Consider the following 72089-nt stretch of genomic DNA (forward strand, 5'->3'; position numbering starts at 1 on the left):
CTCTTTGCTCTGTACCCTATGGAGGGAAAGAAAGAAAAAAAAGTCTGTTGGTCCAGCAGGTTCTGTTATACTGACAGTTAAGTATTGAATGCAGCCCATTGGACCATCAGATGAAGAGGTATAAACACCCACACATCTTTCCAAACCTGAATAGAAACCTATATCCAAAGCATTACCATCAGAGATGGTATTCAGTAGGTTCTGACCAGTTCTGGAGAACCGGTAGCAGAAATTTTGAGTAGTTCAGAAAACCAGCAAATACCACCTCTGACTGGCCCCGCCAATCCCATCTATTCTCTGCCTCCAGAGTCCCAGCCTCTGATCGGCTGGGTCTTCTTTTATTGCCCTACACAGGAGAATGGAGCTGAAAAGCAGGTTAGTGGGGTGGGGAGGGAATGGGATTTTGCAGTAACCTTCCCCCAGGAGTAGGAAGAGAATGGAGATTGTTGGGTATATGAATACTCCAACTGGTTTGGGTGAATGAATATATGAACCTAAGTTTAAGTGCTTTGTAGCTTTAAGCACAGAAACTGCAATGTCATTGTGGGTGCGGTTGCAGGCAGCAATATAGGTAGGAAGGGAAACGTAATAGACCCCGGCTTCTGGATGCACCTGGTTCTGTTCCTGGTCTGCTGCCTGCTGTGTTGGAACGTCTATCTGCTTACTCTGGATGGCTACTGTGCCAGATACCATTTCACCTGAACACAAGGACTGTTTGCTTGGTGAGCTGAGGATTCAGCGTTGTCCTTGAGAGAAAGGTATTGGAAGGAGAAGATATTCAAGCAGATAAGAACATTGTACTGACTGTTAATGAACTTGATAACTGGATAGATATACTGGATACTGACATATGGACTGAATGACACTACTTAATCTCTGTGTGTATTAAATAACTATTTTAAAACCACAAACAGTGTTTTTGTCTCCAGTGTGTGTATACTCTTGGGCCCACTCTCTCTCTCATTTGCCTGCCTGGCTGGACTGCTGCTGCATACTCTGCTTGGGGGTTTATCCCCAAACACTAACATTGGTAATGGGCCCAGCAGAGTGCACAGTCTAACTAACCAGGTTATACCAGTGAGAGTTAGATTTTGGGGTGAGTTGCACATTACTGTGAAAACAAACTGTTTGTTAAATAGTTATTTTTCACAAGAGCAATGGCACAAGTAAATTTGCCACATCTGTCCATGATATCCAGACTAGATGGAACAAACTATGTTTCATGGTCAATGAAATGTAGTTTACTTCTACGAAGAGAAGGTTTGTGGGACATAATAGCAAACCCACCAGATGTATCTAACTTAAATCCTAACGATGAAGAGGATTATAAACTGATACAGGATTATGAACGAAAGAATGAACAGGCTTTGTGCATCATAGGTCTCACCCTGTCTGACCAGCAACTCATTCATATCCGTGGAGTGGAAAATGCTGCAGACTGCTGGGATAATCTCAAAAGGATTTATGTTCGAGACAGTGTAGGAGCTCATATCAATCTTACACGGAAGCTGTTTAGAACACATCTTGAGATAAATGGAGACATGTTAACTCATTTAAACTGTATGAAAAGCATTTTTCAAGAATTGCAAGAAAAAGAGCTTATATTTAATGAGTTGCAACAAGTATACATCATACTGTCTTCTCTGGATCGAAGCTATGATGATTTTGTGACTGCATTAGAGGTATTGCCAAAAGACAGTTTATCAGTAACTGAGATTACCGGCAGGCTATTAGAAGAAGCCACAAGAAGGTTTGAACGTGACCAGCTGAGAGCAGATAAGAATAAGGAAGAGAAATTATCTTCAAAGCCTGAAAGAAACCAGCTGTGTAAAGTAAAGCACCCGGAAGAAGAGAATTTATCTTCGACGGCATACACAATTAAAAAGTGTTTTAATTGTGGAGGCAGAGGACATTTGGCAAGATTCTGCAGAAAAGGAAAAAGCCAGAATGTTAGGAAGCCAAAGAAATCCTTTGAACTGGCCATGTTTGGCAATTGTGATGTGAAGAATGATATATGGGTGGTGGACAGTGGTGCATCCCACTGCATCACGAGAGATAAGACAAAGTTTGTAAAAATGTCTACAAGCTCACAACGTATATCACTCGCGAATGGTTGGCACCTCAAGGCCAAGGGTGAAGGTATTGCTTACTGTCCATGTTTAAATCAGAATATAAAAATGTTATATGTACCACAGTTAAAGATGAACTTACTTTCTGTAAGAGTATTGGATAAACTAGGATATGTGGTTACATTTAAGAATAATAAGTGCATACTGGAGAGAGATGGCAAAAAGGTAACTGCAGCTTTAAATGGAGCATTATATGTCTTACATGACAGTAAGAAAGGGGAGGCACAAACTGTATTTAATAATATCAAGCCTCATGATGAATGTATCCATTTATTGCATAGACGTTTGGGGCATGTAAATTTTAAAATGCTAAAACGTACAGTAGAGTTATCTGAAGGAATAAGGTTAAAGCCCTGTGATAAGTATTTGCGTTGTAATGTCTGTTGTGAAGATAAGAGTAAAATAATGCCTGCAAATAGGCTAAATGGTTTCAAAACTAAAGAACCTTTAGAAGTAGTATTTGCAGACATTATAGGTCCAAAGAAACCCAGTATGGGGGGTGCTCGATATATACTGAGCATTATGGATCATTACTCTAGATATGGGTTTTGCTACCTAATGAAAAGCAAAACTGAAACATATCAACATTTCTTCAACTGGTTAAGGTTTGCTGAAAGGAAGACTAAACGGCAACTGATAACCTTGGTGACAGATAATGGTACGAAATTTGTTAATAGCAAATTCCAGAATAGATTAAAGGCAGCTGGAATAGCTCATAAGACATCTGCACCATACAGACCACAACACAATGCATTTGTTGAAAGGCGAGGCCAAACATTGCAGGCAATGACCCGTACTATGTTAACTGATTCTGGGTTACCTGATTCTTTGTGGGGGGAGGCCACAATGTGTGCTAATCATTTATTAAATAACGTTGTTAACTCAACCACTGGTGAAATACCATTCACCATGTGGCATGGCAGGAAGCCTGATTTGAGTTACCTGCACACATTTGGTGCACCAGCATGGGTGCATATCCCTACACAACTCAGGCATAAAGGGCAACATAGAGCTAAACAATTATTTTTCGTTGGTTATCAAGCTAACCATAGGGCATATAGATTTTGGGAGAAAGGCACATCTAAGGTGTTATGTAGTGCCAATGCCCAATTTCTAGAGCACGTAGGATGGGATAAGTTAGAGCAGGATAACAATAACGAGGTGGTTATTGAATCCTATAGAAATCCCATTAAGTATCCCTGTAACTTTAAAAATAATGTAAAGGAAGAAGTACAGGAAGAAGTAGAGCCCGTAGAGGAAGAAATAGCTGAAGATGAGGAACAGGTAGTAACTCAACCAAGCCCAGTAATACCCAGAAGGACTACACGTATTTCTAGACCGCCTGATAGATACCAGGCTAACACAGTGTGCCAGGAAAATAGAATCCCAAATACTGTGGATGAGATTAAAAGATATCCTTCTAAAGAGAAAGAAAAATGGTATGCAGCTATCAATAAGGAATTGAAGTCTCTGAAGGATATGAAAGTGTATGAAAATGTGAGATTACCTAGTAATGAAAAACCCATTGGCTGCAAATGGATTTTTAAAATAAAAACAGACAAGGATGGAAACACAATCCATAAGGCAAGGTTAGTAGCCCAAGGCTTTAGACAAAGTGCAAAAGACTATGATGAAGTATTTGCACCTAGTCTTAAAGCAGCTACATTAAGGGCAGCCTTAGTGTGGGCAGCAAGCAAGAAATATATAGTTAACCATTTAGATGTGGAAACTGCTTACTTGCATGCTCCACTAAGACATACTGTGTATATGAAAAGGCCTAATGGATTTAAAGGAGACAATAATAATGATAATGATTGTTGGTTATTAAAGAAGAGCCTTTATGGTCTTAAACAATCGGGCTATGAATGGAACCAGTATATTGTTAAGAAACTGACCAATATAGGGTTTAAAGCTGGTTTAGCCGACCCATGTCTATTTAAGAGAGAAAAGAATGGGAAAATATCATTATCATTGTTGTTTACTGATGATATTGCTCTGATTACTAAAACTAATGATGAAGCAAATGAAATAATAACATCATTAGCCAAGAAGATAAAAATCAAGCAATTAGGTGAGATAAAGAGATATCTAGGATTGAATATACTGAGAACACAGAAAGGTTTTAAGATATCTCAGGAAGATAAGATATCTAAATTGCTAATAGATTATAAGATGGAACTTTGTAAGCCTGCAAAGACTCCAATGAGTCAAGATATTTGCAAAATGGATACACAAAGTCCCAAATGTGATAAGGAACTGTATCAATCTTTGGTTGGTAGCTTATCATATATTAGCAATTGGTCAAGGCCAGATATTGCTTTTAGTATTAATCAGCTGGCTCGACACAATAATGATCCGCTTCAATGTCACTGGATAGCATTGAAAAGAATCCTAAGATATCTTAAAGGTACATTACACCATGCACTGTATCTAGAACCAAAAGGTGATCTCATATTGAGTGCTTATGCAGATGCTAGTTTTGCAGCAGAAAGAGATACTAGAAAGTCGACTTCAGGAACAGCTATAATGCTGGGTAAGACGTTAATAGGCTGGAAGTCAATAAGGCAACAGCATATAAGTTTGTCTACTATGGAGGCAGAATTCTCCTGTTTATCTTTATTGTGTACTGATTTAATTATGTACAAACAAATGTTGAAGGATATGGGTATAACGGTAACTTACCCCATAGTTGTACATGAAGATAATCAGGCAGCAATTCAAATGGCCACTAATATTGCAGTTAAAACGAGAAGTAAACATACAGATTTGAGGTATCTTAATGTAAGACAATCTGTACAGAGTAAATTGATACAGCTGGAGTACTGCATGTCGGAGGACAATATAGCTGATCATTTTACTAAAACCCAAGGTGCTATTAAGCATCTAGAGAGTTGTGAAAAATATGGGTTTAGAATGTAAAGGTTATATATTTATGTCACCCAAAGGGGGAGAATGTTGGGTATATGAATACTCCAACTGGTTTGGGTGAATGAATATATGAACCTAAGTTTAAGTGCTTTGTAGCTTTAAGCACAGAAACTGCAATGTCATTGTGGGTGCGGTTGCAGGCAGCAATATAGGTAGGAAGGGAAACGTAATAGACCCCGGCTTCTGGATGCACCTGGTTCTGTTCCTGGTCTGCTGCCTGCTGTGTTGGAACGTCTATCTGCTTACTTTGGATGGCTACTGTGCCAGATACCATTTCACCTGAACACAAGGACTGTTTGCTTGGTGAGCTGAGGATTCAGCGTTGTCCTTGAGAGAAAGGTATTGGAAGGAGAAGATATTCAAGCAGATAAGAACATTGTACTGACTATTAATGAACTTGATAACTGGATAGATATACTGGATACTGACATATGGACTGAATGACACTTCTTAATCTCTGTGTGTATTAAATAACTATTTTAAAACCACAAACAGTGTTTTTGTCTCCAGTGTGTGTATACTCTTGGGCCCACTCTCTCTCTCATTTGCCTGCCTGGCTGGACTGCTGCTGCATACTCTGCTTGGGGGTTTATCCCCAAACACTAACAGAGATTTTACAGTATCATTCCCCTGCCATGCCCACCAAGCCACACCATGCCCATCAAACCGTACCCACAGAACTGGTAGTAAAAAAAATGAATCCCACCACCATGCCATTACATTCAAAGCACTCTTCTTCCTGTCAACTGGTTTCTCATAAGTAGGCACATTAAAACATCACTTTTGCTGTTCTGCCAGGTGTCAGCATTTTCCAAGAAATGACTTGCTGCCATATAAGTGTATTCACTTGAGCAAGCGTGATAATGCCTGCTACCTCCCTTTGTCTGTACCTAACTACGGTGTAAAAATGTGGGAACTGGTGCCTGGATAATAAAAGAGGAATGAAAAACCATAGCAAAAGATGACTTAGGAGCAAACACAGCCTCAGATTTAGGCTCCCAAACAGGTACAAAGCTTTATGAAGTCCTTTGGAATAATATGCAAATATTTAATTACATACTTACAGAGGCCCATTCGTTGCCCATTCATTTATTCAAGACAGTTGCTCAGATGTCCCTTAATTAACTATTAATCATTATGTGGTTTGCTACCAAGGGAATTTCTACCCGCACAAGTGTTTCCTTCTGGTGATGTTTACAGGGCAAAGTAGACAAGATGGAGCCATATCTCAGGCCAAAATCCTGTGAAGTACAGGAGATAGGTAAGAAAGGGAACATTTCTTCCCATGGATTGTACTCGTTTCCCTGCCTTCTGTGCTTTTCTTCAGCTGTTTCTCTCCAATCAAGTTCCTTAGTCTTCATTGTGGAGGGGGGTGGGTAACTGTTTAAACTTTTTGAGAGATGTGTGGGATTGTTCTTTAAGGAAACACTAAAATAAAATTTGTCAGAGAAATAGAAAACACAAATCATTATTTTCAGGGCTGTCTTTTGTGAAAACCCTTAGTATAATAAGCATTCCTATTTAGTTTAAATTCTCTTTTATGAAAACAGTCTGCAGTGAAGAATTTTTTTTCAGTACAAACCATTGTCTAATTTACACCTGTGAATTACAATAAGTAGCAAAATGGAAATGGTGGATGGAAAAGGTGTGGATGCCATATGGTTACAAATTCATATAAAAAAATCTGTGACGTGTTCTATATGGAATTATTTTAGCAAACTATGTGTGAGAGCGAGCTGCCATATGCAAAACATCACATATACACACACATACACTTCTGATGAATGCTAACCAAATTCTGGTAATTTCAAAGCAATTCAAGCTTTAGATCAGTGGCTAACAATTGTCCAAATAGGGTCATAATATGCAAAACCTTCCTCCTCCTCCTCCTCAGATGGCCAGAACTAGTGCTTTGAAATTTTAGCAGAAAATTGTTTAAGTCTCTCTCAGTATATTGTGGAACCACTGTGGAACCTGTTAGGTTTATATTCACACTGCCATTATTTGTTTACAATTAGTGCTATTTTAGTAAATACATAATGCCAGTTTGGTTTAATGGTTAAGGCACCAAATTAGAAGCCAGGAGACTGTGAGTTATAGTCCTGCCTTAGGCATAAAAACCAGCTGGGTGACTGTAGGCCAGTCACTCTCTCTTCTCAGCCTAACTCACCTCAGAGGAGTTGTGGGGAAAATAGGAGGAAGGAGTATTATGTATGTTTCCCACCTTGAATTATTCATAAAAATAATAAAGGCAGGATATAAATAAACAAATGATCCTACTTCAACACAGGACAGTTATGACCTGTAATAAAGTAAATAAGACCCATTCTTGTTATATATACAAGAATATGCATGAGGATTATATATCTTTTCAGGTCTGGCAGCTTTTCTGTTAAGATTGGCCCTGTTGGAAAAAGAATATGGTTATCTACACAGCCTCGGAGAAATAGCAGTACACCCAAGTGTGTTTTTGAAGTTACTCAATACAAATACCAGCAATGCAAGATTGGAAATAGTCAATACAGTGATGTCAAGTCACAGAGGGGGGAAATAGTCCACATTCAGTACAGAAATATATGGACTGTACTGAATTTGCACTGTTTAATAAAGTGTAGTGGTTCCACTCTAAATTCTCAGTCTTATTCACTCTAGTGAAGAAAACTACAGCAAATGTCTAGGCATCCATGAGAAAAAAAAAATTAAGGGGTAGTATGTTAGTGGTGAAATTCATGCTATGATTCTGTAATGCAAATTTATATATAGCTGTGTTATGATGCCATAACGTATGTTTCATCATTTTGGATTCATTGTACTTGGGAACAGACATCAATGGCAAAATATTGAGAGGAACGTATCATGAATCTATAGAAACCCTCATTTTTAATTTTAACGTCTCTTGTAAAATCAGATAACAAACTGCACTTTCTTGGTAACAACCCTAACTTTTTCTTTGGTAGGCAATAAATAGCAGCCAATATGGCTGATTTTACAAAAACACACACTACAATCTGCAAAGATGAGTTTATGATTGTGACAAGAATTCCAAAAACTAAAAAAATAAAGACAGCAGCCAATCCAGGTGTGAAAATGCTAAAAGGCAGAGATGATAGGAGGAAATACTTTGAAGTACCATCATTTCAATTCATCTGGATAAAAGAATATTTACATGTATAGATATGAGTTAAGGTTTTCTCTATCATATTCAGATGTTAGTTTACTGCATGATGTTAGTTTACTGCATCTTTGATCAAACCTCAGTTTGAACAATCTAGTCATTTTCTCTTAATGTATAGAAAAGCACATCCACAGTTGTCTTCATTGTGCTCCAATTGTGAATGATGACTACTTATTAAAGCATGATGTGCCATGTAGCTATTTCAATTCATTTCCATTCTAATTTGCTCTATAAAAATTCCAGTACACTGTTGCAATAAACATATAAGACAATTTGATTTTAATGTAAAAAACATACATTTCACAGGCTGAAGATTTGCTGTCCCTGGACAGCGTTAGAATCCAACTTTCATTAACTCATCACTACAGCAAGTAATCAGGAAAAACAGGAATTAAACAGTTTCTGCATCACTGTCATCAAAACAACATAATTTTTAAATGAAGACAGCATAGAACAGTAACAGATTTTGCTACAGTGTAATTTGTCCTCTTATAAGGTCCAAAAAATCTTTCCAGAAGACTATCAGAATATATATTAATATATACATTTTTAAAAGTTTATAAATGATACTTGTTTAAAGCTATATATGGGCTGAAGAGGTCATATAAATATAAACTGCAATACAAACTGAGTCTCCCTTCATAAAGGAAAGAAACTTGAACTTCTAATTTTCAACAAAAACCTTTTGGCAATTTTAAGGGCAATATTTCTTACTCTCGTCGGTATTATTAAATGTGCTGTTTTAAAATTAGATGATATAGACAGAAACACGTGTAACATGTAAGAAAACTCATACTTACTGTCCATAATACAAATTGTAACTGTGAATCATTGTAATTAATAAAAGATGGAAGTTACTCTGACTCACAATGACAATTTGTATTATGGACAGCAAGTATGAGTTTCTCTTGATATTAGCTACTGGACTGTTTTAAAATTTTCCAAATCTTAGAAACCTAGCCTTTTTCATCCTACACTTAACCCAGCATTGTTTTAGTTTTTAAAAAGGCACTTTATCCAAATGAATACCTTGAAAAAGTGCAGGAGTCTCTTAGCTTTGTCAGTCAAACAAGTATTTCTCGTTCTTAACCTAATTTAAACAGGGAATTCTGATAACTCAAATGATTAGAAAGGGAATGTTGATTGGGGGACTGACAAAGAATATACCTACGTTTACAAAAAATATTTATATGAAATAGCTTTGCAGTTCATCTTACTTTACTTATTGAGTTTGCAATGTAATTCACTCATCTCCATATTCTTAAGTGCAGTCTAAGTGGCTCAAATAGATTTATGCACACTTTATTTGTTTATAATAGATCATATCTCTTGCAACATCATTTTGAGATAGTGGGGATTTATAGTCCAAGAGACACTTTCAAATGGAGTTAATGCATGGTGTCAGGCTTTAAGAAGTTAAAAGGTTGACTGGATGCTGCTGAACAAGCCTTGCAGTCATTCTGTCTTGTAAATTAGTATTTAGATTACTAATGATTCAAGCAGGAAACAAATTTGGCTACTGTCATCACAAAGAACAATAATCCTTTATTCCATAATTCAGAATAAAAGTCATTTTGTAAATGGGACCCTAGATAAACATGTGCAGCAGCCAAGCCATCTTCAAAGAACTGGTTTTCCACTTATTCCCTGAATGGGAAGCATTTTAAAGAGCAAGAATATTCCGTTTTCATAGCCTTTGTTTTCAACTGAAAAGGCTGATCAAATGAGTTGGAAAAAGTTAGAGTAGTCAATGTTGAATTCAATATGATGGTTCCATCTTTGCTATATTTGAAAAATAATTTAAATACAGGTTCTAATTAATAGCTTTTAAAATAAATTACCAATTTTCTGCCTTCACAGAATATAAAAAGATAAGGTGGGACAAATACTTTCAGATGACCAGAGCAAATACTCACAAGACATGTAATTAAAAAAGAGAAATAACCAACTCAAAAACAGGGGATTTATTCAGACTGACTTTCTTGATCTCCAGAATTACGAACGATTAAAAAACAAAATAATTTCATATTTTATATATTATATTTACATGTTTAATTAATGCATTTTAAAGGTTCTGCATTATGTTTTTCTTGCTATTTACTGTTAATATTTTAAATAACATTTAGCCAGATAAGAGAATTCTGTTTAATAGTAGGATAAAAATGCAAATTTTATTTATATAAACATTTTACATCGATACCTTAACCAATCCCAATTTAGTAGTTTAATGGGTGTAAGGCAAATAATTGTAAAAATGTAGCATGTATAGCCAGTTAAAAAAATATTAAGAAAAATACTTATAGAATCATCTAAACTTTATTGTTTTACATCTTGACACAATATTGTTTCAAGGTCACTTCAAAAGAATATTAAAATGGCACACAGACATGTACAATGAAAAACTCAATTTTGTTTTAAATACAATAGGTTTCTTGAATTCGTCACAGATAGGTTCTCTTGGGCTACAACAGTTTTGGCGCAGCTGACTCAGATTGTGAACTAAGCCCAATTTTCAAATCCGTGCCACTATCTTTTTAAAATAAAACAAGCATGGTCAAAATATTAATTTTATTATTACTATCATCACAAGCATTCTGTTTATCAAAGACAGTTTGGAGAAGGAATACTAGGCCATCTTAGCTTCAAAGTAGTGTTGTTCTATTCTTCTGCAAAATGCAGTGAGGTTACTGTAGCCTTTCACTTTTACCGACAATTCATCGCTGATCAACTGGGTAGTAAGGATTGTGAACAGATGTCCAAATACCAAAGCATCTAATTCAGTTGGCCTACGAACAAAAGAAAATTAGTATGTTGGATGAGAGAACACAAGCACTGGTAGTCACATTAGGCGTTAGTGCCATTTGTATATCCAGACCACGGAATACTATCTTGATCATTCCATTTTGAGGAGAAAATGCTATCAAACTGGCTTTATTCCACCTCTTCTCCTTAAAATGGTGATAGAAGGTTGCCAGTTCAAGGCTTGAAAACTACAACAGTGATGAAGAAGCATGTAAATGCTTCACCAAGTCAGAGCCATGCCTGCCTTAATCATGGAGAAATTGGCGGGTTGCGGTGATGTTAATGAAGGCAAAAACAAAAAAAACTGTATTTGGCACCCAAGTACCCTGTCACTGCACAGCAGCAATGACTTTTTGTTTTCTGAGTTCTGTCCTTTTAATCTGAGGATCAAGAGGTAGGCTGCATTCAAGCTTCATGTTAATATAAGTGAATATAAAAAGTCTCATTCTCTCCCTCTCTCCCTCTCTCTTTCTCTCTCTCTCTCTCTCTCTCACACACACACACACACATACCATCAAACGAGATATTCTGAGAGAATGGAATTGTAATCAATTCAAAGGATCAAAGCATTTAAAATATGAATTAAATACTATTTTTAAACATATTATTTAGGGATATAATCAAAGAATAACTTAGAATGGAAATAAACTAGCAGTGGTAGCATTTCTTTAATCTAACCTAGATTTTAGAGTGTGTTACAGAGGTAGACAAAAATCAAGTTTTTAAAAACGCCATTTCATTGAAATTCTTCACATAGTGCTTTCTAATTTGACCCTATTAACCTTCCTAGATGTTCCTCCTTGCCTCCTTCCGTAGCTCTCTCAAGTTGCCCAGAGGTCCTCTAGTCATTCCTTAATTCATAAATTAAGAAACACAGAAACACAGAAAGAAGTTGTTTCCTGCTTCTTAGCTCCTGGACGAATAGGCAGCTACCATGATGCCCTTTTTGACCAAAAGTTAGAAAAGAGAAGAGATTTTTATTTCATCTATTAAAAAAAGAAATACAGAAACATCTCCCCATCATTTGAAGAATGTCTTCTTGGCAGAACTCTTAAATTAAATAACTTACTTCTTATTGAAGAAATATAGCTGTGTCCCAAGCCTTTGAGAAAGCGCTTCACAACACTGATCTACCTCTTCAAGTACCTAAAAAGAACACAGATATCACAGAAAAGCAGAAAATAATTTTAATGAAGTACTAGAGCAACAAAATCTTTAGTTAAAAATACAATAAGATTTTTAATAATATTTGTCCTACAAAGTTCTACAAAGAGGTATCAAATTCGCAGCATCGTGTTATTGTCACGTGACATATCACAACTTTTCCCCCTTCCCTAAAATGGGGGTAGGCATGGCCAGCCCGTGGCGCATCCAACCATGGGCCGCAAGTTTAACACCTCTGCTTTAAATGTAACGATGATGTATTTGCACCTGTTAAAAATCTAACAGGATTTATCCTTAGCATGTTTCCAGACCAAGTATTTAGATTCAACCCAGAGACAAACCTATACAAATAACCTCATATATAATTTTTGTGAACACTTGGGCTTTTTCCTCCCAGCTTCTTTCAAGAAGCCTTCATCCAAAGATTAAAAGGGCATCTAGAATAACATCTGATAGCTGTTGCTGTTAAAAAAAATAACCATGATGTACATACCTGAGAGCATTTGGGAACTTCACCTAATACTAACTTATACTGACAGCTAACAATCTAATGCCCAATACTATGATCCTATTACTCAAATATTGAAAGGTTTACACTGGATGCCATTTTTTTCAACATATTGATCTTAAATTTTAAAGCTCTAAACAGCTTATATTCTGGTCATTTAAGTGTCCTGTTTCATTATAAACATATCGTATTATAAAAACAGAAATTAAAAAAATATATCTAGCAAATCAAAATATACCCCAAAGTAAAGCCATTATCTCAGATCACAGACAGCAGAGGCTAATTTTTATTTAACTTACTAAGAAGATACAAAGAAATCAGTGCCTCCCTGAAACCTTACATTTTACACTGGGGGGAGAATTAGACTTGGAAAATAATGACTGACCTGATCAAGTGACTTATTGCCCCAGCCAATAGCCTTCATTTTACGCTGGACCTCGTATTGCTTCTGATAGGCCAAAATACGATTCAGAGGCCAAGGATAAGGAGAACCATATCTTGGATGAGTGATCTTTAAAGGAGAGAAAAAAGGATTTTTGTGTTCTTATATAACTGAGAAAGCTGTGTTTTAGAAAAGACTAGGCTAACTATGATTTTATTGCCATGGCTCTGCCTCAGAACCTGATTCTGTACAATTATTTATAACTTGCAGCTAAGAAGCAAGCCTTTAAAATTATATATTAAAAAATTCACTTTAAAACCAGCACATCCAATAATGACATCGAGTAACCCGAAATGTATATGCAAGCAAAATTAAAGTAAAAAAAAAATGGTATCATTAGTGGTATAAACCTCTATGTTTCATTTATGAGTAGGGACTTGCAATTGTGAGCAAAAGTGTTTTCTCATTAAAATTTAATTAAGATGTATGCTGCAGAATCACTCACCTCCTGGACTGTAGCATCATCACACCACTGAAGATACAGCTAGAAACCAAAGAATACTAAGCTTCATAACGGAGAAGGTTACACAGTCATTTATTCCTTGCAGCTTTCTCTCCTAGCTCTACCAAACAAGCCATTAATAACATTTAAAACACATAAATAAAGCTAGTAGATCTATCACGAAGCAAATACAATATTTCAGTGCACCAAAAATAATCTGAAAAGGATTGCGAAGTGTACATAAAAGTGTATTGCTTTTTGAGAAGCACTGTTAATCATAAGTCTACCTTTTTTGTTTTATATACAAATGTGGCTTGCAATGTTACAAAGAAAATAGCATTTTACTCCCCCTCTTTGATATAATTCATTTCCCAAGACTGACAAATTACCAGAGTTTTGCCATACCTCCGCTGTCAAAAGCATATTATTGACTAATTCCATGTAGGCTTTCATCTCAGCTTTTTGGACTTCATCCAACCCATCACTAAGTGAATGGCCCTAAGGCAGGAGAGAAGGAAGGAAAGAGAAAGGAGAGCAAAAATTATCCGTTTGGGTCCTTTCCAAACTTTATTGAAGTCCAGGCCTTTCTCTCATTCAAAACAATCCTTTGCAACATTACACACAAGAGGCAGCTTTGTAGACCTCAAAGACTATTAAAGGCTCGGGGGAGTGGGGGGAATATTGAATTGAAATCTTTTAAATAGAAAAATACAGAGCGATCAGTAAACAGAACTTTCCAGCTACAGACCTTTCTTTTGCTTTTCTGCTGAGTGGTTTTTATAAATACAACATCTTTGTAAATAAACTGAAGTGAGTTATGGTGATGTAAATACCTTATTAAAATACGATGCATGGGTATCGATTTACAAGACTAAAGAAAGAAGCAAGAGTAAGCATAAATATTGATTATTTGGAATTTTTTAAGATTTAAACAAAGTGTTCTCTATGCAGTAGATTGCAGAAGCCAAGAACTAAGTGCAACATTATTTCTTGGCAACAGCCAAGATAGCAAACAGAGCATGCAGCAATCGGGAATAGCCAACTCAGTGGTGCATTTCTTCTTTAAAAAAAAAAAACTTAATTTCAAAAGCCACAGCAGGCATGGCCAAGGTTCTGAAAATGATCAAAGTTACAATCCAAACCCTCTGGAGGGCACCAGGGTGATGCCTACCCTATCTTAGATGTAGGACAGGATCCAAAGGGCTTTTGGACAGTTCAGGCCTCATCCTATAGAGCCAAGACATACAGAGAAACAATTTGAAAAATGGAAGCCCTTTCAAAGAGACATCTAAACCACTATAACTGGTTAAAAGAAAAAGTTCATCTAAAAAGTATTTGCCTCAGCTGAATCAACAGAGAATCCTTCAGGTATTTACTGTTGAAGCTTTGTTGTATTTGAATATATAATCAGAAATCTATTTACACTAGACAAGTGCTGAGGTTCAACCTATAATTTAGCTTTCTCCCATTTAATTACCATGTAATTAGTTTATAAATTTCTATCTACTGTGTATCAACTGAAAAAATCAACAAACAAGTTGATATTATAACATTGCATCAAGGTCCTGTATTACAGAATAAACTAAAAACTCTTGAGAAAAAGGTAAAAATAAAAGTCTATTTATTCATCAGTTCAGTTATGGAATTAGCTTTTTAGGCCACAAGAATTAGTAAATTTGGAAGATGGAAAGAAGGAAGGAAAAGTTGCTCGCCTAAAATCAAAATTATACGTACACATACATCCTAAATGTATGAGAAATTTAAGCAACAGAAAATATTTAGATATCCATATGACGCATATCACATGTATGAACCCCAGAATATTTGGGTTCACATCATTTGATTCAAAATGGAACTAATGCTGTATCCAAGAGAAATATGGATTTGACTAAAAGATCCTACTGGAAGAAGCATATCTTCACTCCCTCTTCCTCACAGATACCTTGCCATCTCTCTTACTCTCTTGAAACTTGATCACACTCCCAAGATAATTTCAGAGCATGCAAATAGCTAAAGAATGAGAATATTCCATTCTTTCTCCCACCAATGCGAAGACCTAAAATCAGCAATTAGTATGCAGCCAGAAACCTACATTACACAAATTTCCTCTTCGGAAGATGGCCCAGCAACACCAGTTTCCTCACTGAATAGTGAGGATAGGATCTGGTCAGTCCTTGGTGGGAAATAACCAAGAAATAACAATTCTATTGGTTACATTAGGAAGTATTAAAAAAAAATCCACAAGACAATTTTATGCTTCTTCTGTATTGTTGCAAGGAAAACTACACGGCCAAGCACATTACCTCACCAGTTGAATTCTATTCAAAGGAGACTTTACAATAAGTATCATTTAAATTTGTTTCATTTTAATGATCTCATATGTGCTAACTGGGGAGATTGTGGAGCTGCAACTAAATATAACTAGAAGAAATCAGGATGAGCAACGTGGCTGTAGGACCTCTTTCTGAAATTATTGAGTAATACAGATTTGTGTGCTAACTGGATAAATAACAGGGTTTTTTGTTCAATATGGACATGTATCGAGAGAAAGATAAATATTGTAGAGAATATAGTTTGTACAAAAAAAAAGTTCAGCCCAATAATAATAAATAGAAATCTACAAGTCTTTTTACACAGGAGCACTCAGCAGAAAAGTAACCCACTGAATTGGATAACATCTGAAGGTTGTTAATGCAGTATTTTCTGAAAGAACAAAGTATTTTATTTTCAAAGCTATGATTTTATCAAATCACTAAGATAATTTCATAAACAAATAATTAAAACAACTGCTGAATAGGTATTTATCATTATATATATATCTATATATCTATATATATCTATATCTATCTATATACATACACACACACACACATATATATATACAAGTGTGTGTGTGTGTGTGTATACATACATATACATGTGTGTGTGTGTGTGTGTGTGTGTGTGTGTGTGTGTGTGTGTGTGTGTGTTTTCTTAAGTTTTCGTGGGTATTTATATGCATGGTATTCAGCTTTGTTCGGGTATTTTCCCACGTCATTATAGTTGTGCTTGAACACTATACAGAAGCCTGATGATGGCAGATGAGATTCTGCCGAAACGTTGCTACAACTTTAAAAACACAACTACAATGACGTGGGAAAATACCGAACAAAGCTGAATACCATATATATATGTGTGTGTATATATACACACACACATACATACATACACACACACACAGTGTGTGTGTGTGTGTGTGTGTGTATGTGTGTGTATGTATGTGTGTGTGTGTGTGTGTGTGTGTGTATGTATATATATATATATATATATATGGCATTCAGCTTTGTTGGGTATTTTCCACGTCATTGTAGTTGTGCTTTTAAAGTTGTAGCAACGTTTGGCAGAATCTCATCTGCCATCATCAGGCTTCTGTAGCCTGATGATGGCAGATGAGATTCCGCCAACGTTGCTACAACTTTAAAAGCACAACTACAATGATGTGGGAAAATACCCGAACAAAGCTGAATGCCATACATGTAAGTACCCGCGAAAACTTTGGACCGGGCTGCCTACTTTGCTTGTTTTGAAGTATGCCCTCAGCAGCGCCAGTCGGCGGCCTGAGGGAGAAAAGAACGCGGGGTGGGGAGAAAGCTCGCCCCAGCGGCTCTGCCACGAAGCACATCTTTCCGCCTGGGGAAAGGGAGCGAAAGCGCAAGAGAGGCGTGTGAACCGAAAGCTGGAGTGGGGTGGAATGAAGGGGCTCAGGTCCCGACCCAGACCCCTCGCGGGAGCCCCTGGAAGCAACCCTGCGCTTGTCCGGGGTCCTGGAGGGGCGCCGGGGCCATGGCTCGGCGGCGGCGGAGCTGTCAGCCGTGGGAGGACGAGGGTATGCGATGAAAGGCACCGGGCAGAGGCGAAGGCAGTCGCCGCCCGAAACAACCGGGAGAGGAGAAGAGAAGAGAGCGAAAGAGACGAGAATCCTAAAACACACAGGGCAGAATGTTGCTTTAGCCAAGCTACACTGTGAATATCTACTAAAAGTTTGACTGGTTTAATATGGATTTATTCCAGATAATTGAAAGTCTTATTTCAGCTGGAAGAATTCTAGACAATGCTCTGCTTGCCAAGGGGTTGCAGCGAAATGGGGCGAGAGAGATCCGGAAAGAAGTGGGCTCTCCAGGTATTTGGAATGAATCCCCAGAATTCCTTATATGCCTGGATTTCTGAACCTCAACAACTTTAAAATATGTGGACTTGGACTCTCTGAATTCCCCACACACCTTACAATTGTTGAGATTGTGGAAAGCTGAAGACCATATGGGAGATCAAATCCATCCTAAATGTAAAATCTGAATTGCGGATTATTACCTTATAAAACGCTTTTGGAGAAAACATATATTTTTGCCAAACATATATTTTTGTTTGATCATGATCAACTGAATCATGATGACTTTATTGGAGTCTAGTCTTGCATTTATACACGTTTTTAGTAATCCTCCAACATTGGTTAATTTTGGTGAGTTGATAGTGTAATAGTAAATAAAAATAAATAAATGAATAATAATTAAAAATAAATATCTATCTATCTATCTATCTATCTATCTATCTATCTATATACACGCTATACACACACACACACACACACACACACACATTACCTTGGCTTTTACAAACTGGACAATGGGTCCAAGTTCTGAAACTACTTGATTTCCTACATGAATAAAGGGCACTTTTCCTGTGGGTGAAAAGAAGAGTGTATTTCAACATTCCTCACCAACATAGCATTCTGAACCAGAATTTATTAACAGATATCCAGTGAAACTCAGATTTCAGTTTTGTGTTTGAGTATCTGTTTTGAAAGATGCATGAAAATATAGGTTTATAGCATTTGTTCTAGGCAAAAGTAGTTGATCCTTTCCTGATTATGAATCTCTGTGAAATGCTGCAATCCTTATAAAAAAACAAAATCAAGTATCTTTGACCAATCACCATCATCATCAAAATTACAGCAAAAGAACAGTTTAATGCAACAATTGTTAGAGGTGCGGGGGGGGGGGAGTAATGGAACAATAAAACAACACGTGTGATTTTTAAAAAAAATTCAGGGTTGTGAGACTTGGTTGTCATTCAGCTCTTCCTAAAAATCTGGCCTTTTGCATTCAGGGAATTCTGGTAGCTTCTTATTCACAAGTGCTTCTTATTCACACAGAAGAGTTATTGGGGATGGACAGTTTATGTCAGGCCACATTTCTTTGTAAAAGCTTCTACACAGTTACTTCTGATTCTTTTGTAAACCAAAGTCCCCAAATGACAAAAATTTTCTCCTGTTTGAGGATTCATGATCGAGACTATAACTACCCTGAGCATCAGTTATTAGCAGAAAGGCTACTGCACATGCATACATATGCACAAGCATGCATATTTTGTTTTGGTATGAATCTGCACCATCAATTGACTGAAAAATAGATCATATTTCTTCCAGAGGTCCAGGAAGATGCAACTGTAAAATCAACTAGCCTCCACACAGTACATTAATAACAAATCAAAGACTGTTCAAACAAATGTCTCAAAATCCCGCCACTTCATATTTGTTCCAAATACTAAAGTTGCTGGACTTTAAAATATAGTACTGTGTCAGTTTCACAGAAGCTGTGTAAAATACACAACATACAGAGTTTAAAAAAATAATACCCATGAACAGCATTCAGGGTAACTTCTGGCAAGAGATGCATTGGTGATCTAGCCAGTCTTTGTGTTTTCAAAAAGGGGGGAAAGACATGTATCTATTACTTTTTATTCAAAACTACTAGATATAATCTGATATCCATTACTAATTTTCCTATGAAATGTAAAATGTTCATTTTGAGACACTGAAAACTTCAGTCACTAAAGCACCAACGGTAACCTAATTTTTACTTTCCTCTACTTCTTCCTATACCCCAATAAAAAGTCCTGAAAAATTCTTTTATGTACGTACTCTTTAATGACTTTTGACCTAGCTATAATAAAGCTATCACCCTATAATTCTAATAAAAATAGTTATCTGTGCTAACTCTGTGCTCATACCTTAGTGACAACCTCATCAGAAATTGAGCAAGCAGTGAACTTAGGTGGCTTGATGTTCCTTTGTTGACACTGAAAAGCTATAATCCTAAAATCTCTTGCTGTGAAATATAGGTAGTCCTCAACTTACGACCACAATTGACCTCAAAATTTATGTCGTTAAATGAGAACTTGTTAGGTGACTTGCCCCATTATATGACATTTCTCACCACAGCTGTTAAATGAATCACTGCAGTTGATAAGTTAGTAGCCTAGTTGTTAAGTGAATCTGCCTTTTCCACTGACTTTGTCAGAAAGTTGCAAAAACTAATCATATGACTGCGGGACACTGCAATGGTCATAAGTATGAACCAGCTGCCAAACATCTGGATTTTGATCACATGATCATGGGGATGTGAAAAACTGTCATAATTCACTTTTTTTCAGTGCTGTTGTAACTTTGAACAGTCACTAAATGAACTGTGGTAAATCAAGAACTACCTGCAAGGTCAGTCTCTTCTGTGAAGGACTACACAAATAACTGTGAAGGTTAGATATTGTCCAACGGATATTTGGAATATTCTTGCTTTTACTTTTATTAAGGGAAAAATAAAATCTTGGTCACTGACAGTTCCACTGGCTCAAAAAAAGAATTGCAAGCAAGCCTCTGCACTCTGCACACTGCAAAAGGAACGCAGGGCCTTTTGAACTTCTAGACCTCTTTAAGGTCCTATCAATCAAGCTTTTACTTCTATGGAACTCCTATATTGTATACAGAATGAGCCTGTGGTGTTCCTACAGCAAGAGTCAGCATATCAGCGCTCTCACAAGGTGCGAGTTAAGTGCCCTCTTATTAACAGATGGAGAGAAAGAGTGCAGCGCCAAGCAAGCTGTCCTCAAATGTGGAATCTCATAAAAAAAGAGGAAAATGCATTCATGGTTCTGATTTTGGACTTGTAGAATTAGGACCACAATTTCTGCCACAATGTTATGTACACAGAAGCTCTGTTTATCCAAGCACTAATTTATAGGAAAGCATGCATATGATAATGCATGATAAAAAGGCTTTTGCGGTAGGCAGCAGGAAATGCTTTCAACCTGCCAACTCAAAAACTGGGGGGAAAAATATTCCCATTAACATTGAATTTTGCTTTATTTCCTTTTACCACAGTTAATGGGGAATAAGAACACGCCACATTATTGGCTAATTAGCAGGCTATCTTCATAGAAAGCAATGTACATATTCCCAATAGTTCTAGGCCATAAGGGGACATGCCCAGATGATGAAATTTAGGAGAATACGTCTCAGTGAATTCAGTCCCACGATACTCAGTCGAAGCATCTTTTAGCCTGCATGGATTTCACTGTTAAGAAGCCCAGCTGTGCCCACTGCACACACATCTTGTTTCCTGCAATGAGGAAAGTTATGTCTGCATGCGAATATGCAGGTATGCTACAGTATTTACTCTGCAAAGATCTGGCTGACCTCTAGGTGGAAGCAAAGAGTTATATTTTTCATTATCTCTTTGTTGACGTTTAGTGGTTGCCTGGATTTTGCAAGCCAGATATGATAGTCCTACTCTTCATGTACAATGAAGTGTGGGAAACTCCTTTCTGAACATACCCCCTTCAATAGATAATAAGCCTCAAATGAATATAGAATTGCCCCAAATTAGAAGAGGATGTTAAAGAGGACCTGCTTATAAAACCTGAAATGGGTACATACGGATGTATACAATAATTTGTTACCTCCATCTGTGCTCTCTCTCTTCAATCATTCTGAGAGCTCAATTCTGTAAAGTAATCTTTGTTAGGGTATTAAAAGAAAAAGCTGCTCAAATGTAAGAAAGGAGACAGGTCATATCATCTAATGTTAAAACCAGACTCTTCCATCTACTTCCATCTTGACTAAGGCAGTTCACATTTAAAAACATATAACTGTTAGCAGTATGTTTACCTTGGCCTTACAATACTGCCGTTTAATACAGTTTAATTATGAAAAGGTATTATTTCTGTATCTTGCAAGAAAAAAAATCTGGAGCATAACAAGAAACAAGCTACTGCATACACGGTAACTCCAACCAATCTCCAAGATGAGATACTGTTGCCATAGTTTCCAAGCACAGGTGTAGTGTAAATGATTGGTACACTTACCAGATGGGGACATATATTCTGCATTTGCCCTACAAACCACCTGGACTGGCAGATTGCACATTTGTAAAAAAGCCTGAAAATAAAGAAGAGTAAATTAAAATTTTCCACATTATAAGAAAGCAAAACATTTTTTTTTAGCATTTGTAATTTTAAGCCACAAGAAATATTCCTTTACTTATCATTATTTTCCAAAATAGATAAGTAGGAGAACCATACTTCTAGGTACTGGCGTTTAACACTGCACTTATCACAAAGTCACCACTCTGGACGCAACTATAAATGAAGAGAGAATTACAGCAATCTGAAATATACAGCATCTCCATTTTCTTGTACTTTACTGTGATAACCTCTCTCTTAAAAAAAAACTACGCACACAAAAAACTTTACATTCCGTTTTGATAATAACGATTACTGTTGGTTTAAAATGAATTAAAGTGTAGCCCAATTCACATTTTTAAAAAGATGCCATTCTGTTGTCCTTCTGTTAACTGTAATTAAAGGTGCCCAATCTACATCATGTAAAGCTGCCAATATGTACCTTGCATTATACAAACTCGAGCTGACTGAAAAATAAATCCTGGCTCTCCTAATGGACTAGAAGCTTAGGAGCTTTAACTGTGGGTAAGGATCCCCTAGGAGACATCTCTATTTAGAAATTTCTCACTCCTAAAACAGCAAAAGTCTTAGACCAATCAAACAGACTTTGTGGCTATACCTGAAAATGAGAAACAGTGGGCAGCAATGGCAAAAGTATTGCTCCCTAATAAACCTTTTGCTTTGGTTCTCAGGTTCTTCCACAACAGAATACACATTCTAGACAAGCAAAATTTCCATAAACCTATTCCCACAAAACTACATGAAGAGGGGAGATTTCCATAAAGTATGAAGAAAGATTCCAAGCTCAGATATTTTGAGTAGCACCAAAGCTTTTCTGGAATTGCATATTATTATATTTATCTTATAAATAAATCAAAGGCAGTCCTAGTAGTACTGTAATGATTAATATTTAAAATACGGCTGTAGAGAATGTCAATATGCAGACACTGAAGGGGAATCTGCATTTTCTTTCATTAAAAAAATGACAAGTGGAAAAAAGTGGAAATTATACAACATGAACTAATGCACAAAATATTCCAGTTTTCCTATCAAGCAGTGGCAGATGCTGTAAATTGCAACGTCTGTCTAAAATTATAAATGAAAATGGTTCAATATCATTCTTGGAATGATAGAGTATATGCCTAATGCAGTTATGATAATGGTCGCATTTGTAGTTTAACATAAATTAAGAGTTTAATTATATTTGTGACTACTTGAAACAAAGTAACACGTTCTTTTGTACCTGCAAATGTAATTTATTGCAAAGCCAGGTTCATTTTCCAGAACAATCAGTTTTATACTACCCTGGAATGCTGCTGTAATGTAATTCCTGCTGCAGAATGTGTGAAGAGTACATTCACTGGTACCACAGAGGAGGCTTTGAAGATAAATGAAGATGCTATTCATTCAGGAGTAATTTCATCTTAGAACCATATGAAAGATGTTTCACTCAGCCACGGTAGATGCCTGGCTTGGGATTTCAGTCTATTTTCAGCTCCGGTGTAATGTTGTTAAATCGATTATGTTGATACTGTATTTCTAATCATGAAGAATTTCAGCTATTATTCTACTTAAAGAATGGATTGTCAGACTTGCATTATAATGTTCGGTCTCTTTCCAGTTTACAACACAATTACAGTTTCAAATCACAAACTGAAATTATAAATTCGCACTAAAAGAAACACAACTCAGTAAAATGAAAATCAGATAGTCTGGAGCAGCCTGTTTAAAAAAACACACACACACTAATCATTTAGAGAAAAATGATCTTTCTTCTCACTATAAAGAACTAATGAGCTTCCAATGCATCATGAAAGTTTCTTTCAGGTTTTACTTTAATTGTGTTTATGTTTCTATGTTATGCTTATGCTTGGTGACTAAACTCCATCATCTTTCTTCATATACATACACAATATAACTTGGAAAGCTATATGGGATATATTACCGTATCATTTAATTACTATATTTACATCATCAAGCCATGGAGGAAGACCATGTGATGCTCCCTATTCAATTTTAACAAGGGTACAGATTCAGACATCCCAGGACTGTATGATATCATACTACACTTAAATACATTTCAATATATTGATTTAAATCAAATTTAGTTTGGTCTTGTCCATGCTGATGCTTTTACCTGCAGTGCAGGCACATCATACAAAGGATGTTACATCCTTAACTCCCCAAAAAGTTTAGCATCCTTCCATTAAAACACTAAGTTTACAAAGCAACTGGCATTGTTACTTCCTATGTACATTGTATTACTTTTCCATTCTTTCCAAAGATGAAGCAGCGAAGCTTCTTTCTGAATATTCATTTCACTGAAAGCTGGAAAGCAACTGAGATAAAACAACTGACTATACTTACTAATATATAATTTAGAAGAACAAAACGGTTAAATGTGAGTTTGTCTTTTTACACATATGTATATATACAAATCAATTTTAAATATGTATACATATAGAGAGATCAGATATGAGAGAGAGAGAGAGAAATACAGGTGTATTGCACAAAAGAATTTATCTAAAGGGGAGAAAATAATTTCTGCCCGAATAGTGATCTGAGTCAGATTCATAGTAAAGCAATCAGCATGTCTGTATAATCTCTACAATCCTGAGAATATTTATCACAGAAAATTACCATTCCAGTCCCAAAATAGGAAATAGAATATATCAAACAACAGATCCTAAAATTCCAAATGTTTGAAACCTATAACTGCATATCCTGACTAGAAAAATATTAGGAATTACTTTACAGTATTTTTCCCCCTTTATTTCTCAGCAGGAAGTACACAAACAGAAGGCAGGGTAAAATATTAACAATCCTATAAAAAATGGAGTGAAGAAAGAATCTACAGAGCATATTCGAAAAACAGGAACCAGAGACTCCTCTTCATGTTGACCATCTCACTGACTCTTATTATCTTCTTTCTGGATAGGTTCAGAGAGAATTTAATGTAACAGATTTCTGTCTCACTAGTTCTGCCTTAAGTTTCTTCAATTATATTTCTGCAGCAATTTGTAAAATCTCTGTTAAAATCCTCATTTCAGAATGTACACATTGTTGCCCCCAAAAAATCTTTGGTTTTTTTTCATACCATATACATCACAGATAAATCTATCTGAGGATAAGCTGACCCTCAAAATTGCAACCAAAATATATCTACCATGAAAAATATGTCATCCAGAACAACCCATATTTAAAATGGAATCTGTTTTAGAAAACGAACTTAGTTGATAAAAAATATAAAAACAAATGAAGTCCTTTAAAATTTACTGAAAACATCATACAAAAATTATCAAAATGTTTAAAAATCTCCATCTTTATCATCTGATAATGCAAAAAGATATTCAGATATTGTAATACAGCATCACCTCTATTTTCCTCACCTTCATCTTTGTCACTGGCATCTGCTCTGGCATTGCATCATCTTCTATTCCATCCATGGCAGGGATGTCAAACTCGATTTCATTGAGGGCTGCTTCGGGGTTGTGTTTGACCTGGGGGGGGGCATGGCCAGGGGGCATGGCCAGCTTGACATCAGTTGTGTTGGGGGCGCCAGTGGTGGCTCAAGTGCTCTGCAAGTGAAAACGGGCTACCAAGCTCTATTTTTGGCTGCGATGGCCTCTTGCAACTCTCTGCCAGCAAAAACAGAGCTTGGGAGGGCTGCATGTGGCATTCCCAAGCTCCATTTTCACTGGCAGAGGCACCACAGGCCAATCCTTCACCATTTCCAGGGTGGCCCCATGGGCCAGATCTAAGGACCCCACGGGCCTTGAGTTTGACACCCCTGATCCATGGCATTGTTGATGCCACACTTCAAACCATATCCAAAGAAATATTTGCCCATGTATCATTCATCCATTTTTCTATCACTTCTATATTTGGTTCTTTAAAACATACCTTTTCCTTAACTTGTGCATGCCAAATATTGTCTGTAACATGTATTCTAAAACATGTTCCAGATGAGAAAGGAAGGTCTCTTTTTGAAAGCAGGACCAAGCCATTTGTCCCAAACCGCCTCAAGCCAGTATCTTGTACCATACTTGTCCAACGTTTTCCATGGGAACACGCATTCATTCTCACTCTCTCTCTCCCACACACACACGGCGGCGGGGGGCTTTGAGAGCTTTTTCACTTCATAATAGTATCTGGATAGATCTTAGTTCCACTTGTTAAACATGAATCACAGTAAAATGATTCTTTTGATTTCCCAATGATTTAATTAAAATTGTTCTTTTTTACCAATACTTGTCAATTGTAATTGAACTGCCTCAATTTTATCCATATTTCTAATATCACCAAGTTTGTACGCATAATGCTTAAAGTTATTTAAGAATTTTTTTTTTCAAAGGAAACAATTTTTTCTTCAAGAATTTTGGGTAGCCCTTGAGAAACTTTATTTCACTGTCTCAAACGAAGTATGCATCTAATCATGAATTTGGAACACCAGCCAACGGAAAAACAGAGAAGTACTAGGCCCTCAGCCTCATATTTTTCAGACTTCGCCATCTGAAGTGTTCCAAGACAAACATTGTCTGGTAGTAAATGTGCAAGTAACTTTCTAGTGCCGAGACCAAAGACACTCCATATCGGTATGCCTTCTTCCAAGTTGATGTCTTTTCTAAACTAGCTTTCATCTAGGACATCTTCAAGACAACTTTAGAAACCTACATTATTTATTTATTAGAAGATTAGATGTCATTATTCATGTAATGTGCCTACACACTTGTAAAGAAAGACTACACTGAACAAAAATCAAATGACATAAAAATGTAATGTATAAAGTGAAAAACTGCACAACAAAATATACACAGATAATTTATGTTGTAATAACTTTTATATTATTTGTAAAAAAATTCAAAATGCTTACTCTTTCAGAGAAAAACTATTATTCAAGAGTTCATTACATTATACATTATTCATTACAATATAATTTACCACTGTGTCTCACAGAAACTAAGGAGAAAGAAGGCACACTGTTAATTTGCAGAAGAACATACCAAGAATAAGAATAAGGCCTAAAATTGTTAATTTTCAGAACTCTCTCCTTCAACCTATTTAAAAAGATACAATTATATCCAATACTGTCTTTCTGCCAACTAGTAACATATGGCAAAAAATATTTTCTTTCCACCTGCACCTCTATATAACAATAAATGTCCTCTAGAGAGATGAATATTATCTGAATTGGGGGGAGGGGGGAGACAGGCACATAAGGGACTAAAGGAGAAATAATTTGCAAGTTCAACTTCACTTATCTTCAAAACCATTAACATTGCAATCTCATACAGTTCTAACTGAAAGAAAAATTTCAGGTAAGAACATAAAAGATTGTAACTAATCAGTGTGAGAAATGCTGTTTTAATTTACTTACATTAGACAATTAAAGAAATAATACATATTCTTTGGTAATGTGATTCTTACTATACTGAGCCTGTCTATATTTATTATTGACAGAAAGTCAATCATTGCAGAAAAACACACGATGGATTGAAGTATTTGTTTTTGTGATATAAATAGACAGAAGTAAATGGAGTATACAGTTACTATAAGTTTGTTAACAGAAGGCATCTATATCATGGACAGTACAGATTTCCCAGGCTAATGTTGCAAATGTTCTAAAACACAATATGCAGGAACAATATCTTATTCAGCTTCAACCTTAATGAAGGCAAGATTACTATCAGTGTTCTGAATTTACAATACGAAAAGAAAGAATCATTGCTGGAAAGAACTGTAAATCATGTTTTGATCCTATGCTATCAGGCCAGCATCAAATCTTAGCAACCACATAGATAGGCCTTCTTCATCAGTTCCAATCTGGCCCTTCAGGTTTCCCTAATGGCACTTCAGTACAACTATACCTCTGCAATAAAATCCACCCATTTTGCTGCTGACAATCCTCTTTTTTTCCATTCCCTTGCGTTATCCAGCAATGTAGAATTCTCCAGAGAACTAGGTCTTCACATAATGTCAATATGATAATTTGAACCTGATCATTTGTGCATTGGTTGAGAGCTCTGAACTGATTTAAGATCCATTTGGGTATCCATGTTATTTGCAAGAGCTTTCTCCAATAATCAAAGTTCAAAAGCACTGTTGCTGCTTCTCCCTGGTTTCTACAAAGTCCAGTTTTTACTTCCACATGGTATCACAAGCAAAGTCACTTCCTATACAATTCTAAACTTTGTGGGTTTCGATATATTTAAACATTTTTCCAAGGATTTCACTGATAAGTCTACCAAATACTAGTCTGCAACTTATTTCTTGACTGTCAGTTCCTTTACTGTTGGTAGTCAATTACAAAATACAGAAGCTATCCACCCTTTCAATGTCTTGTCAGTTCTAAGGTTTGTACTGCAGCTGACATTAGTTTGGTCTTCTCTGTGTTGAATTATAGAGTAGTTTTTTTTTCATTGTGCCCTTTGACTTTCATTCCTGGAGCTTGCACATCGTTTGCATTTTCAGCTATCAGAACAATGTCAACAGTTCGGTTTCTTTCTCCAGTTTTAAAATCACACTATTTTTTTTTCCAATCCAGCTTCCTTCAATATATATTCAGCATATAAACTTGAACAAATGAATAAGAGCATACAGTCTTGTCTTATTGGTTCGCTGATCTAGAGTCAGTTTTTTAACCAAGTTCCACCTAGACTTATAGCTTCCTTTCCTATGTGTATGTTTCACATGTGGACAATGAGACATTTGGGGGTTTCCATTTTCCTAAGGACATTCCACAGACTAATATAGTCGATACAATGAAGATCTTTCTATAATAAATGAAGTACTGTACATGATAATTTACATTTGGTATTATTTCATTTTCTCAATTATCCAGTATGCATCAACAATAATCTCTCGTTTCTCAGCCTTTCCCAAAGCCAGCTTGAACAGTGACATTTCCCTTTTCATATCTGCAATATTTTGCCAAAAAATGTATGAAATTAAAGCTATCATACAACAGCTTGCATGCCTGTTACGTCTCCTGTCTTTGGCATTGGTATGTAGACTTAACTCTTCCAATCTGGCTATTGCATCATTCTCTAGATTTGTTGGATTAAAGATTAGAATCTTTATTGATTCTATATTTCTACAGATAATTAATTCATACAGCCTTCCAACTTGATAATGATTGCTGCTGATTTAACCATCTTAAACCACAATGGCTTACAATATCATTGTAAAACAATATAATACAGAAATTGAAACAGAAAAGATTCCTAACAATCCAGGGCATATAAGACAGTAACTTTAAATGCCTAAGAGAACAATTAACATAAAAAATTTGTAAGTAGTTACCAAGCAAAATTTGAAGTGGAAGATATTTCAGATTTAGGGAGCAAAAAAATATATGTTTTTCTCAATTCTAGCTCCCCATGTTATAATGGATCCCTAATGGCTGAGGCACTCAGTGGATGCTGACATTACAATAGATGCAGGTGTTTGATGTTCTTAAGAATTACAAGCCATGAAAGTCTGTGAATGTCTAAACCACTGTTTAGACATAAACAGGGGTTGGGAATAAACTGGTAACTGGTGAAAGTCTCCCCAATTTGCAGAAAGAAATTTCCCATTATCTATCTCAATCAGAAACCTGTTAAGATAGATAGAACCTCAATCAGAAACCTGTTGGATATTTTTATCCAATTACTGTTGCTAAACTATCTTTAAATAATGGTTTCAACCATATAAACAAAATAGTGTACTATACAAACAAAATCTATGTAAAGCAGAGAACCACTACCAAAATTACAAAAAACCAAGGAATTCATAATCATAAGATAACGTAAGTATTATTAAGTACTGTTTAATAGCTAGTAGGTACAAGTAAGCATAACTTCTATATTCCTTATTACAGATTATTCTAAAGTGATAACATCAGCCTACATCAAAGAAAATTGTTCCATAAAGTTTAAAATCAGATATCTTTTGAAGTCATATTTATAGTCAAGGCCACTATCTGCTGTCACACAAAGAATATTGAAAAAAGAAGATTTTAATATATTATGGTTAATTTATCATTTAAGTGTCATGTGTAAAACAGAATTGAAATACCTACAAAATTCTTCTCTGAAAGGAACTTTGATTTTAACTATTTGTGATTTTGATGATTAAAGGTTCTTGGTTGAAATGCAGGAATATCATTTGAAATATATTAGTACTATCAGTTCTTTATCAAGGATTTTTTTAAAAACTATTCTATAACAAAATACACATGGACTCACTTCTACTACAGGGGCTACTTCTTCTCATCTGCTCTGGTAAATCCCCATTTATCCCTTTCCTACTATCCACTGAGAAATTGTCCCCCCAAATTAGGAATTTCCAGGGATTGTTGCTCAGAAATATGGGACTATCAAGATAAGAAACTGAATTATTATTGTTCATTACATAATACTTTCTTCAGTTACAGAAAGAACATTATTTCTAATGATGGGGCAACATCATGGATTACAGGCATTATTTAAATTAGTGCCATGTATATTGTTTATAGTGCAATCTATTACAATCTTGTAGGCAAAATGAGCCCCACTGTATCCAAAGTAGCTTCTGAATAGGATTAGAGTGCTACAGTTGTAAATTTATCTTTTATAACACTCTTTTGGACTTTTCAGTTTTGATTTGGTTTCTTAAATATATTTCATCCTTTATTAATATAGCAAATGCAAACTTTCAAAAACAAGAATAAAATGATAACTTGAAAGTATTTTTTCTATCCTGAAATATTATTCCATGAAAGCTTTAATTATTGTTTTAATGTAAGCCTACCCATATTTATTCAATGGTAAATCCCACTGGAATTAAATTAAACTTTTTCCCAGTGTATGGTATAGGACTGCATCCTAAGCTCCTTTATAATGGTTGTGCACAACTTTGAAGACTTAAAGTTGGTTTTCTTAGACATTCCAATAAATCAGTTTTGAATTCCAAGTTGCTCCTGTCAAATTTGTACGCATCCTGAAAATACTTATGGATATTGGTTTTCAGTATCATTTAATCCTACAATATCTTCCGTTCTTAATAAATAGGAAAAGGGATTTAACACGCTAAAGATTATTCAAAAAAAATTCCTAACTTCTCACTGATACTATTGGATACTGTCCATATCTCTTTTTTCTTGTACCAGCAAAATAAAGTTCTGTCACTCTAATGTACAGAAAATTTGTTTCAGTAGCCCTTAAGTACACAGTTGAAGTTCTCTCAGAAACATCCAAGAAGCTGGAGGATTCAAGTTCTATAGGCCAGGGGTCTCCAACATTTGCAACTTTAAGACTTATGGAGTTCAACTCTCAGAATTCCTCAGCCACTTGCTGACCATTTATTCAATGACTATACAATGGTGCTGAATAAAAAAACTTACAACCAGCATACCTAATATACGTTCCTCACAAAATTCTTCCCCACAACAACCCTGAGATGAATTGGGCTGAAAGAGAATGACTGGCCCAAAAGTACAGTTAGCTTTCAAGCAGGACTAGAACTCATAGTCTCCTGATTTTTAGACTTGTGCTTTAACCACTAGACCAAACTTGACACAGTATCCCACAGTGATCACTATCATATTCCCACAGTGTGACCTTCAAGTCAGCTTCTAACAAGCAAAGTCAATAGGAAAGCCAGCAGGAAGTCACAAGTTGCAGTCATGTGACATTGTACCCACTGTGACTCACTTAACAAATGCAGCCAGAACTGACTGACTTTGTAAGTCAGGCAGTCACATGATTTTTTATTTTTATTTTCAACTATGTCACTTAAGGATGGAGTTGCTGGTCCTAAATACTATCTGTGAAGACTACCTGTACTTCAAGCAAGCATACTTCATTTATTCACAAGAAAATGACATCCACCATTCTTTAGTCCTTGGAACAGGCAATTTGCTTTTGATGCATGACATCACATATTCTTATAAATAATGCAATATTGGAATTATTATAGGTATCCCTTAAAAAGTAAAACACGATATTGGATTTTAATGACCTTTCAAGCAAACTATTTACTTCAATTAGTATGATTTTAAATTTCTTAATTAATGTAATGCCCGCTATCTTAATATAAACGCAAAGCATTGCACATTGAGAAAAGAAGATCCCAACTTCCCATATATGAGGTTTCAAGTTCTAGGCTTCTAATTCTCAATTTTTCTAAATATGACCTCTCTTTAGCTGCTATGGTCTTCACTTGTTGACCATTTATTCAATGACGATACAATGGTGCTGAATAAAAAAATCTATGTTGCAGTGATAAAGAACCAACTCAGAATGCACCTGCAGTGACAAAGGTAAACATGATAAAGAGGTTTAAAAAAGGAATGCAAAACTCAATTGCAAAAATGCTCTTCTGCAAATATTGTTATATTTGCGTACTACGTTCAATTTTGGTCATAACATCACAAATAGGGTATAGCAAAAGACAGAGAAAGAACAATGAAAATGATAAAAGAGAAATAGTACTTTGTATGAAAGAATAATATGTGTAGCTTTTTGTGTGTTATGTTTTATATGTAAACAGAAATAGAAAAAGATAATAGAAATTTAGAAAAGTATGCATAATAACAGCATATAAAACATTTATTGGAAGTTTTTCTTTCTTCTTAAAATACTAAACCACAGGTGTAATACAGGGGGACAAAAAGAAGCCCAAATTCATAAATATAAGAAGACACTCAAGTCCCCTGGTTTTTTTTAAACGATTCTCACTTTAAGATCAATTTTAAAATAAATGATGGTAGCCAAATTTGCTACCATTTTGAGTACTGTGATTAGAAACTACCTCAAAAGAAGTTAACCCTTCTTTTGAAGTAACTTCTAATCACAGTACTCATGGTAGAAAATGGAAATGAAAAATGAAACATTTCTTCTGTTAAAAGTTCTGCAGACATATTTCTGCATACAGCATGTAAGCAATTCTCCGAAAGACATTACAAAACAATATAGTAATGCCCACCAACTCCAACAGCTTTAAAATTCATAGAAAATAAAGCTAATGACAGCTATTAGACTAGATGATTCTACATGAGTGTCAAGATAAGACAGATCTTCTAAAACATTAACAAAGCCAGTAGGAAGGCTTATGGTTTGGCATCTGATTTGACATGGACAGTTATGGAAGGAAATTTGGATCAGACTCCAATTCCAGAGAACTCTGCTTTAGAGGTGAAATCATTTTAAAATTATTCAAAAAAAGTATGAGACGTATTTTTGATGTATGCATGACTTTTTTCAAGGTACAGTATATGTCTAAAGAAGGATACCATGATTTGATAAATCATCTGAATCAAATAATTAAAGCAAGACATCCTTTAATGCACCTTTTAAACTAACAATATATCCTTTCTCAGGCTTAGACAGAAAGTTTTTTATGCTTTAATGAACAGGAGAGAGGAGCTGTTCTCATATGAAGTCCAAAACACTCCTGAATCTTTATGACAGGTGACAGGCCTACTCTACTCACATTCTAACGGATGGAAGATATAACCTTCAATACATCAGGTATAATATTGCCCTGGACTGTCTTGCATCTGCCATTAGAATAAAACTAATATATAATATTGTGCATTATTAAAATTTGAAAGAAATTGACAAGACTAGGGGGTAGAAACGATCTTGAAAAAAAAATTATATTTCTATTACCTTACTAGAAAATAATATACCAGAGCCAATTTGGAACAGAAATACTGGTGTCTATCAAACAGGAATGACAGAAACTCAAGAGCAACAAAAAAGTGCAAAATTTAATTCGATCAACAAAGCATGGCTTAATAAAGCTGTTGGAGGATGGAGGCCCAGTTCTTCCAGGAAATACTAGCTACCACAAAATAAGAAAATAATTATAGTTACCTGAACAGCAAGACAGGCGGCATTATCAGAAAGCAAAATCTGTTCCTCTATAAAATAAAATGCAGTATAATTATTTAAAATAATGGTTCTTTCCTCTACTGATAATTGCACATCATTATGAGTGCAAAAATAAATGGTATACAAACACAGAGAGACAAACTATTTTAGCACAAATCACATGCCCCATTACATTAATGCCATTTTACAAAACCTGAAGCCAGAAATCCCATAAACATTTCTCCTGATGTGTCCTATAATTTGTCCTATTGCCCCAACAGTTAAAGAATCCCTAACAAAAGATATATCCTAAGGTTTTTTTTGTTTTATTATAGGCAAAAAAAATTAATAATCACTCATTTCCTAATAGAAATAAAATCCACAACTTCATAATTCTTCTTGCTAAAAAGTAAAAGCATTCATAAACCTATAAAAAAAAAACCCAGCTTGCAGTTAATATTGCAGACTGTGTCTAGGTCTGTCACACAAAAGAAAGATGACAAGTACACAGCAATAAAAATTCCATGCTTAGAAGACTAGGGCTGCTACCTATTAGTCTTCATTACTTTGCAGTCTTCTGACAACTGTAGCAGGCTGCTGAGCCCCAAATGGGGGCCATAATGTGATCTGATGATATATGAAGAGCTGCTAAAGGGAGCCTGAACCATCCTAGCCTATACATTTTAACAGTTCCTTTTTATCGAGAGCCCACTTTACCACAAGACTTCAAAAATCTGCTGCCTCAGCTATTGGTGCAGTAAATCTGCCAACTGGGCCTGCAAACCACATCATTTTACACTGCCTACAGCAGCCAATATAATGAGTCAATAATAAACCAAGGACCTTATAGGCCATGAATAGCGGGTTTATATTGGCAAATACAAGTTTAGCACAATCCTCTGACCAGATAAGCATCGTAAAGGATTCCCTTTTCAACAAGGCCTCTCCTGCCTTTCAACCCCATAAGGGGTCACTTAATTATAAGGATGCATATTTAATGAAGAAAATTTAGCTAATTGAGGAAAATAAAATACACACCTTTCAAAGGCTGATAGAGCACAGCATTCTGAGGCCAAGGTTCAGCAGCTATAGGAAGGGTGAAAAAAAAACACAATTTATAAGGTAAGCATTTGTTACTGCTTTTACACCAGATTTTCGCTCAATTTAGATTGATGAGGCAGTTTCCTCTACTTCATAGCTTTACCCTAATTTATTAGTTTTTAAAGAAAGACCAAAACAGAAAGTAACATTTAAGGTTAAAAAAAGAAGAAAAAAACAAAAAGTACAGGGGGGGGAAATGAAGAAAATAATAAAACGATTTTTCTCTTACAATTACAAGCATAAATTTAAATTGACCTCTTACTCCAGGGGTGTCAAACTGGATTTCTTGCGGGATAGATCAGCATTGTACTTCTCCCTCACACGCCGGCTACCAGAGGCACTGTGGGCCGGTCCTTTGCTATTTCCAGGCCGGTCCCGTGGGCCAGATTTAAGCACCCCATGGGCAGATTCGGCCCCTGGGCTTTGAGTTTGACATCTCTCTTACTCTGTTGCAACATAAGTTGCATTTTTCTACCATCTATTATTTTCTAATCATCAAACTGATATATTACAATTTAATTTCTTTCAAAAGTCAAAAAAGGTTTTCCACGTGGTATTAATATTAACCAGTGTGTTTTCTCTAATTAAAGCTGTTAATTTTGCTATCTCAGCAATATCCATCATATTCAATATCCACTCTTCCAAATTTTTCCATCATTGTACATATAAAAGCCTCACTGCTGTTATCATAAATAAAAACAAAATTCTATGAATTTTTCCCAACTTTTTGTCAATCAGTTCCAAAAAAACTTGGCTTCATTTGCATACTAATCTTTAAAATCCTCTGAATTAATGTATGCATTTGAACCTTTTTTTTTTAGTTTTTATATGTCCACTAAGCATGATAAAAAGTCCCCTCTTGTTCATATTTCCAGTAAAAATTTGAAGCATGTTTATATTTAAACATTTTTTTCCAATGACAAATACCAACAAAACTTAAAGTTGATATCAATGAATGATTCCCTTCCCAAAGTACAGAACAGCTTCAGAAAAGAGACTTTGCTCAGGAAACTACTACAAAGGGAAGGGTTAAATTCTCTCTTCAAATGGCTGCAATGCTTATAATTATTACAGGCACATGCAATTTCTTTTTGCAAAAACACAGCAGCTTAAATGCAAAGTTTGGCCCTAAGTTTAAATCTGAAATGGTAAATAAAGATGTTATGATGTTTTTTAGGATAGGATGGACTGAACTATACATATAACTGGAGGAGAAAAGCTTCAAAGATAAGGTGCTGCCAAAGAAAATGAAGGTATGAGACAATAGATGCAATCTTTACACTAACCAAGAGATTTGAATCAAAAACCTGCAGAGCTCTAGAATGAGCATAAAGATACAAGCAAGTTAAATCAGGTGTAATAAAGCACAAATATTTAGAAGAAACACTTTTTAAATTAACAAGCAGAAAAAGAGGCTAGTCAAATAATGGAAAAAGAAGAAAGAGAGGCTGCTAAGTAGAGGCAAGAATGTTAGAAACTGCAAGAATAAATTATATATATATTAGCTTTTAGATTGCATAATCTTTCCCACGTCCAACCTAGTGCCTTCAATTCACACTATTATAAACTAAGAATGATCGAGTTGTAATTGAATACATATGGAGAGTCACTGAGACAAGCACTGGCACAGCTAAGCTTATTTAAAAAAAAAAAAAAACCAAGCTACTACATGTTTCAGTAAATAAAAAATATAATGTGTATATTAATGTGAATATCATTTTGAAAGAATGACTCAAAAATAAGCAAGGAAAAACTGTGAAAGAATAACATTCAAAATTTTTATACCTATGCTAAGGGTAACAAATTCCCCACAAATGTTAAAGCAACAGTATCTTTTTTCCAAAAGGGATATTTTTCTTTGTCAAAAAACCCCCAAAACCCACTAAGGAGATAGATGGAAAGAAAAACCCAATATAGCAATTGAGAGCCAGTCAACAAGCCTGCTTGTTAAAAAAAAATCCTAGAAACTGCCATATATCTTAGCTGCCATACTCCTGCTCTAAATTTTCCCTAACATTTTACCACAATAAAGCTTTTCTATGCTCCACACTTGTGACATCGGTAATGTGTAATTTGCTTCTTTGTGGAATAGTCTATAGTGTGTGAAAGAAAAAGGGGAATGGAAAAGTAATACTTTAAGATTATCTAAAGAATCGTGGAGGTAAAAGGAAAGTTTTTGTAGGATCCATTCTGCATTTTATACAGACAAGGAGAAATTCAGCAACCTAGGATGCTTATGTAAGCAAACAGGTACCAAAGGTTTTGTTTATTTATATTCCACTGCAAAAGAAAGCTATTGGGGTTATACAGTCTATAACCAAAAGTTGCTGGAAAGGGAGAATGGTGAAGATACTTTTGATGAAAAAAAAAAAAAAAAAAAAAAAACCGGAGTCCTCCTTATAAATCATTGCAAACAACTTTGTTTTTACTATCTATCGGCCTTCTTATGCTGTGCCTTTCCAAACTTGCAGAATTTTGACAGTTCCCATCATCTCCAGTAATCCCATCCCAAACATCTGGAAAATATCAAGAGAGAATGTTGCTATCTGCAAATTTAAAGAGGAAACGTGGGGAACAGGATTTTCCTGATGAGAATGTGTCTATTTTATTATTCAAAGTATGAATATACAGGGTATCAGTAGTACTCGCATGCCAATCCTACCAGGCATAGCGTTCTTGCAGTTTGGCATGACAATGTTAATTGACTTGCCCACAGAAAGAATCTGTGCCTAAAGATAAATCAAAATGCCATTCAGCTTACACTAGTTACAGACAGGAGAGATATAAAATTATTGTAATTGATAAAATGTAAATGATTTGCTAAACCTATTTACCACAGCTGGTGCTTTTTGCAACAATTCCATCAGTAAAAATTAAGAATGCTGTTTCTCTGCGTGACCTTGGAACCACAGTAACAAAAATACTTGACAGCTTTGTAATTGTATGCCACTTTTCCAGTGAACTAAAATTATGTTTGCACAGGAGCTAGATGGGGCTGTAAGATATGTAAATGATACGTTGTTGTTCTGTCATTTCCAATTCTTTGTGACCTATTCAGTGTCACATCATTTGGATGCCAGGCATCAGGATATCACTGGAGCCCAGTTGGAATTTTCCATCTTGTGTTGATTATGTTTACTTTTTAAAATGTTTTTATTTGGCAACTTCTATTGTTATTTCTACTTTTATATGTATGTTTATGTTTTTATGCTTTTTCATTGATTGGTGTTATTTAATTAAGATGGACAGTCATATAAATGTGTGTAGTACATGCCTGTTTATGTTTTGAGTTTTCATAAGCTCAAACTTGGATCATCAGTGGTAGCACCTAACCATCTGTCTGTTTGTTGATTGCCTTTGATCCTTGCAAACATCACAGTCCTCTCCAGTGACTCTTGCCTTTGAATTGTGCATCCAAAATATTTAAGCTTCAGCTTTGTCATTAGTGTTTCTTGTGAACAGACTATATCTACTTTACACAGTACTGAATTATTTTTCTTGCAATTCAAGAATCTTCTTCAGGACCACAATTAAATTCTACTGGACCCACTTTCATTACCATATATTGTAAATGGAAAACCACAGCCTTCAAAATATGTACTTCTACTGCATGTGTGATCTCCGCATTAACGTTTTGTCTAGAAAGTCTAAAGTACACAGAGAAGCTAACTACTGTATATCCAAGTGTCATAATGGAATACTTTTTTTCATTATAACATTAATAATTAAACTGTTCATACAGTGTGGATAAGAGTCCCCAACCTTCAGAACTGAGCCGCTGCACAGCTGGAGATGAGAAGCGGGTGAGCAAGTGAAATTTAAACCATCTCCCTGATCTGTGGAAAAACTGTCTTCCACAAAACTGGTCCCTGGTGCCAAAAAAGTTGGGAACCGCTGACAGACCTTTCCATTGAATGATATACAAGGTGATCAATAAAAAAATACAAAAGAAGAATCAAAGCAAGGCAAGTATGACATGTTGGGGAAAGATTGGTTACAGACAATACAGCACTAAATGGGCAATAATCTGAGGCAATATAATACAGTTGCCTATGTTCCTATGATAAAAGTTATGATTTTAGAATACTCTTATGAACAGTTTTGGATGTCTGAAAATGAAGATTCAGCTAGATAAATATCAATGAACTGCATTAATTTTTGAAAGAAATACTTTGTTGTTCCTACTGAGTTTTGAGAACGCTGTTGCTATAAATGTAAACAAGTCATATGCATATAAAATTCACCAGCATAGAAAAAGAATTAATCGTATATTTCTGAACTAAACCGTAACTTCAAATCAGTAAAACCAAAAGAATGAGGGAACTATGAAGGATCAGGTTTCTCAACAAGAGAGCAGAAAAATAAACACACATTTAATGTACAGCATGTCTCTTGCCTTGAGAACAATAGGTGAAGGCATAATTTGTAGAATAATAGGCACTAATATTACACGCTGCTTTAGCTCTGTCATGTTTCCAATCCATCAAGTTGATTAATGTTTAAGTCTCCTTCAAGTCAACCTTGATTCCTAGTGACTTCATGGACACATCCAAATAGTTCTTACATTCCCCAATAATGTTTTTGTTGACTTTCCAGATTAGTATGTACTATATAGCCATGGAATTTTCTGGCAATTTTTCCACAGGCCTTTATCAAGCCCAATTTGGCTTAGCTTCCAAGCCCAAATAAAATCACACAACAGGGTATAACTGAAAAAGGTATAATTTGTTCAATAATGAAATCAAGCCAAATTTATTATTTGGTTGCTAGATGCTTTGATCTGTAAGTGATGCTTGTCCATAATGCTTAAGCTACATTAAAAGAGGGTAGGGATAAAATCAAGCATAAGGTCCATAAACGAAATCTCCCTTGAGTTTGAATCCCACAGGACAAATCACTGCAAAGAATCACACTATTTTATAGTTCTAAGCTTATTTAACAAGCAGAAGTGCCCCATCTAAGAATATACAAAAGTATCTTAATATATTTTCCATTTAGCTCTCTTCGTGTCTTGTTTCTCTGCAAAAAATTCTCTTTCCACCTATGACTATCACTAAGTGTAGTATCTTATGATTCTTTTTTTTTTAATATAAATTTTATTTGGGTTTTCACAAAAACATAATACAAATAAAACATCTTTTTTTGAGAATAGCATGATCCCGGGTTATCACTTCTTCATACAGACACAAACTCAATTTCATATTCATCTTTGTGTTCTATTCCATATCTTATTACTATTTTAATATTTTCTCCATAATTTTCCCCTCCCTTGGTTTTCTCAACTTTGTTTTTAATTATCTCATATCTAAATTCAATTATATATCTTTTTCTAAGTTTCAGTGTCTTTCCAATCATTGTAATTATACTTTTGTCTGTCCTGTTTCAATTTCATATTATCTTTTATAATTAAACAAATTTTCCCCTGTAGTTACTAATTGGAGTATGACACCTTTATATCTTTTAATTTCATCCATTCAACTCTTAAACTTCAATTTATGCCTTTAAAATTATAACATTCAATATAGTACATAACTTCCAATCGAATTCTGCTTGGTACATTCTTAAAATACACACTATGTTCGTTCTATCTATCTATCTATCTATCTATCTATCTATCTATCTATCTATCTATCCATCTATCATTTATTTATTTATTTTGTCAAACAATTATAACAGCTATAAGTATAAACATGGTTATAAATACATGAAATGGATACGAATAAGAAAAAAAAGAAGCAATAGGACAGGGACGGTAGGCACATTTTGGTGTGCTTATGCCCGCCCCCTATAGACCTCTTAGGAAAGGGTAGACAGTCAATAGTAGACAGTCTAATGTTGAAGATTTTGGGGTTTGGGGAAGAAACCACAGAGTCAGGTAGAGTATTCCAGACATTGACTACTCTGTTGCTGAAGTCATATTTCCTGCGGAAATATGGTTGGTGTGGTTTATCTTTAGTTGTATCTATTTTGTGCTCTTGTATTGTTTTGGTTGAAGCTGAAGTATTCATTGATAGGTAGGACACTGCAATATATAATTTTATATACTAAGATCGAACAGAAGGCGGCGTAGTTCCAGGTTGTCTAGGTCTAAAATTTCAAGTCTGGTGGCATAAGGTATTCTGCTACGAGTAGAGGAGTGGAGGATTCTTCTCCTAAAATATTTCTGGACCTTCTCAACTGTATTAATATCAGATATGTAATGCGGGTTCTAGACTGATGAGCTATATTCAAGTATTGGTCTAGCAAATGTTTTATATGATCTAGTTAGTAGAATGATATTACCAGAGAAAAAGCTACGCAGGATTACAGGTGAAACTCAAAAAATTAGAATATTGTGCAAAAGTTCATTTATTTCAGTAATGTAACTTAAAAGGTGAAACTAATATATGAGATAGACTCATTACATGCAAAGCAAGATAGTTCAAGCCATGATGTGGCATAATTGAGATGATTATGGCTTACAGCTCATGAAAACCCCAAATCCACAATCTCAGAAACTTAGAATATTGTGAAAACGTTTAATATTCTAGGCTCAAAGTGTCCCCCCTTAATCAGCTAATTAAGCCATAACACCTGCAAAGGGTTCCCGAGCCTTTAAATGGTCTCTCAGTCTGGTTCAGTGGGAATCACAATCATGGGAAAGACTGCTGGCCTGACAGTTGTGCAGAACTGAGGCTGGAGTCAGTGCATCAAGAGCCACCACACACAGACAGATCCTGGACATGGGCTTCAAATGTCATATTCCTCTTGTCAAGCCGCTCCTGAACAACAAACAACGTCAGAAGTGTCTTACCTGGGCTAAAGAAAAGCAGAACTGGTCTGTTGCTCAGTGGTCCCCTTTTCTGATGAGAGCAACTTTTGCATCTCATTTGGAAACCAAGGACCCAGAGTCTGGAGGAAAAATGGAGAGGCACACTGCAAGATGCTTGATGTCCAGTGTAAAGTTTCCACAGTCTGTGTTGATTTGGGGAGCCATGTAATCTGCTGGTGTTGGTCCACTGTGCTTCATTAAGTCCAGGGTCAACGCAACTGTCTACCAGAAAAATTTGGAGCACTTCATGCTTCCTTCCGCAGACAAGCTTTATGGGGATGCTGACTTCATTTTCCAGCAGGACTTGGCACCTGCCCACACTGCCAAAAGCACCAAAACCTGGTTCAATGAGCGTGGGATTACTGTGCTTGATTGGCCAGCAAACTCATCTGATCTGAACCCCATAAACAATCTATGGGGCATTGCCAAGAGAAAGATGAGAGACATGAGACCAACAATTCAGAAGAGCTGAAGGCCGCTATTGAAGCATCCTTGTCTTCCATAACACCTCAGCAGTGCCACAGGCTGATAGCTTCCATGCCACACCGCATTGAGGCAGTAATTGCTGCAAAAGGGGCCCAAACCAAGTACTGAGTACATATGCATACTTATACTTTTCAGAGGTCCGATACTGTTCTATGTACAATCCTTTTTTTTATTGATTGCATGTAATATTCTAATTTTCTGAGATTGTGGATTTGGGGTTTTCGTGAGCTGTAAGTCATAATCATCAAAATTATGACACGTCACGGCTTGAACTATCTTGCTTTGCATGTAATGAGTCTATCTCATATAATTTCACCTTTTACGTTGCATTCCTGAAATAAATGAACTTTTGCACAATATTCTAATTTTTTGAGTTTCACCTATAGGTTAACAACTTTTAATGCCTTTCTGGCTATGTAGTTACAGTGGGCTCTAGCACTTAGATCATTTGAGATGAGTACTCCAAGGTCCTTGACAAGGTTTTTGTCATCAACAAGCTCTTGACTATTCAGCTTGTATTTTATTTTTTGACTTTTTTTTGCCAATATGTAAGATAGAGCATTTATTTGTGGAGATTTGAAGTTGCCACTTGTTTGACCATTCTGACACAGTCGAGGTCTTTTTGAAGGGTAGCACCATTGTCAGTGGTGTTGAATAGCTTTACACCGTCAGTGAAAAGAATGCAGTTGCTCTTAATATAATCACAGAGGTCATTAATATAGAGTATGAAGTGGGTTGGTCCTAGAACACTGCCTTGGGGGACACCACTGTTGACAGGTACAGAATTTGAAAGAACACTCCCAATTTTGACCATTTGTTGCCTGTTTGACAGGAATGCTTCAATCCAATTATGCAGGTATCCAGAGATACCATAAGATCTTAGTTTTAGTAGTTTGTTGTGTACCACTGAATCAAAGGCTTTACAGAAGTCTATGTAAATTGCATCAGTTGCTTTGCCCTGATCAAGTTGTGTAGTCCATATATGTTTTTACAGTGTAAGAGTTGCATGTTACAAGACAGTTTCCTTCTGAAACCAAACTGTTTGTTAGAGAGTAGGCTGTTTGTCTCTTAAGTGGAGGATAATGGATTGGTTAATAATTGATTCCATGACTTTACAGGTGACACAGCATAAAGAGATTGGTCCTTCAACTAGGCTGGGGTCTCCCTTTTTGAAGATGGGGATAACTGTGGCTAGTGACCATAGATTTGGCAAGGAGCTGGTCCTGAAAGATTTTTCGAAGATTATGCTTAGAGGTTCGGCTATGACAGTGGATAGCTTTTTTAAGAAGTAGGCACAAACTCCATCCGGTCCAATAGATAAAGATGGTTTTAGATTGCGTAGTGCTTTTTCAACATTGTCTTCTGTAAAGTTGATATGTATCAGATCATTGTAGTTGTCTGTGGTTCGACTAGGAAATATTGGGCATGATCCATTACTGTTTACAAATACTGAGCCAAAGAATGTGTGTGTGTGTGTGTGTGTGTGTGTGTGTATGTATGTGTGTGTGTGTGTGTGTGTGTGTGTGTGTGTGTATATATATATATATATATATATATATATATATATATAAACAATAGTAAATAAAACACTCATTCCATTCCAATTCTATCAATATTAGTTAGAATTTTAACATCTTTAGCATTTCTTTTCAATTGAATATCATACTTCCTTGTGAACACTTATAAACTTTCCATAATTAATTCTTTTTTTTCCATATTTGTCTTCACTTATATTTTTATAAATCATTAATAATTAAAATGTTCTCATCCTTTCCTAATTTCATTCTCTCATTCACTTTATTTCATTTATTAACAAACATTCCACTGCATTACAATAAGTCTTTTATCATTTAGTCATACATTGTTTCATATTTTCTAAAATTATTTCTATTTCTAATATAATACTCTTATGCACCTTTGCAGAAACCCTTTTTCAATTAAATTTTCACTCGTTATCTCTAAATAGGCTTATACTTTCAATCCTTATACATTTTCCCTGTTTCTCTATATCTTGTTTCTGTCTTTTATAACTTCTTTTCCTTTCCTTCTTCCCCCTCTTCTTCTCCCTCCCCTTTTTGCCCCCTTGTCTCTCTACTTCTAATTCTCTTCTGTGATCCTCTCTTCTGTTGCTTCCTAATATTGTAATTATTTTTCAAACTATTCCCTTTTTTGGTTGTTTTTTCAAATCTTAAACTTTTCACTCTCTTTCCCCCGTTTCCTTTTTTTCCCCACATAAAATTACTTGATCATTAAAGATGGCTTCTTCTTCATCCCAACCTTCTTGTTCTACAAGCATTTCTTGTTGTTTCTCATAGTTCCAGACCTCCATTTCTAAAAATTGAAATATGAAGCCAAGAGAACCTCTTCCTTCTTGTGCATCTTCGTGTTTTTTAAGTTCCATTTTCAGTTCTTCTAAAAGTGATGCCATTTTAAACACTTTTAAACAACCACCCGATTGATTTTAGTCATTTAAATCCAATAGCCAAAAATCCAAGAATCACCAAGTAATCCAAATAATCCAAAGCTGTTTCTTCTTGCTTCTTTTTTTCCACTTTCTCTTCCTGGGGTTCTATTATTTTGTTACCAAGTTTCAGTTAGAATATATCTTTTAGGAATCTCGTTAAGGTTTCACTGTAAGTTCCTTTTAGTTCCAGGCAGTCTCCTCCATTTTTCCAGATCCCGCCCTTTTATTCTTTCTCTCCTTTCCTGCTTGAAAGGTTTTTGAGTATCCAAAAGTCTTTATTATCCCTTTGACATTTTATTTTCAGCTTAAATGCCTATTGATATCAAAGTGGATTTTTGTCAATTTCTTACTTAAATCTCTTAGCTGTCAGTATAAGGAAGGGAAGAAAAAAAAAACCAAATCCTTTCCCTTCCCTCTCTCCTTCGCTGCTTCAAAGTCTTCTTTGGGAACAATGTTATTTTTTATAGTTCAAATTCCAGGGTACCTTACGTTGTTGCTTTTTCAATTTAACCTGGTCAACCAAAACTTTCTCTTCTTATCTTCTTCCTGCACATTCTTTTCTGGTTGAGTTCTTCTTTGGGGTGGCCATTTCTGACCACCACTGTAACCGCCTTTGGGAAAGGGAGTAATGGCCAGCTGAGGAGGAGAGATGCAGCTCTCCTCGACCCTGCTGGCAGTCTCCCCCCTCTTCACCACCTCTACGGGATGGCTTAGTCCCAAATCCAGCCGGCTCAGGGCGCTCCGGCAGCGAGCACGGATCAAAACCACACACGATCACGGATTTTGTTACATCACCAAAGAAACTCAAACTGGAAGTCCGTATCTTATGATTCTTGATGAATGTATTTTATTTTTTCTTTATGTATACTGAAAGCATATGCACCAAAGACAAATTCCTTGTGTGTCCAATCATACTTGGCCAATAAAGAATTCTTTTCTATTCAGCTAAAATATGGTGAAAGACAAGTATTAGTCATCTTCTCAAAACATTAAGAGTAGTTTCCTAGTATGTTTTCACAGTCCAGATCATTTACCTGTAGCTAACCTAATAAAAGATGTGGTTGTCTCACTTGGCTACTGCCCATTAAAGAACATTAGCCTGTCATCCTAACCCAATGAAATATCTTATGTCAAACCACAGAACAGACAGATAGGAATACAGCTCTCAGGAGGAATAATAAATAGTGCCAACTTGAATTGTTAAAAAAAATATACAACCTGATGTGATGAAAGATGGAAGTTATACAAATCTATCCTAAACTATCTTTAGCTATCCTAAAATCTGATCAATCATATTTATTCTAACTGTTAATAATTCTTTGAAAGAGATTGCTTTAAAAAGGATAATGTTATTGCAGGAGCAATCAAAATACTTCTCTGTATCAATTCCCACAACCAATCATTCTTAACCAGTGCCATTATTAAGGATGATAAATACCCCGCAGAACAATTCAAGAGTCTGTCCTCTTTTTATCTCTATAATTTTCTCAATTAAGAAAATGTCCTCTGATTTTAAAAGCAAATCAACCTATAGGCTGAGCATTGCATAAATCAAGTAAATATGTTCTTGGGTTAATTTCCTCTCCCTCTGTTGACATAGATAATAAAGTGCTATCTAAAGTTCAAAATACAGTATAGCAAGCTCATTTTCAGATGAGGTAGCAAGCATTAATAGAGTAACGGTACTTAGTATGCTTAAAGCATACGGTTAGAAGAAGTGTGAATAAGAATTTTCAAATGGGCCCTACCTTTCTTACATTTCCCTGCCCTCCAACTCAACTCAAAGGATGTGCAGCCAAACCCCAGCTCCTTGTGCCTAGGAGAACCTTTATGGATAACTAGTTATATGAAATATGGTTTGACTCTGTGATGAATCTTATCACTGTACAATTCGTGGTTTGTGCCAAAAAGACTATAAATGTGCTCACTGAAAACTGTTTAGCACATCAATGGGTTCGTTCTCTGTAATAAAACAAATAAAAATTAGAGATGATTGCACTTACAACTTATCCTGTATAACAGTAATGAAAATTGTACAAAACGTTCTATATTTCTAGACAATTATGAAAAATATTTGAAAAATAAAAATCTGATTTACTCATCAATCTTGTATAATAGCAACGAAAATTATAGGGGGGAAATTCTAGAAAATTCTCAAACCCATTTGGAAAATAAAAATTTAATTCTCTAAACAAAACTAATCAGTAATACATCATAAATAATTTTTAAAATGTACTTCCAATGGCATAAAGATACAGGACTCTGCTGATAGTTTGAATTTTTCTTGTTTTAAAATAACTATATATAAAGCCTTTATTACTTCAACAAACCTGCAACCAGTCTGATGCTTCAGTTTAAAATAATCTCTTATCCATTAGGATTGATCAATAAAGAATGCACAAATACTTCCCTTTATAAATTAGCTGCTCACTTTCATCCAATATAAATACCTATATGAAGATATAATCAATTTCAAAATGTACTTAGGCCCTTTCATAAAACTGACCTTATAAAAACCTCATAAAAAGGGTCAGGAAAACAAATTCATTGCATAACAAACCAGAAAAGTGACTTGGATAATTTTCCTATATTGGACTTACGAAAGAAATCTGTTAACGTTTTGAAGAATTTTGAGAGAAGCAACAATAAAAAAGAAAAAGAATCGCAAGTACTTATTTTAAATCATCAGAGTACAAAATTATATATACATTCATACTCTTTCTTTATATTAATTAAAATTGCAATCCAATGCATACTTGCTAAGAAAGAAACAGCAATAGCACTTAAACTTATATACTGCTTCACAGGGCTTTACAGCCCTCTTTAAGCAGTTTACAGAGTCAGCATAGTGCTATTGCCCAAACAATCTGTGTCCTCATTTTACCGACCTCAGAAGGATGGAAGGCTGAGTCAACCTTGAGCCTGGTGAGATTTGAATTGCCAAACTGCAGGCAGCCGGCAGTCAGCAGAAGTACCCTGCAGTACTGCATTCTAACCACTGTGCTACTATGGCTCTGAAGCAATAAACTGAAGCAAATAAATTTTAAAGTTGCTTGCTTTGGACTACATAGGTACAAATCTAATTACAAAGTCTAGTTAAAACCCCAAATGACTGTTCCAGGGATAGAATGAAGCTTACATTCGTGGAATGGTTGTTAGGTTATAAGTGCATTCATGTTTACGAAATGATTCCAAGAGGAAATCAAACTGAATATTGTCTTCCTGAAAAATATGCTTCAAAGAATATGCCAAAATCTGTTCTTCACTGAAACAGATATGTGTATCTGTATGAGAAGTGGGCAGGATGGTACCCTCCCGGTGCTTTATACTTAAGGCTGACAGGGATTATCATCTATAACTTCTGGAACACTTAGCCTCCCAAATCATTGACAAGTTCCACAAACTCTTACAAGACTTTGTATTTTGATACTCCAAAAAATGTGTGGTTAGGCCCTGTGGTTTTGTGTGGTTATGTACTCTGATATACGTTCTATCATACAGATGAGAGGGGTACTGGGAACTCTTTTGGAATTCCACATCATGATGCTACAAAATAGATATATGTGAAAATGAAGAAATAGGAAAAAAATAAATTAATTACAAATAGGACATTTCTTGTTTCTTTAAAATGTGTTATGAACAAGTATTCTCATGAAATTGCTAACCATAAGAAATAACTCCATCTAGCTAAACAATATTGTTATGAACGTAGTGAAGGAAAAATCTAGAAACAGGTTGGAACTATAGTCCTTCAAGTATAGATTTTGACATAATAGTTGACAGTAGTAGAAGTACCAGTCCCAAATCTGCTAGGGGATACTAAGCCAGGTGTCTGTTATCTATTTGACAAAAATGCAGTGGCAAATCATTCTTAAGATTATTTCACCAGAACTATTTTTTGTTCCACTCACCAAAATAACTAGTATATTGGTCAGACACACACAAACTGAAGTACACAGTAACAAGGTACTCTTACATTCTGGACATGAATCCTAGCATACAGTGTTCCCATTCCTAAATTTTGTTAACTTCTATTTAAAGTTGGGCTATTGAACTAGATTGGAAGAAATATATTACTGAACACACATATTACAATCTGGGATATGTTGCTGTCTACTCTCTCTTTCTTACACATTCAATGTTTTTAAGGGGAAAAAAAGCCTATCTATGTATTCTACATCTAAATTCTTTCATTGTGCTTTTGCAATATACCAGTATACTACTTTAACATATTCAGGTATTTGTTATCCTGTTTTCCTTGTTCATTAGAAGAGCACTCTTAGGAAGTTTAGGTTTGTGCTGCGTTCTGTATATTTATTATATGGAACAGTTGTGGCTCAACCTACTAGATCAAAATGCACATTTTTGGACTTACTGAAGATGAACTTTAGGATACTTTTTTTATGTCATAAAAATTTTCTAAATATTAATGAGCAAATGGTAAAAGTCTGCTTCTCAGAGTAGCCTTTTCTTTCAGTATCAACTCTCAATTTTGGTAAATAAATATTTTCCACTCAATATCCATAGAAATAATCTTTCATTCAGCTTAAGAAAATACTTTCTTAAGATTCACTAATGTATCATTCTTGCAACCACTTTTCTTTTCCAACATTATCAGATGATATTTAAGTTGCTGTAATAAGAAAGATTAAACCTTGATACCATCTGAAAACCAAGATGTTAACTCTCAAGCAGTATAGCAAATTTATTTCCATAGCTTGAGATTTCATTTGTGATATGTGATATGTATATGATAAATCTCAATAAATCCTCATATTTGTCTATGGAAGAACAGGTTGTACTGGATATCTACCTAAAATAGATTTTGAGTATTGCAGTGTATGAAAACCAGTTTGAAATATGGTTACCATTTATAGCATTAAAGGAAAAAAATGTATTTTCTTAGCATGAGAAGCCATGTCAAGCAGATCCACCACAGCTTAAATCAGTGAGATTTTGCAGAGTAAAATGCAAGCAAAATGACTTCTTCATTATCTAGCCAACATCATCATGAAAAACCTCTTAACGCTTCATAAATGATTTGGTCATCATTTTATATTTAATCATTAGTGCATTAGAGCAACAGACTATGCTCAGCATGTTCAAACAAATGCAACTTACCAAGTGAAAGGGGCAACATTTTAGAAAATCAACATTTACTGTACAACAGATAAACAAGGATAGAAAGCAAAAAAAAGCAATTATGCCTGGCACAGACTATATCCTTTCTCTAGAAAGAAAAGTCATTTTTAAAGAGTTGACATCACAACTAAAGTCACAACCACTTTGGCGCCAAGAAAAATCTTTTCTTTTTTTAAAAAAATATAATAACCCTAAGCAATTTAATTGCATATGCAATGAAGATCTATATTTTATTGCTGCCACCTCACCACAGCAGTTACAGTTAACTGGAACTGGGATAATGGAGTGATTGTTTTCATGAACAGGTTCTTTTACTAGTAGTCAGTCAAATTTCATTTTTATTTTTTGATATTAAATGTTTCACATTTATGACCACACTATGCTTCTATACATCTAAGGTAGAGAGAATGATAATAAAGAAAACAGAGATAGAAAATACATTATTTTAAAAGGTGAATGTGTGGAGAAGATACCTCATTGGGTTAGCATGATGAATGCATGAACTTCATATACAGGTAGTCCTTACTTATGAACTGAGTTCAATAATTGTTTGAAATTGTAACAGTGTAAAAAAAACAGTGTACTGCAACAGGCATATATGCAATCAGTCCTTGCCTTTATAGCCATCACAGTATCCTATAGTCATATCAGAATCGGAAAAACAAATCTGGTCATGTTGCCAACTACAAAAGCTGATACAAAAATTTATGCTACCAGATAAAGACTGAATGCACCAATTATCACATTAAACAAGAGGAAAACCTTCTACGCACCAATTCCACCCGTGCTTTCTACAATTTTGTAAACAACAAACTAAAAGACTCAAGGTCCATCCCACCCCTGAAAGGACCTAATGGTAAAGACTGCAACGACGACACTATTAAAGCCAACCTCTTAAAAACGTTTTTTGGCTCAGTATTTGTAAACAGCAATGGATCATGCCCAGTATTTCCTAGTTGAACCACAGACAACTACAATGATCTAATACATATTGATTTTACAGAAGACAATGTTGAAAAAGCACTATGCAATCTAAAACCATCTCTATCTATTGGACCGGATGGAATATGTGCCTACTTCTTAAAAAAGCTGTCCACTGCCATAGCCGAACCTCTAAGCATAATCTTCGAAAAATCTTTCAGGACCAGCTCCTTGCCAAAACTATGATCACAAGCCACAGTCATCCCCATCTTCAAAAAGGGAGACCCCAGCCTAGTTGAAAATTACAGACCAATCTCTTTATACTGCATCACCTGTAAAGTTGTGGAATCAATTATTAACCAATCCATTATCCTCCACTTAGAGACAAACAACCTACTCTCTAATAAACAATTTGGTTTTAGGAAAATACTATCATGTAATCTGCAACTCTTACACTGCAAAAACATATGGACTACACAACTCCATCAGGGCAAAGCAATAGACGCAATCTACATAGACTTCTGTAAATCCTTTGATTCAGTGGTACATGACAAACTACTCCTAAAACTAAAATCTTATGGTATCTCTGGATACCTGCATAACTGGATTGAAGCATTCCTGTCAAACAGGCAACAAATGGTCAAAATTGGGAGCGTCCTATCAAATCCCATACCTGTTAACAGTGGTGTCCCTCAAGGCAGTGTTCTAGGATCAACTCTCTTCATACTCTACATAAATGACCTCTGTGATCATATTAAGAGCAACTGTGTTCTCTTCGCTGACAATGTAAAGCTATTCAATACCACAGACAATACTGCTACCCTTCAAAAAGACCTTAACTATATATCAGAATGGTCAAACAAATGGCAACTTCAAATCTCAACAAATAAATGCTCTGTCTTACATATTGGCAAAAAAAATCAGAAAATAATATATAGGCTGAATAGTCAAGACCTTGTTGATGATCCAAACTCTGTCAAGGATCTTGGAGTACTCATCTCTAATGAACTAAGTGCTAGATCCCACTGTAACTACATAGCCAAAAAGGCATTAAGAGTTGTTAACCTAATCTTACATAGTTTTTTCTTTGGTAATATTACACTACTAACTAGAGCATACAAAACATTTGCTAGACCAATACTCAAATACAGCTCATCAGTCTGGAACCCACATTATGTATCTGATATTAACACAGTTGAGAAAGTCCAGAAATATTTCACAAGAAGAGAATAGTGAAAATATTTCACTATTCAGCCTATATATTATTTTCTCCACTCCTCTACTCGTTGCAGAATACCTTATGCCACCAGACTTGAAATTCTAGACCTAGAAAACCTAGAACTACGCCGCCTTCGGTCCGATCTAAGTATAGCATATAAAAGCATACATTGCAATGTCCTACCCGTCAGTGAATACTTCAGCTTCAACCATAACAATACAAGATCAAACAATAGATACAAACTCAAGGTTAATCGCACCAAACTTGATTGCAAGAAATACGACTTCAGCAACAGAGTGGTCAATGTCTGGAATACTCTACGTGACTCTGTGGTTTCTTCCCCAAACCCCAAAAACTTTAACCTTAGACTTTCTACTATTGACTTCACCCCTTTCCTAAGAGGTCTGTAGGGGGCATGCATAAGCGCACCAACGTGCCTACCATCCCTGTCCTATTGTTTCTTTTATTTTTCTTATATGTATCCATGTATTCATAACTATGTTTTTACTTATACCTATTATCTTGTAAGCAATTGACAAACCAAATTTTTTTTAAAAAGATCAACAATTAAGATTGTCGCATTTGACAGATACATGATCACCATTTACATATTCCCAACCAGCCTGCAACAAGCAGAGTTAATGGAAAACATGAAAGTAAAATAAGAAGTCACAGCCATGTGACGTTTTGCTTAATGACTGTGGTGACTCCTTTAACAATTGAATGGGAAGTAATGTCATAAGTCCATAATGATCACATGATTTTTCACTTAGCAACTGTTGCATTATGGCCACTAAGCAAGGACTCCTTATATACTAATTAAGGAGAGAAGCAACTTAGAACTAAGGAGAAATTTCCTGACAGTTAGAACATTGCCTCCAGAAGTTATAAATGCTCCAACACTGGAAGTTTTTAAGAAGAGATTGGATAACCATTTGTCTGAAGTGGTGTAGGGTTTCCTGCCTAGACAGGGGGTTGGACTAGAAGACCTCCAAGGTCCCTTCCAATTCTGTTGTGTTCTATTCTGTTCTATTCTACTATAACCTATGCAGTATAAGTGCAGGATTACTAGATATCCAAATATTTCATATATGCATCTTATCTTTCTATAGGATAACATATACAGAATAAACTAATCTTTGCCACCACTTCCTACATCAAATTATGAGGTAGATTATAATAAGAGGCAGTTAATTAACCCAATGCTACCCCATAAGATTTACAGCTGAGGGCTTCAGCTACAATGACTTTATCCCAGGCATAATATTGCAAACTTCTTTACTTTAAAGGTATTAACTTTCAAAATAATAGATCAGGGGTAACTAAACCGGTGCCTACTAAGTACTGTTGATTTCAGTTCCCATGACTTCCTACCAACATAGTCATAGTTAAAATTGTTTTTATTTAATTTTGACACTGCCTATCTCAGGTAAGTAGTTAAAATATTTGTGAATTGCAATAAAAATCTGAAGAACACTTGGTTGCTAGCACATTCCTAAATTACAGAGTAATCTTGGCAGTTAAAGGGTACATCCTACTTTTGTATTATAATCCAGGAAGATAAATTTCATAATATATAAGACATTTTAATTTTCTTATGTATTCAGCATGTAGAGTGTATCTATGAATCTAGGGTTACTATTTGGTTGTTACACTTAAAACATCTTAGATCATTCTCTAGATCATAAGTACTATGGGAAATTTGAGAAGCTATAATGTTAACAGTGTATATTACTGATCATAAAAATATGAAATGGTCAATTCTCTCTTTAAAAAGAAAATAAAACCTCAGCACTCTCTCTTATTTACTAGAGGAACACAAGATTTTCAAGCCAGCACAAAGTCGAAAGTCCTTGCTTAACAACTTATTTGGTCCTCACTTAATAATAGCAACCAGGACTGCTGTTGCTAGGTGCTCTATGTTACGAACTACTTGTTCAACAACTGTTAGAAACTGTGATAGCACTGAATGACTCCTACTTATGACTGGTCCTCTACGTTCCAACCATTGTAGCATCCTGCAGTCACATGATTGCCATTTGTGACCTTCCCTGCCAGCTTCTCACAAGTCAATGGGGAAGTTGGCAGGAAATGTCACAAGTTGCTATGGTGAATATCCCTCCCGCCTTCCTGTGTACTATGCTGCACTTTCCTTACCTTGTACTCACACTGACCCACAGTCTCCTTCCCTTGGCCTCCTTGTGCTCATATCAATCCACACCCTCCTTCCCATGACTTTCCTGTGCTCCCCTCTCCCAATTCATATGTCGCCTGCACTGGGCATCTCCCTTCACCTGTGGCATCTTTGTGCTCCTTACCTGGGACTCTCACCACTTCCCACTTGATTGCACACTTTCGGATTACAACAGCAACCTAAACTGCTTGGATTGCTATCACTAAGCAAGGTGATCATGTGACATCATTTACCAATGTCACTTACCAACGGCAATAGCTGTTATAATATCTCTATGTTCTGTCATGTTTCATTTTAAGTAATGCTCCATTCCCTATTTAAGCTCATCTGTTTAACAAATGCACAGAAGAGAGATCTTGATCTATTGGCATCCCCTTGAAACAGATAAGCAAGAGTTTACAAGTCTCAATATGTAGATAATCTCAAAAATATAACTCAGAGAATTTACAAAATCACTGGCTCCACCCTGGAAAATATCATTTTGCATTTGCCTCCCTACCTTTTTTGCACATGGCTAGGATTGGTGGATCTAACAAAGAATAGAGGGAATCTCACAAGTCTGAAATACACACAAAACTGAAGTGGGTCATTGAAACATAACAATGAAGATAACTCTTCACGTTGCATGTTCATGATACCGACATGATTATTACTAAGTCATGAGAACCTCCACAAAATGCATGGCAGCAAAAACACTCAGGATAAGCCATTATGCCTGCCTTTATTTGTGTGGCTAGGTTAGATTAGGTTAGGTTAGGTTAGGTTAGGTTAGGTTAGGTTAGAGCAATTAGTAAGAAAGGGAGTAGAACCAACTCAAGCAGTGACAACAGGGCAACTTCATGACAAAGTTGGGGCTTTCCAAACTGCAGGCCATTGTGTGTGTGTGTGCTTGTGTTCCCATATTTTTTAAATAAGATGGTGAACTTACATAATGCTCCTCACTCCTTCCATTTTCCCAACAACAACCTTGTAAGATGGGTTGGGGGAGGGAGGGAGACAATGAATGAATGAATGAATGAATGAATGGCCTAAATCACCCATCCAGCTTTCCTGACCGAAAGGGATGCCTACAATTCAGTCTGCCGCTTTGTAGGCCAGCAGCACCTTCACCTCTACACCAGGCTGACCAAGACATCTAGGTACTGAGGGCTAGCAGGGTGAGGAAGCAGAAAAGGCTCTTCCGCTAATAATACTGACAGGCCTCCATCCGGAAGGTGGTGGTTGCGGGGTGTCCAAAAGGCAAAAGTGAACGGGACAGCAAGCCTGGCCGGGCTGAAGAAGGCGACCTTTTCCTGCCCAGAAGGGAATTCCAGTTTCCCTGGACAACTCCAGCCTCACCGCCGCCCACTGTAGTCTAGGCAACTCTCCAAAGGTCGGGCGCCTCTCCTTCGGAAACGCAGCCCGGGCCAAACTCCGCGGCTCGCAAGGAGGAGGGACGTTTACCTCTGCTTCCCTTCCGCTCCCATTCCCGCCGCTGCTTTCCCCCTCACCTGCTATCTGAGTCACGAAGGCTTCCGCCACCAGGGACATGCTTCCGACGACAGGGGAGTCCCTTCCACGGCCGTCCCCAGGCCGCGTCGTAAGCGGCCGAAGGTTAAGGACACCAAAGGAGGAGAGCACGGCGGCTGCGCCGACCAGCCTGCCGGGAAAAGTGCATCCGGGGCCTGCTCCGCCCCTCGGAGGAGAAAGCGCCTGCTTGCAAGAGCGAAGGGAGAGTCGTGCGGCAATTGCCGCCTGCTCTCGCAAGGGCCGCTGCGGGTCTGGGCCAGAAAAAGGTTGCGGTCCCGGTTCTCTCATTACCCGCACCCGGGTGTGTTAGATTCGTGGTTGGGAGAAGTAGGTTCTGATGGGCTCGCCGTCGCAAAAATGCGCGGATTTGGTTTTGCCATTCCCCCCCCCCTGGGCATTTTTGACAAAGGGCTAAAGATGGGGGGAGTGACTACCGCCCCACTGAAATATCCCGAAATAAAAATTCCCGCAAACCTGATTGCCCCCAAGATCCATTCGGGCACCAGCATTTATGGTAGTGATGTGCACATAGAGTCTGAGGGGGGGCCCACAATGTTTAGGGGCCACGTATGAACGCAGTCCCTGACAAATTATGGCTCAGTACATATGTTTATTTTATTTATTTTTGTCAATTGCTTACAAGATAATAGGTATAAATAAAAACATAGTTATGAATACATGGGTACATATAAGAAAAATTAAAAAAAGAAAAGAAAAAATATGAAATAAAAGCTTTATGGGTTTTTTTTTCCAAGGAAATAAAAACAATTTGTGGTTAGCCAGAGAATTACATAGCAGTACTTAGTTCAATTTGGTTTGTGAGAACAGTTCTTCTTCTAGGGTTTCAATAGGACATTTTATTTCTTTTATTAAATTTCTACACTGCCTATCTCACCTGACACCCAGTGGTTTACAAATAAAAAAGCATATAACAATGTAAAAAAAAACAGTTAAAAATAGAATTAAAACCGATATGAAATCAGAGGCTAGAAATAGGTTAAGAATGTAAAGGGGCTGGGGAGAGAGTGCCCTCAAGCCCCCAACTACCCACATGGTTGCATATCATGCCAGTTGGCAGAGGCAGGTCTAAGACCGGCCTTAGAAAATGGAAGGAGCAGTGACACAGCCCTGTAAAAGAATTTGGGCCAAGAAGCAGAAGATTGATACCATCCCCACTCCCTGGGAGGTAAAGCAGAAAGTGGGGCAACCACGATTACCACTGAAGGAAGCTGTGACCTTTTGCTGTTTCCTGCTTGATTTTCCCCTTATAATTTAGAATTTACTGCTTGATTTTCCCCTTATACTTTATGTTCTAATTTAACTTGACCATTATTTTCAATGGAGAAAAAATGGAATTTACAATATTTGGATCTTTGGTAACAAGGTTTTGTTGTTCATTGGTGTTTTCTTGCAAACCACCATAGATGTACTGCTCAAGGAAGTTGTAAGTGGTACCCATGACACTGAGCAGTGACTGCCTCCCTTGGGATCTCATCAGGCTGCCCTCATCTGACTTCATATTTTTAAAGATGGTTCTAATTCAAAACTGATTAGAAATGCTGCATGCTGCAAAGCAAAGTAATTGGCTCCACTGTCATTGATTTACAAGAATGTCTTTTGGCCCTTCATATGTTTTTCGGGCATTCCTGCAAAAGATAAACAGTTATAGTCAAAGTGTTTTTTTTGGAGGGGGGGAATGTGTCTACCGACTCAGGAAAAAACCCAAACCACAAAACTCAAATGACAGGAACATATTTGGAACTGCTGGTACAATGGAACTGCCTTAAATACCACCTGGTAAAGGAATGTTTTGTGAATGGTCACACCTGTTCTTGCAGCCATTTTGTGAATAATAAAGCTACTTCATGGTAGCCATTTGTGGAAGTCTCTATGTTATACTCTCAAAATTACAAATGTGCTCACCAGCCCAAAATATTGACCAACATTGATATATTTGAATTTCAAAGTTCAGAATATTTATGAAAATATGTACTTTGGAATTATATGTTTGTTTTTTACCTTATTATTAGGCAGCTGCAATACTGGAGATCTATGATTTTGGTTTCAGTGCATATTACGCACATTTCACCCAGATACAAGTTCTCTCATAGATATGACTTTAAACAGCACTAACAGCAAAGCTGACAGTATATATTTGAACAATTTCAATGTCTCCAGGCTTTTTGTTTTCTTACTTCATATTTCATTTTAGTAGCAGAAGCAGAATTAAACTGTCAGCAATATTTGAGAAGCAAACACTGTTCATGTTACTAACAGTTTTACATCCGTCATGACTTACATAGTAAATGTCATCACCTTCAAACATATGCCTTGCCTCCATTTGCTGGATAGTTATGTGGCTAATCCTCAAACCAACAATCCATCATAATGAACAAAATTATGATAAATATCCCCATCAGTTATAATACTGCAATATTGGTCAATGCTTTTCATTACTGCATTGTCTAGATCTAATTTCAGTGTGGCTCTTTCTTACTGTATTTCCACAGTGAGCTACTCATTATCTCTGGCCTAATCTTGCAATTCTCAATGAAGCAGGGAGGGAAGAGCAGTCTAATGAAAGGTTATTGGGTTTTAACATCAGATTGTGTAGACTCCATGAAGAATGGTGTTTGACCTTGAAAATAATAGCTGTTTATTATATATAAAATAAAAGATTTTCTCCTTTTGTTACTGTTTTTTGAGCTGTGTTTTTTTTTAAAAAAACAAGAATTTGAATAAAGTAAGCTATATACTTTATTACACTTGTCTTCAGCCTTTTATCTGTTAGCTCTGTTGTTCATTAAGATGTCCAGCATATGCAAACACATTTGACAAAATATTCATACAACAAGCTTTGCAAACAAAAAAAAACCTGAAAGTTCACTCATCATCCAGAAACAAATATAATATTGGATTTTGTGGTTGAAGCCAACTGCTAAAGTTCGTCCCAGCAAATATTTTTGGCCTTGTGCAGCTAAATTCAATCTCATAATTGTGACATAGCTGGAAACTTGTGGTTGCAAAATATAATGGTTCCAAAATGAACTTTTGCCCAGAATGAGAATAATTTTTAAATTTCCCCATCACAAAATGTCATTTTTTGAAGTCGTTTTAGAAAGGGGGAAATAAATTACTCAGGAGTGACTGTTGACCACCCTTGTGTTAGAAAACATATATTGAACATGCTAATTATACAGTTATGGTACAAGCATGATATTCTGAGCCTAATGCATAATCTCCAGTGAAAGCTTAATTTGACAAGAAAATTAGTCTGTGTACTCTTAAAAAAAATTTCTTAATGTTTCTAGGTATTAGATATTACCATACCTGTGCTCAAACCTGGATTATGTGCTGTATCATGTACTGATTCAACACTTCCTGCACAACTAGGGATGCTGATCACATGCCAGTATATCCTCAGTCACCATCGGTATCCATAATCTTTCTGATATTAGAAAATTAATTGTGTGCACTGACTGATGATGTTTCCAAACTAGTGTATTCTCTTAGCTTAAGTACTGTATTACAAAGAAAGACTATGGGTTATACTGTAGATACTAGTGGATAAATGGACTTTAGTTTGGTTTCCAAGTGACCATTAAAAATACCTTGTACACAGGAAGGCGGGAGGGATATTCACATAGCAAATGTCATCCACCAGTATTTTGGCAGGATTTTTTATAAGCTATGGGTGATAAGACATCCTTTACAGCAGCCCTGTAGTTCAACTGTTCCTATTCCCCCTTCAGAGCCCCTGCTGGCTCTGTTGTTCACAATCTTTTCTGTAGAAAGCACTAATTTCATCCAGTGCAATTTCTGCCTATTTGCTATTTATATAGTCTGTAGCCTGAAGGCCAATCTTTAGTTCCCAACTAATTCTCAAGATTTCAGGCCCATGAATTAAATGTTTGCCCTTTGAGATCAGCCACAAAAAGAAAGGACATTTCTTCCATTGATAATGTCTTACGACTGACTCTGCAATAATGGACAAAGGCATAAGAAAATAATTCGCATTTTCCACGTGACAGAAACCTTGTATCAGGATTGTCAGCGTCTTTTCTGCTCAATGCTCTTGTCATTTAAATCTTTGATAAGAATCAGCTGGGAATGGAGCTCTATAGCTGCAACAGCTTCTTGCAAATTGTAGATGGAGTTGATATTGCAGATACCTAATTAATGTGACGTATCACCTTATTTCAGTCTCAGGCATTTTTGGCAACACTGAATTGTTTTATATCAGGGATTATGTAGATATGGCAAACAGAATTACGGTATTATACCCTAATGTATTTTCAATTCTATAAAGTTCATGGATACACAACTAGTAAACATTATCATGAAAAAGAAGCTAGATAGATATGTCTGATAAATTAGTGCAGGTTACTGTATAACAATTAAGTCTGATTCTCCGTATTGCCCAAAATGATGAGATTAAAGAAGTGGACGAAGCTAATGACTCAATGAGTCATATAATTGTTGAGATTGGGTCCAGTATAGAAAACGGAAGCATCTTCACTGGTTTGCTTTAAGTTTGATATAAGGGAATAAAACATCCAGAAAACTTGCAATCTATTCTAAATCTGCTTTGAGGGAGAAAGTTTTCACTAGGATTTTGACATATTACTAGTTAGTTTCATGGACTATCTAACACTACACACATACTTGAAAGTAATTTGGCAAATCATCTTTGGGGTCTGAATATTTAACTATGACAAAGCCTGTGAATTGTAACAACACAATATTTGGATAGATATTTAAAATGGTTTGGTTTAATCGGGTTTTTAAGCCAGTGATCCTATTTAGTGTGTGTAAGTAAACATATCTGTGCATATACATGTTCCCTGATTTTTATGTTGTCATAAACCCCCCAAAACTTAAAATGTTTGGCAAAGTCCTCTTCAAACTGATGACATCCAAATCTGTAAAATCTCAAGAACTGAAATTCCGCACACACCCAGAAGGCACCAGACTGGTTTACTTCATTAAAAAGTAGGTTTTTCCAGGATTCCCATAGAAAAACAAAACAAACGTTCAGTTCTGTAAAGCAAATGTACATTAAAATGGTTCAAAAGGAAGGAAACAAATATTTTATTGTCATATTTTACTGTGGAAAAGAATTAAATGAATATACATAGCAAGAAAAAAGATAAACAACTTATCACATAAATCAAAATCTGGTTCTGGGGGTTTTAATCAATGGAGTTTTTGCACAAACAATTCATTCCATATGCTGAAATTCTCTAGAAACCACAAGAAGCAGATTAGAAAAGAGATATGCATTTGTGTGTATCTCATTTGAAGTTATTTGAACTAGTCTTTTATACCTATCAACCTAACAGCAAGCGTAGTAGGTAGTACTGAACAACAGAAAAATAAATTTAAATATTATTAACTAATTACTGAACGAATCCTTTTGAAGGGGTATAAAGTTGTTTTTAAAAGGAGAGAGTTGGGGTATAATATCTCAATCTTTATATCTGTTGACAGAGCCTTTCAATCATAAGCAAAGTTAAATAAAAATGGCTTCCAAACTCCATTATGAAAAGCATTTAATATATCCATCTGTATGTCATAAAACATAGATAATGAACTATGAATTTATCAGATGATAGTTGAATTACAGGTCCCCAATCATTAGTAATAAGACAAGTCGTCTATATATGACTGTTGAAGCTAGACAGAAGCTCAACAGCCATAGATTTTCCTCCTCATCCTTATTGAATACTACCCAATATTCTTGCTGTTTAAATACAATATGTTTAAATATATTTCCTTTTGCAAACAATTTTGTGAACATACAACTCCAGCTTCCCCAAATTGCATGTTTACATGTGCACCTAGTTGATACACATCTTTAAAATGTTATTTTGAAATATTATTTTTACCTATCTTGCATTGAGTTTACAATTAATAATAGTAATAGATAAAAAGATTGACTGAATAAATGTGTATAAATGATTATTGGATTTTCAGAATTATCTTTTCAATACAACTGGTACTCTCTAGAAATATTGAACTACATTTGCCATTACCCTCAGCTACCACAACCAATGAAATGTTAGTTGAGTTTGGTGGGAATTATAGCCTGACATACAAGGAATATGTAGGGGAGGAGCCATCATATAACTTTTGTGTGGTTAATATAGCCCATCATAAATTTTTTTAAAGGTCATAGAATGTACACAGGTGACATTGGAGAATATTGATTTTTTTGATTCATCCCAGTTCAGATTTCTGTCTGGCTTTGAAAGAGAACCAGTCAAGGTCAGCCTGGTAGATGTTTTATGCTGGGAACTGAATGGGGATGGACAACCTTGTTGGTTCATTTGAATTATTAACGAGTTTTAATAACTTCCAACATAGCATCCTTCTAAATCATCTTGCTCAATGCAGCTCCATGGACAATGTTTTGCGGTAGCTCTTATTCTTTCTGACCAAAAACTTCAACAGAAGGAGTAGCCAAGATAGGCATCCACCTGTAACCATAATAATGCCAAAACGATCAATGGACTTCACGACATTATAACACAATTTCCACCCTTTCATACTTTTGGATTTCTCTCATAATATCACACACAATTGTATAAGTGGTGGAGACACTCTCCCTCTACCATATTCCACTCATGGCTTGAGGAATTTGTTTTACACAACAGTTTTTGTCTTATGAGATACTTTGGGTCGTTTATGCTTATCTTATACTATTTAACATCTATATGAAACCACTGCTTGCTTTTTTCCAAAGGTTTGGTCTGTCTTCCTCTTCCTCTTCTCCTTGAGTCATATCAGACCTTGCCTCTTCCACAGGTTCATTTTTTTTCATATACTGTATATGCCATTTGCTTGCTAGTAATCCTTAGCTTCCTTGTTTTTTAAGAAACCAATAAATATGCTATATTTTAATTATCCGTGTTTATAACAAATGTATGGCTATGTGCATATCTCATTATATGAACGAGTGCTTTCTTTGCACGGAGGAAGAGAGAAGAAGGTAATTGAATTTTCCTTCTCAGATCTTCATGGCTGCATCTTCCCAGTGCCAAATTTAAGCATAAACTAAAGAAGCTACGGTTTTAGGGCCTTAACCGCAGAGCCTCAGAAAGATTTTTTCCCCAACTTTTAGCTTTTTTTTTTTCTTGTGTCAACTCATAAAGAAAATATTTTAAGTTGTATCTGATACCAGTTTTCTGACTTTGCCAACAAGTTTGATTATTACAAGTGATCTTACTTTGTCAGCGTTTTCTATATATATTACTGAATCTTAAAATTATTTTAAAAATTGCATTAAGTATTGTTTCCAGGATATGCTATATTTTATTATAATATAATGCTATATTATAATCTATAAGAGACATGAAGCCAGCCAAATGATAAATATGTAATCAGAAAATGCATTTGAAAGTAATTTGTATTTTTTCACTTTCAATATCTTCCTATTCAATCATCAAAAGGCATATATATGTCTTCAGGTTTTTTTATGGTGACCCAAGGCCCTGTTTTGGTATACACCTTAGTGAGACCATTTGGTGTAACTTTTTAACAAGGGGCCTCCAAGATTTATATAATTTAGGGCCTCACCAAGTATAAATCCTCCCTCTCCCAGCAGATAAGCTGTTTAAAAAAACAGTGAACATGGAAATATAGCAGCCCTATCTAACCATAATACAGTGGTGTTAGATTACAGTGTGACAGAGGTTGCAAACATAGACACATGCTAATTCCATAGTGCAGAGAGGAAGGAGGAGGAAGAGAGAAAAGTAAGAGAGCAGTTGATTGAGGAAGTTGTTATCAGTTTCTAATGATGAGAAGATGCAATGTGTCCTTTCCACAAACATAATAAGAAATGGGAGACATAATCTTTGGCACAAGGACAGGAGTCTCCAGAGCAGGGGTCTCCAACCTTGGCAACTTTATGCCTGAAGGACTTCAACTCCCAGAATTCTGGGAGTTGAAATCCGCTAGACTTAAAGTTGCCAAGGTTGGAGACCCCTGCTCCAGAGTGGTTATTGCCTCGCATTACAAGTAGTTATGCTAGCACATTAGATATATTTACATCTATTTGTAAACAACTCCAATAATCTTTAGTCAAGATATTTTCTGGGAATTCTGGTAGACATAACAAGAAAATGAGTTATGTAGCACAGGTTAAAAATGGGATGAATTCTCATTTTCAAATAAAAAGCCTTGAAAGAGATTGGAAGATTCATGTCTTATAATGATTAAGAGGTTTGTTTAAGATTTCTTTTTTTCGGATCAGAAAATGATCTATAAAATTCTAAATTTCTAAAATAAAGTAAAGCTGACATCAGGTTCATGTTTTAGCTCAGCTTTCCCCCTCAGCTTTCCCCTGCTTGATACTATGTAGGCACCATAACTATGAGAATGGAATAGAAAAGAAATAACAGAGTTGGAAGGAACCTTGGAGGTCTTCTAGTCCAACCCCCTCCTTAGGCAGGAAACCCTATACCACTTCAGACAAATGGTTATCCAACGTCTGTTTAAAAACTTCCAGTGTTGGAGCATTTACAACTTCTGGAGGCAAGTTGTTCCACAGATTAATTGTTCTAACTGTCAGGAAATTTCTCCTTAGCTCAAGGTTGCTTCTCTCCTTGATTCGTTTCCATCCATTGCTTCACAGCATACTTGATGGATACCAGATTGGAGAAGGTAGATTGAGATAAAGATAGCATCTAACATTTATAAGAATGGAAGGGAAGATTAGAGCCAAATTGTCATCGTAGCAAATTCTATGAGGAAGATTCATTCATAGGACAATCATTTCTGAAAAAGGTATAACAGAGCACTCTCCTCTCGGGTCAGTTGGCTTCCTTCTTTGGAAGCAGACACCAATTTTCACCAGATGAGGAGATGGACTCAAGTAATAGACTGCATTAAAAGAAAACATGTCAATCATCTTGCAATTATTTCTCCCTACAAAGATCCTTTTGCCATTTTATTACTTAAGCATCTTTAAGGCAATGATATTTCTGTAATCAATGTTACATTATAGACTACTCAGGCATAATGCTAAGTAGAGGTTTGTGATTTGTGTGCTAGACTACCCTGGAGAAATTAAAGCATGTATCAAAAGAGACTAGGGCTTCTAGCCACCCCACCTCCACCCCTTGTTATATCATTATCTCTGCTACTTCCTATCCTCCATCTTATGTATCAGGATGAGTCTTACTTTTTGATTGTTATCTCTAGCTCTGGTCTACCAGTAAAAACTCTGGCAGAAACTTATTCTTGTAAATGAGAGGATTTCAGGATACAGACCTTATGTCCAAAATAGTAACAAAGTTTCTAATCCAACACTGCATCCTCAGTAGTTTTGGGAGAAGACTATGGCCTGCTTCATCTTGTTGTATAAAACATTATTAACTCCTGGGTCTCAAAGGTGCTTTTTCAAGAGGACTTTCTTCGAAGACTTTTTGCTTCTCATCCAAGAAGCTTCTTCAGAATGAAGAATGAAGAAGCTTCCTGGGTGAAAAATGAAAGATCTTCAAAGAAAAACAAGAGAAAGTCCAGTTGCCTCTTGAAAAAGCCCCTTGGACCTGGTTGACTGAGAATCTCCATAGATATTAACTTCTGTGATATAATGGGGAAAATAAGCAGTTTTCCATATATCAGCAGTCAAATGTTAAATTATCTTTCTATCACGCAGAGAGAATGAGGGAGAGAGACTTTAATACATGTATAGACCTTGCATTATACCTTCCTCCCTCTAAGAGAATTATCTTGTGTGTTGCCACCAACTTGGAACAAAAGGGGGCTTATTGTATGCTGGGAAGAAATGTAAAAGATGTCAAAAATACCTTTTCCTTTTCAACAGACCTATCACTGGGCAAAGTGGAGCAATTATCTCAAGCAGCAAGGTTTGAGTGTCAAGAAAGTATTGTATTTGTTTATTTTGAATTTTTACTCCTAGGGAAAGAAAAGACATTTTTGAGATTGGCTGGCAAGGGGTCCAGGTCCTCTGTCTGGATGCAGATTAATTGTAGAGGGCTTCATTTTAGTGCAGTCCAGACAATAATAAGAAGTAAACTTGCCTTCTTCTTTTTATCAGGCTTGGTTGGGTTGGGTTGGGTTGGATTGGGTTAGGTTGGATTTGTTTGGTTTGGTTTGGTTTGGTTTGGTTTGGTTTGGTTTGGTTTGGTTTGGTTTGGCTGTGCTTGGCTTGGCTGTGCTTGGCATGGCTTGGCTTGGTTCGAGTTGGTTTGAGCTGGGTTGGTGGGTTGGGTTGGGTTCGGTTTCCAGCTTCCAACTTCCCAACCCTAATGTCTTTCCTGCAAATATTTACCCTTGACTGTTAAGGACTTGATTTTATCCATTTTTCATCTGAAATCGCAAATTCCAAATTTCAACTCATCTCATGAAGACTCAATTTGCAGAACCACATACTGAAGCATACATGCACTCTGAGGGTTGAAATGGACAGTGGGGTTCAACTTCCTGTCTAGTGCAGAAATGCTACAGCATCCCTGACAGATGGCCATCCAGCCTCTGTTTAAGTATATCTCATAAAGGAGAATCTGCCACTTCTGAACCTGTTGAAAGTTCTTATCATTAGGACATTTTTCCTGATACCAAACTGAAATCTACTTCCATCTTTTTCAAAGCTCATTGTCTTTTGTCTGATCTTCTGGAAAAACTCTTGAGTTCCCCAAACTAATGACACTGAAGTCCACAAACTCTTGAGCCACCTCCAAAACTCTGTTCAGAAAGGGCCGATTAGAGACAATTTTGGAGTTTATGACCTGTATGGCAACTTGGACCTGACTCAGCTAGTTACAGCCTAAATTCATCACACTGTACACCTGTTTTTGATCTTCAGGCAGCATTGATGTGACCTGGAATTGAAGGAAATTATGCTTTGGTCAGACCATTTTTGTTAGCTCTGGAGTTTTCTGTAACTACCCTTCACACAGGGAGGGAGGACATATTTAATTGGTTTAATCCACGTGCATGGTGTGCCCTGTTGGGTTACAAAGAATAGTTCTTGGGGCTCTAGTCCAGTGTTTTCCAAACTTGGCAACTTTGAAACTTGTGGACTTCAACACCCAGTGTTCCATAGTCAGCATGCTCTAAACCCTGGTTTAATCAAGAAATGTGTTGCCAATTGAAATGAAGGAGTGGGGTTGTATCTATCCATAAATTCTGAAGCACTTTTTTTTAGCAACATGATATGAAGCTATAGAACAGATAGTTTGAGCGCTACTGTAGGAAGGCAAAAAAATGCAGCTGATCATACATGGGTAGGAGCCTTTGTTAGGATTATGTGAAATGATAGGAACAGAAAAAATAGCATTTTTTCCAGTCTAGATAGCTATTCAGAGATTTTGTTTTGGGTAACCCAATCTCAGGAAAGGAAGGACTGAAGAAACATTCCCAAGGGTGCTCTGAAGAATATTTTAGGCATCTGTTTTAATTTATTAAACTTAGAATTGATTAATATATAATCTAGCATATTTATCTGGACAGACCTTAAACGTGTTTGTCAAGACCGCTGCTGTGAATATGGTCACCCATGTATTACTGTAATTCCATGTTGGACATACTTCATGTTCTTTGTAGAAAGCAATGTCATCTACCATGTATGACCCATGAAACATTCCTTCTCTGTTGCAGTGCTTACCCTATGGAACAACATATCTCCCAGTCTTCAGATGACCTTTTATAACCTGGTTTTCCCCCCAAGCATTGCGCCAGAGCTTAAGATGAGCCCATTTGGACAGAAAGGTCTTGAATGGAATATGTAATGACTGGTCTCAGTTATTCTGCTTTTCCTGCTTTTCTGTTCTGGGTGTTTATCGCATTTTATTTTTACTCCCTTTCTCTTTATGCTTATAGCGACTGCAGTTGTAAACTATCCAGAGTTGTTTTGTAATTTGAGCAACTGTATAAATTAAATAAACTAAGAGCTCTACTAATTCTGCCACATCTTCTCCAGGAAAAATTTCAAATATTTAAAGGCAGCAGTTGGGTCTCTCTGCAGGATTCTCTTTTGAGGCTAAATTTACACATCATCTTCTACCATTTTTCATAGCTTTCCCTTTCAGACCCCTTACAGTCATGATTATTCTCCTTTGGACATGTTCCTATTCATCAATATTCCTCCTAAAATGCAGTGCCCAGAATGAAATACAATATTCTAGGTATATCTGACCAATGCAGATTAGAGAAGCCTTATGACTTCTCTTAATTTTTACATTAGAACATCTGCAGCTGTATCCCATCAATGTTTCATGTCTATATTGAGATCCACCAGGACACCCAGATTCCCCAAAGCTTTGAGTAGCAAACAATCAAAATCATCAAATGAAAAATAGACCCCACAAAAATAACAACCCCAAATGTAAACATTAACATCAAAAATTATATATAAGAAAATGCAAAGTCATGTTTCTATTGGATTTCAACAATCAATCACAGCATTTTTACACATGCTGCTGACTCATGTAATCTGCCTTATCTTATACTCATATTCCAATAGAGAAGAATATCTGTAGCTCAGGGTTGAACTATGAAGTCCTTGGTGCCCTCTGAGGTTGTTTGTTTGCTTGCAGACATTTTAACACCCAAGTAGGTAATGTCATCAGTGCCATTGCTATCTGTATACCCATTTGATATTCCAAATTTGAATAACCTTTTGTTGGTTTCTGCCCGTTGTTCCAGCTTGCCAAGATCCTCCTGAATCTTGAAGTTGTCCTCTCAGAAGTTTGTTATCACTCTATCTTTATATTGTTAGCAAAGCTGATAATCAAAGATTTTAGCCCTTCATCCAAGTCATTTATAAATATGTAGAACAGCAGAGGGCCTAGAACTGAGCCTTATGGTACTCCATTGCACTCATTCTTCAGGCTTGACACTGAGTATGATTGTTCGATAGTCCAACTCATATGTTACCATCATTTTTAGTAGGTGTCAAATGCTTTGCTGGAATCAAGAAACATGTTTTTTCCTGCATGACAACCAGTTAATGTGGTCACTTTAACAGAAAAGTAGATCAGTTTGTGTTGGCATGTCTGACATTTTCTATTCCAATCCTTGGAGAGGTGAGATGTGCCACAATAAAATAGTGGAGAAATCCAGCCTACTCGTTACATTGTGACTGTCTGATAGTATATATCCTCCCACCTACCCACTTGCCTCTCTAAGGTAACAGCAAAATGATTGATTTCAGTTCTTTGCATTCATTTAAAAGTTATTTCCCTAGAGAAAAGGGATTTTATTCTAGATATCTCACTTTGATTGCTTCTATTAGTATCAATATTTTTCCAACTTTGGGAAACTCACTCTATTATATTCTTTTGAGAGAACTAAATATTCATGTTCTTATAATCCACGAATAGCTTTGAATATTTAGGTATTTGGGTGTTTAATATGTACTGTAGAACAGTGGTCCCCAACCATTGTGGCTTGGTGGCCTGGTTGTGGAGTGGGGAGAGGGGAATTGGCCCATGCAAGTGTCAGGCCAGCACCCACATGTGCAGCTCAACTGGCATGAACAGCAGGCCAAGACGCACATATGTGAGTGCCAGCCAGCCTGCCACTTGCACAAATTGAGCTGCACATTTGTGTGTGCACGCACATTCCAGCCAGCCACTCGCATGGCCCAATTCCAAATAGGCCACAGTCCAGTAGTGGACTGGAGCCCAGGGGTTAGGGACCTCTGCTATAGAACACAGATACAGTCTCTTTGAGTGCCAAGGGCCAAACCTGACCTGAGAGTTGCCTGGGGAGCAGTTCTGTATGCCCTGTGTGTGTGTGTATAATAGTCATGTAACAATTTACCTCTTCTATCAAAGTGAAAAGAATAATTTGCCTACAGTTCTTGCAGGGTATTTTGCGGTCAATTCCATTGGTTGGGAGAAGAGGTTCCTGTTGTTGCATCTTGAATGTATAAGAAAGCACAGTTTTCTTTTGAGGTGGCCTTATTTAAAATGTTAAGCAATGAGATTGCTAATAAAAAGTGTGGGGGGGGGGGAGAGAAAGCAGTGCTTGGCTTATTCTATCACAATTAATGGAATACACTCACGAAAGTGCTTATTATTTATACAATGCTGCCCTTAATCTAATTGCTAAATTGTTTTTACTAAATTGTCTAGCAGCTGTAAACATCCCCAGTGATCACATCGTGCGTGTTCTTCTCTGAAGTATCTATGATTCTATATAATTGTGAAATGCCCAAATAAAATATATCTAAGATTCAGAGAGCTTCCAAGAATAATACCGGGGGCAAGAGTGATAACATCAAACAATTAAATATTACAGATGAATAGCCCTGGGCATTAAAGCGAGTGTGAAGAATGAAGGTGAAAATCTTTTTCCCTCTGTCCTAATTCCAGGGAGAATACTGAGCCATGCCTTAATTCCTTTCAGTGTAACCTACAACCTGTTTCCAATTGTTTGGCATCCACTGAACATATGTGGCACCCAACTGCTGTGCGTAATGTTGTATGAATAGATGCTAGACCTTATCTATCATTTATTTGTCTCATGTGTATGCCCATATATATTACAGACATTTTTATTTAATTATTCAGGAATTGGCATATGAGTTGCATTATCTCATTCCTCTGGGCCCCCTTGCTGACAGAATAATGCAAAGGAGCAGTAGCTAACACTTATACTCTTCAAGTTGTTCATCAGGAAATAAGGCCTCGTTTAATTGCCTTTTTCACATGGGAAGAAAATTGCCCTGAATAAGAAATGTTCATCATAAAAAATGTGTCTCTTCCCTTATCTCTTCTCAGAGTGAAAAGTGTCAGGGCTTGGTTTTCAATTGCAAATAAGTCTCAACTTTGGGACTTCACCATTTTGATAGATACTGAGCAGTATCCTACAAAGTCAGCATGTATATCTGTTTATTCTGGAAAACTTATGGTCTTAGTAAAGATAAGTATGCCACAAGGCTCAGCTTCTGTTCATCAGGAGGCCCTGGACAGATGATTGTTCTCTAGCTCTCCAAACTATAACATGGGGATAATAGAGATGCTTGGTTCTTCTGGGAATGAACATTATGGTGAGTGGGGAATATTTTCAGTTTAAAAAAAGTGTGTGCATGTGTGCCTTCAAATTAGTAGTGTAGTGTATATTGGAGGTGGTGACCCTTTGAGAGCTGTATGCAATGAAATTTCACGTTAATGTATGCCAATTAATGTACATTCAAAGTGACAATAAAATTATTATGCTCTGCTCTGCTCTGCTCTGCTCTGCTCTACTCTAGTTAACTCCTGACAACTGCTTGGACAGTTTTCTTGGCAAGATTTTGAAACTGATTTGCTCTTGCCTGCTTTCTGAAGATGAGATAAAATGATTGGTCCTTCTAAAAGTCTTATGACCATGCTAGCTGGACATTCTTGATGGTTTTAGTTTAACTCATGGGAAAGGTTCGTAAGTTTAGGAGGGCAAAGTGGGAGAAGGAAGGCAAATAGGAACCCAGAAGGGGGGGGGGAACCTATTCCTGCAACTGCAACTGAATAAATGTGTGCAAGTAGAGGAGACGGAAGATGTTTTGGGAAGCTACAAACCAAAATGAAATAGTCCTCACTTGGCAATGATGGTGGGAACTGGAATTTCTGTCACTAAGCAATACAGTAATAAAATAGGATGTCATGTGATCACACTCATGACTCCAGTGGTGGCAATTTTGGTTGCTGTGGTTAATCAACTCCCTTGTAGTTGTTAAGTGTGACATCACCACTATTGGTCATCTCCTGCCAAACTTTCCACTGACTTTGTTTGTTTGGAAGTCAGCACTAAAGGTCAAAAATGGTACTCACTGGCATCTAAATTACAATCACATGTCCACAAGATCACTGCCACAAGACCTAGCCATGAGCTCCTTGTTCAGCACCATTGTAATAACTTTAGTCAATAGGTCAAAGAGAGAGTAATATTTAATATAATTATATGCATTTTTACTCAGAAGATAATCCTGCTAAGGAAATGTGTATAGGAATACCTTAAAGCACTGGCTCTCAACCTTTCCTTCACCATGGACCCTCTTTAAATAGCTTTTGTGGCCATGGACCATGGCCATGGGCCTCCCAACTCAAAATTTAAATCATAGCATTTCTTCAAGCCTTTGCAGATCCCTTGTGATGACGGCAAGCCCTCACCCCGCCCCCCCGCCCCCAGGGGTCCATGCAGTGATGTATTAATAATTAGCAGACTAAGCACGTGCTTAGGGCACCAGGCCCAAAGGGGGCACCACAAAAACTTTTATGTAGCCTAAGCTTGGCTTTGTTTGTACAGTATGTACCAAGGAGGGAGGCACCAAGATTTGTCAGTGCTTAGGGCACCAGTGAGCCTTAATCCGCCACTGGGTCTGTGGACCACAGGTTGAGAACCACTGTCTTAAATACTTCCATATTATTATAAGCAAATGTGCCACCCTGTATCTAACTGTCTAGGGCTATCACTGTTTGAATCTTTACTGAGTTTCATATACTTATGTGAGTGTTCAGAACTTAAGTTCACATGTAATATCAATCTATGATATTTTTCCCAATTTAAGCTTAGTGCAATTGAAAATTTTA

The 72089-nt window shown here is 36.3% G+C and overlaps 1 protein-coding gene across 2 annotated transcripts; it reads right to left on the minus strand.

The window, feature by feature from the left end:
• Window positions 1–10529: 10529 nt before the first annotated feature.
• On the minus strand, window positions 10530–55687 carry MTX2 (metaxin 2). Of its 2 annotated transcripts, XM_026697018.2 has the most exons (10): window positions 55527–55687; window positions 34737–34784; window positions 33702–33748; window positions 21766–21838; window positions 18228–18304; window positions 13996–14088; window positions 13594–13632; window positions 13092–13217; window positions 12104–12180; window positions 10530–11018 (listed from the first exon to the last, which is right to left on the minus strand). In XM_026697018.2, the coding sequence occupies exons 1-10, from the start codon at window positions 55564–55566 to the stop codon at window positions 10859–10861; spliced, it is 780 nt and encodes a 259-aa protein (XP_026552803.1). In that variant the 5' UTR covers window positions 55567–55687; the 3' UTR covers window positions 10530–10858. The 2 variants fall into 2 exon arrangements, with proteins under 2 accessions (XP_026552803.1, XP_087776026.1); XM_087919900.1 differs by lacking the exons at window positions 33702–33748; window positions 34737–34784 and having other exon boundaries at window positions 55527–55665.
• Between the last annotated feature and the right edge of the window lie 16402 nt (window positions 55688–72089).

Source organism: Pseudonaja textilis, chromosome 1, assembly GCF_049901715.1.
Source record: "Pseudonaja textilis isolate UNSWEBS1 chromosome 1, rPseTex1.2, whole genome shotgun sequence".
In the NCBI taxonomy this organism is placed as follows: Eukaryota; Metazoa; Chordata; class Lepidosauria; order Squamata; family Elapidae; genus Pseudonaja; species Pseudonaja textilis.

Excerpts from the sequence above, each read along its gene's own strand:
- MTX2 (XM_026697018.2), bottom strand. The coding sequence starts at position 55,566 with ATGTCCCTGGTGGCGGAAGCCTTCGTGACTCAGATAGCAG. Across the intron at positions 34,785-55,526 it reads CTTCGTGACTCAGATAGCAG|CTGCTGAACCTTGGCCTCAG; the intron begins GTGAGGGGGAAA and ends CCCTTCCTATAG. Across the intron at positions 13,218-13,593 it reads ATGATGCTACAGTCCAGGAG|ATCACTCATCCAAGATATGG; the intron begins GTGAGTGATTCT and ends TCTCCTTTAAAG.